General features: G+C 37.4%; 1 protein-coding gene across 1 annotated transcript; it reads left to right on the top strand.

Moving 5' to 3' along the window:
- Window positions 1-4,132: 4,132 nt before the first annotated feature.
- Window positions 4,133-60,668, top strand: LOC139732019 (uncharacterized). The gene is made up of 4 exons (XM_071642898.1): window positions 4,133-5,482; window positions 50,714-50,865; window positions 57,779-58,113; window positions 58,638-60,668. Exons 1-4 carry the CDS (start codon window positions 4,662-4,664, stop codon window positions 59,166-59,168), a joined length of 1,839 nt encoding a protein of 612 aa, XP_071498999.1. The 5' UTR covers window positions 4,133-4,661; the 3' UTR covers window positions 59,169-60,668.
- Window positions 60,669-72,089: the final 11,421 nt, after the last annotated feature.

Here is a 72,089-nt window from a genome sequence, read left to right on the forward strand (position 1 = left end):
CAGAATACAAAATCGGAGGTCACGTGTACCTTGTGCCCTACCTTGCAGATATTATTTGTGACTTTCTTATATATCATGCATGATTGTCTTATTGGTGATACTGTGTAAGAATGGCATTGGAAAATGTCGTTCTTTTTCCAGATCAAATACACCTTTCACAATCGACTTTCTATCTTGGCTTCTATTTAATCACTTCCTTCCTGTTAAATGATATGATGAAGAATTTATTTAATGGCTTGTATTTTTATGGACTTATAGGTTACATGCTTCACATTTGATTGAAATGTATACGTTTTGTCTCATACAGACCACACGATGCTCGATGTAGCATAAGATAAAATGCCATCAGTTTCCAATCATCTATAGAAAGCGAAATGAAACTTCAAGACTTGACTCAAGATGTGTTAATGATAAAACACGTTCTGGCCAATGACTCAATCACAATAAAATCTGCATAGATCATGGGGCGCAGTACAGGTCTGGGATTTTAATCTTTCAAGCTATCAGAAAGTGTGAAACGGATTGCTTATTTTGTGTGGATTTTTTTACACTTTTTACGACACATAAGCATGGAAAAACTTTTGTTGACGGGACAGAAAAAAGGACAATTAAGAGGTTTTTAGTAGTTACAGTTCGTCCGGGGTTTTGTTAGTATACACATATTTGTTTTTGTTGTGTTGTGTTTTTGTTTATTGTTTATTGTTTTTGTGTTTTTTAGTGTGTTCTGTTGCTGTTGTTGTTGATGATGTTGTTGTTGTTTGTTTGTTGTTTTTTTTTTCAATTTTCGGATCAACGAAACTTCGGAATAACGAACCTTCGGAAAAACGCCACAATTGTTCGGATTAACGAGCACTTTTTCATTTTTAGTATTGTACAAGACGATTGCCCTAGTCCCATAAACCATTATCTGCGCTGTTAATATAATCATGAGGATTTTGTAATCTCATAATTACTAGTCCACGCAATTAAGAGCATACACTGTAATGGTTAGAAAATTCGCCCAATTATACTAGTTTCTTTTCTGGCAATAACACATAGTACCAAAATTGTGTGGTACTATTATTACTATTATCATTATTATTATTATTATTATCATTATTATTATTATCATTATTATTATTATTATAATTATCATCATCATTATTATTATTATCATTATTATTAACAGGACAAAGCAAGAGAAAGAAAATTATAGCTGTGATGCCATATTGAATAGGTAGATAGCTACATTCAATGATTGACTTACAATCAAAAGAAACTCTAGTCAAGAGTCAGTCCTGACAGAAATCTAGTAAACTTTACGGGCTGAAAAATATTGGTTGTCTCGACGATCGTTGTTCATGCCATTAAATCATCTGATTTTGTCTGATGTCCCTGAAATAGTGTTTTTGAAAGGAAAACTTTTTTTTGTATTTTATGTTTACTTTTGTATTACTTTATTACTTCCATATCTCCATTATAGCATACTGCCCTGGGGGAATTGTTCCAAAATAAAATACGCATGGAGTCTATTTTCAGAATACAAAAGCGAGCTGTAAGGATTATCAATTGCACAAATCATCTAGCACCAATAAGCCCACTTTTCAAAAGTAATAACCTATTAAATGACAAGTTCACCTTCCTAGACATGTGGGTTGAGTGAATGCAGCAACATTAGTAGAACACATCCGTGAGAGTTTGAGGAAAATCGGACAATCCGTTCAAAAGTTATGAATTTTTGAAGCTTCTGCTCAGTCACGGCTGGATGAGAAGACTACTATAGCTTGTGATGTCACATGTGTACAACGATATAAAGAAAGAATAAATAAAATTCAACATATTTCCATTTTTCTCGCATAACAAAAGAACACTCGACTTCTCTCTTTCAGAAGGCAGGAGGAATAATATTACCCTTAATATATGTCAGTAACAAGTCGAAGAAATGTGCACTTTATTCAAAGAGTAACGTTTTGTGAAATTCTCTTTTTATTTTCCTTATATTGTTGTACGCATGTGACATCACACACTGTAGTAGTCTTCTCATCCAGCAGTGACTGCGCAGATACTTATACTTATACTCTTACTGAGTCGTTCATGTCAAGGCTATTCCTGAATTCATGAATCATTATGTATCATGTGCATGTTGCACATTCCTGTAGTTACGTAATTATGTTACTCGGGTGACGAGGAATCTTGTATAAGCGTATGACAGGTGGCTATCTCGTTATGTTCTGATGTATTTTATTTGTTTTTCTTGCTCTTTTTGCTCTCTTTTCCTTTACGTCCCTTTCCTTCCTTTCATAGTTTTCCTTACTCGGTTGTTTGTTTAACAAGATCAACATTTTCATCAAGGGACCTATACATTAAAAGCTCTGCTTTTTACTAGGTCCCCACATTTCATTTTGCAAAATTGTCTTCTCTTTTCTTCTTTTCAATTACGACGGTATGTCTAGTCTTATGTTCAATCGATTGTATCATGTTATTTGTGTTTGAGATGTGGAACAATAAAATCAAATCAAATCAAATCAAAAGTAGTACCTTCCACACATACCTCATTTATCAATGCTACAAAACGAATAGATTATACACGCATCACTTATTCTGCATTGTCAATCATTGTCCATCGTCCTATGATAGAGCCGAAATTTCATCGCTTGAACACGTTATTGCACAACATACTTTACTTGAATCCCACTCGCTGTTCATTACACTATCACTTATCATAAACCCCCGCACTGAAATCGGCCTGACATAACGTGAGTTTTAAACCCTGCCAGATAACATCAAGAAGTTTACAACTTTTTTTTTGTCAAAACACAAATACGTAAAAAAAAAAAAAAAAACTATCTGCTGTACTTTATCTACCCAGCCAGCATCAGTGTCTTACCGTAAGTTTTTCGGTCACTTCTCAACTATGACTATGTAGCATTGATTTGTTACATGTATGCCTTTTATCCTACGATTTTCAAAAGGTGATTATCGTATATAGGGCCTATGATATCATATCGCAGCCATAAAGGTGCCAACTCTTCACCAAACATGTGCATGTTTGGTGATTGCACTGTCTAGCACTACCACACATCCATTCTCACATATTTTCGATTAACCATACGGCACCCAAACATTGGCATGCTCAAACACGTAAATTATCATTGCACGTTTTTACTTTTCCTTCAGGTTCAAATCAAATATGACTTCCAATATCACTTTTCCCTCCTTTATGCAGATAGTGCAACCCTGTAATTGTATTAGTGATTACGTTTCTTTGGGTCGCCATCAAAGGAGAGCCCTGGTCATAATGGCGGTCTCCTGCATGTCCTGTTTTCTTTGTTTGCAATTTTTCTACTCTATTAACATGTTAGTGTATAAGAGACAATGGTCACCGTATGGTGTAAACGGAATTGACTACGTATTTCTGTATCAAAGTATCTAAGAATATCTGAAATAAATAATTGAAAATGAATATCTAAAAATAGCTAAAATTTGGGGTCTTTTGTACTATATTAACATATTTTATATGTATATGTTACTCCTAGTTGTAAAAATAATAATACAGAAATGAAAACCAAACCAAATTAGACAACCCTTAAAATGAATAGATTACACCTGCTGCTTTTCATGCATGTTCATTCCCTGTGGACTTTAGAAAGTGGGTATGCACTTGATTCCAGGAAGGAACGTGTTAATTTTCTTTCAGCTCAAATTTAGGTCCGTAACATAAGTAAAGAGACACGTTGATACCCAGACAATGCCATTACTCTTTATTGTTTAGAATTATTGCAAGCTAAACATTATAGGATCTGTATTTGTGTTTGTTCAGTGCTCAATGTGTTTATCATCGTCAACAACGGAGTACGATTGCGAGTCATTCTTAGTGCTAATGGGTGGGTAAAAAGTCCATCGTATAGTGACTTGCTTTGTGAGGGCGGTCGTTCCGTATGAGTGACATGCATCTGGAGGCCAGATAATTGCATGTGATTGGACGACGATGGCAGTCGCTGAAATTCAACGTGGGCTTTTTAATGAAACATCAAACAGGATCGGCTAGTTCCGGGAGACGCAACGGTTTGTGTATTTTGGGAAATCCCCAAGTATCGTTCGTTTAATCAACACTGTGCGATAACTGACTGGTGAAGTGCCTGGAACTCTGGTGTTTGTATGGGCGGGGAAGAGGATGCGATGAACTCTTTCATAAGAGGAACCAGAGACAAGTGTCTGCAGTTATTCATCCTTTTATCATCGATATAATACGATCTTCCTCGCGATGGGTTTGTGTTTCCTTCTAGATAAAAACGCCAGGAACCGCGATATTGTTTACTGGTGAAAGTAAAGACGCGCGCGAGAGAAAAGGGAGAGGGCAAAGGAGGGGAGGTAGAGACGAGAGTAGGGGTACAGCACCGCGTAACCCATGACAACCGGCTGCTCTCACCAATCATACCTAGTGGCGGCCATCTTTGTGTGTCAGCGGGTAGCCATCGCTCCCTCGGCTGGCCTCGGGGTAGTCGGATGACGTCGCCTGTTCACTGTATAGGCTGCTGTAGTCAACTCGCTAATCTGAGAAGCTGGTATCTTGACCTGCCCACTGAGGAGGGACCACACGTCCCAGCTTTGTGTGTGTGTCAATGTAGGCGTGCAACCCTATCCCCACCCTTCACCGATTGCGACTCGGTTCTCTCTTCGTCATGGAAGCAAGCACACCACTTGAAGCGGTCGGATCGGAATTAGACACGGCCATGAGCGTACCGGAGTCGGATATCAACCTCAACCCAGCCGCCAGTACTTCCAGCACCACGGAGTCGAGCTCCGGGATAGCATTACCCGTGCCCACGAGCTTGCTGCTGAATGTGGACGGCGCGACATGCTGCAAAAGTAAGGGGGCGGGAAGCGGCCAACATTCGAACATCCAGCAAGGAGTGATAACTGGTAACAGTGCGGGTGGCGGCAGTGGTGGGCCTGGTATCCTATCTTTTTCCGCTCAACAAGTCGTGTGCGTGTGCGAGGCGCTGCGACAGGAGGGTAACATAGACCGACTTGCTCGATTTCTCTGGACACTCCCGGCAGATGAAACACTGCAAAATGACGAGACAGTATTGCGAGCGCGCGCCGCAGTGGCATACCACCAGTGCCACTACAAAGATCTTTACACTCTCCTCCAAAACCACAGCTTCAACCCCGCTTTCCACACCGAACTCCAGGACTTATGGTACCAGGCGCACTACAAGGAGTCCGAAAAACTCCGTGGAAGAGCGCTGGGGGCCGTCGACAAGTACCGAATCAGGCGGAAACACCCCCTCCCTCGAACCATCTGGGACGGGGAGGAGATGGCGTACTGCTTCAAGGAGAAATCCCGCAACATGCTGAAGGACTGCTACAAGCAGAACCGCTACCCCACCCCAGACGAAAAGCGGAATTTGGCCAAGATGACGGGCCTCACCATGACGCAAATCAGCAACTGGTTCAAGAATCGACGCCAGCGTGACAAATTGCCCATGTCGATCAAAGGGTGAGTAGAATGCAGAAGAAATAGGTCATAAACCCAATTAATCCTTCAACCTATATTGTAAACAACAACAACAACAACAAAAAACAAGCAAACAAACACATAAAACAAAAATAGAGCAAAATCCAAACAGGTTACAATTCAGCGTCATTTGTACATCTTTCTCTCACTTTCGAGCAATGCGAGCAATAAACTTTAAATACACATCAACCCCGCTAAATCAAGAGCTGTCACTTTCTCTCTCTCTCTCTCTCTCTCTCTCTTTCTCTTTCTTTTTTTTTAAAGAAAACCACAAGAAGTGGTGACGTTCTCTTGATCAGTGTTGATGTCAGTTTATTCTCTCTGATACGAAATGATCACTTCACATTTTCTTTCTATTGTAGGCAATGTATCAAGAGGGTAAACCTTTGTTCAATCATGGATTGAATGAGGTACATTTCAGTTAATATTGTAGGCTGAAATGAGTCTATCTCTTCTCGAGACATCTGCAACTAGTTTCACTTCAAAAAAGACATGGAAACAATGCCCACTGACATGACTAATGGCCATGCTGATCAAAGTTCAGAACTGGTTTTACATGGACGTCATGTCTTTTATAGGGGTATAAGTTTTTTTGAAATATTAATGTGATTCAAAATGTGTCGATATGTAACATTGCCTTGTCATCATTGGTTATGGCATTGTTTTTCCCCATGTAGCCATGGCAACATGATCAGAAAGGTCATTGTGAAACTAAAAAAGATTATTTCACAATCTCTGTATCTCTGGATGACATTGAATTCTTATTAACGTTTGAGTGTTTGCATCTTGAACTACATTACTTGTAATATACAGGAGAATAGAAGGCTCTATATAGCTCAGTGTTGAGATAATTACACGTAGGGGCCTACTAAGAAATTACGGAAATATACACGGTTTGTTATTGCAATAATGTCAAACCGATACTGGTGTACAGACTCAGCGTCCACTAAGAAAATTGTAAACGCTTTATAATTATATTCCATTTTGAACAACGTGGTTTTTGTTGTACAGATTTATAAACACAAGTACTGAAATAAGAAAGAAAGAAATTGAAAATGATAAAATTAAATGCATTTGCAATACAAGTTTCGAAACAACTGAAACTGTGAAGGTCTCCGGCAAACTTTCTAAGAGTGACTATTGTTGAAACGTGAAGTTCTTCTTTAAGATTTCACCTCTTGCTATTGTCACAGTTTCTTTGAAGTCCGGTAGTTTCGTGTTCAGGGGGCATTTCATCATGCGTTTTGTCAGATTTTATTTTTCTCTGATAAACTGTTATAAGCCAGAGAAATCCTTGCATCTGATTGGCTGACAGCAAATTTATCCAAAAAAAAAACAACAACAACAACAACACAGCCGACAAAACGCTTCATAAAATGCCCTCAGGAGTGCGTTTGAAGTTTAATATCCACCAGTACGGCATGTGGTTGACGAACTCACTGCAAAAATAATGCATCTCCTCAAGAAATAAATAGGTGTTGCCAACCATGAGAAAGTATCGAACCGCTGATGTTCGCAGAATTTCATAACTTGAAAAAGGATGTTGATTGCGCGCCGCTTTATTTGTGATTATGCATGCTGATAGGATATCGCTTCCTCGAAACCTAAAGAATTCCAAGCCAGGTTTCTATGTGACATGAAATTAAAATGGAAACGGTACAGAAGCCTGCATGTGGATTGTGAGCCAGACTATAAAGATATCCACCAATAGTAATTATGATCAGTTGCGAAATTGAACATAAAAGATCAACCAGAAACATCCGCTTAGTGCCCCCACCATACTACAATAGAACCCTATAGCACAATAACAATAGGAATTTCTGATGTAAGGAGAGTAGATGGTGCTTCATTATTCTTAAAAACAAAACAAAAAAACAAACAAAATGATGATAATGATAATCATCATTAATACACCAGGAATATTTTTTAATGATAACAACAAAAGACTTCTCAAATTGTTTTTTTTTTCCTGCTAAAAACTACATTACCTTTTTCTGTAGACTATACCCATCATGGCTGCTGGAACTACAATGTACAATCAAAACTAACTGTTTCCAACCCCTCCCCCCCCCCCCCCCATAGGTTGTACGTAACGTAATTCGGATGGCAAAATAGCATGCAGAGGTGCCCACAGATCATTAGATTAATGGACTCTGGCTATAGATATTTTTGATTGTGAAAAGAACGTCATTAATGTAATTTTTTTTTTTTTTTTTTGGGGGGGGGGGGGCAATTTCATGTGTAAGCTGAGGTGAAGACATTGATTTCGAAATACCGTTATGGTCTCAATGAGTACAACTTGTCTCGTGACCATTGATTTCGATTATGCTTTTCAGATACAATGTACGTACCCTCTGCATTTAATAACAAAAGCAAAGCTAAGTGTGCGTTGATATCCCTCTTCTGTGGTAGCAAACGTCAAGTCAACTCCCGGAGTCATCTTGCTAGTTATTAACAATGATGTTCTTTTCATCACACTTTTGATATACAATCTAGCCTAGTTAGATTTACTTTTGATTGTTGCAAGGTCCCCATTACGCATGGCCAGATGCCTGGGCAAGGGTTATTTCCGTATACATGTATATGCCTATTTCCTCCGCATCTCGTAATTAATGGCATATCAATGTTATGATATTTATGGATCCACACAATGTTCCATTGCAACCTGGTTGTATACTGTATGTCAATAGAATGGATAGAAGTCATCTTCAGATACAGTCCTTCAAATCAGGCACGAATTCGACGATTAATCACTCAGTCTTTATGGTTGATGAATTGGTACTTGACGTATAATTAGGGCACTAGATGACGGTACGACATGGATGAAACAGTATTGTAGAAACCACCGAAAGTTTTCATGAGATCCCAAAGGTCATTGCAGGTCGTACCTGTGTGTATAATGTGTCGACATGAATTGCTTGTATCGTATACGCCTACTTGAGTAGCTTGAAGAGAAGGTCAGTGTACGGAAGATGGTTGCTACGATTTTCCAGCTAAACTGGGACAAACTGCAGGGTACCACACCGACCGGCATTCATGTTGAGTGTAGGCGGATGCCAACCAGACACGGGAAACAGGGCAATGATGGAGGCAGTGGATGGGGGAAGACACGGCGGGTAAATCTAGCATACGTGCGCCTCCGCGGGAGGAAAGAAAAGACATGGACGTGGCATGCCACACCGCTGCGTAATAAATTGAAAAGTATTCGTGCCGTCAGATTTACAATTCTGTCTCAGTTTGAGAAGAGAATTCAAAGCATTGACCGTCCATAACGTAATGGTCGAAAAGACTGACTTTTTTTTTAGCTCCAAGTAGGCCTGTTCCTATTATAGCGTCCATGCAGTCTAACAAGACCTGATCATTGCGCCCTATCCTTATATGGGCAGATTGTACTTGTGAAGAAGCAAAGCGCCTTAATGTGTAAATACATGTAGAATGATTAATCAAGAGAAGAGTGAAAAAAATGTGCGACAATTACGAATGATAACTGGCAAGTTGTAGTACGTTTGAATTTTAGACTATGACCATGTTGCTTGAGGCGACAGGTGCATTTTGAAATAGCACTCATTGGGCAACTCTGACGCCATTTTGCAATAACTTTAAAGGGTGTATACAGTTCTGGTCGAGGTGAAGATTTAGCTTTTAACGTTTTGTGAGATATTCAGAAACCACTCTATGAGATGTCAAAGAGCATGCAGTTCTAAGGGGTATCAAAAGTTTATTCGATGAAAATCGGTTTCGAAATGGCTGAGATGTCCAAAAACAAAGTGAAACAAAGAGATACTAATAAAGTTGGGGCATGTCGCCTTTTATTATTAGCACTTTTTTTGGATATCTCAGCCATTTGAAAACCAATTTTCATCAAATCAATGTTGAATCCTTCTTAGAATTACATGCTCTTGCATATATCATAAGAGGCTTTTCATTATCTCACTTAGGAATGTTCAAAACATGAATCCCTACCTCAACCAGTACTGTACAGTCCCTTTAAACTGATTTTACAGAGCAGTTAAAAGGACAAGACCACCTTCATAGACATGTGAATTGAGTGAATGTAGCAATATTAGAAGAACACAAAAGTATTTTGAAGTTTCTGCTCAGTCACTGCTGGATGAGGAGACTACTACAGCTTGTGATGTCACATGTGTAGAACGATATAAAGAAAATATGAAGAAAATTCAACATATTTTCACTTTTCTCGCGTAATGAATGAGCACTTGACTTGCATCTTTCATGAGGAAGGGGGAATAATATTAACTTTAACATGTCAGTGACAAGTCGAGGAAATGTGCACCTTTATTCAAAAAATAAAATTTGGGTAAATTTTCTTTATATTTTCCTTATATCGTTCTACGCATGTGACATCAAACACTGTAGTAGTCTTGTCATACAGCAGTGATTGCGTAGAAACTTCAAAATTCATAACTTTTGAACGGATTGTCCGATTTCCCCCAAACTTTCACTTATGTGTTCTACTAATATATTGCAGCATTCACTCAATCCACATGTCTATGAAAGTCGACTTGTCCTTTAAAAGTGGAGTTGTAAGCCTACTTGCTAAACTCACGTGTTAACGTTCAATGCTCTTGCCCGGTTTGTGTCAAGACTTTTCCATATTTATTGGCATGTTCAATTGCGCTTAAAGGGACTGTGCAGTACTGGCTGAGGTGAGGATTCAGCTTGGAATGTTTTGCGAGATATTTAGAAACCACTCTATGATATGTTAAAGAGCAAACAATTCTAACGGGAATCAAAAGTTTATTTGATGAAAATCGGTTTTGAAATGACTGAGATATAAAAAAAAACAAGGAAAAAAGAGATCCTAATAAAAGCCGTGGCCTGTCAATTCTATTAGGATCGCTTTTTTTTATATAAATTATATCTCAGCCACTTCAAGGTCAATTTTCATCAAATAAACGTTGAATCCTTCTTGAAATTACATGCTCTTTCATATTTTATAAGAGGTTTCTCATTATCTCACCAAAAAAAAAAATTAAACTGAATCCTAACCTCAACCAGTACTGTACAGTCCCTTTAAGATCTAAGATCTAAAGATGAATAGATCTGATCATGACCCATGTTATATTCGCAAACTCTGCATACGTATAGGCCTACGTCACAGCTATGATAAACTTGCCAAACAGGTACTACGATCCTTCCCACATATAACACTTACTCGACCTTGTGCACATTCTTAGAAATATTGGGCGTTCAGTACGGAGAGAATGAAACGGAAAGAAGGCGGGCAGTGCTGTAGAAGTCAGAGCAGTTCCAGTAGCAGTCTTTAAAGGAATTGTGGATTCTGTGAATGCACAAATATTGGTAGAACACATTACTGAAGTTAAAGGAAAATCGGACCACCCATTAAAAAATTAGGAATTTAACATTTCATTTGCTATGAAATGAACGTGCACACTCCCTTGACTTGTTGCTGATGTTATCATTCCCCCGGTTTGCGCAGGAAAGAAGTTAAGGTCTCTTTTAGTTTACTATGAGAGAAAATGGGAATAAATATATGACAGAATCTCTTTTTAATGTTCTTTATAACGTCCCGCTACTCTGACTTTGCGACTTGTTGGAGCCTAACGGTCCAGCAGTGACGACTCATGCATCAAATCAAAACCTAATTTCCTCACACTTCACTAAAAGTTTCCAAATAATATTTCTGCATTCTTTGAATCCGCATTACGATATTTTAATTGAATTCCCTTGCAACACTATATCAAAGCAATTAGAAGTAGTATCAGTAATGGCTGACGAAGAAGTATAGGGATTAATTGTAGAGTTTCACAGGAGAGATGACACTTTTAGTGATATTTAAAATATTCTAATGGGAAACCAACTAACCAGTATATTTAGTGATAGTCAAAAGTATAACAGATATTGCTACGACTTAAAGGATGGGTCACGGTACAGCCTTCGCGACATATCCATGAGGTGCGAATATATGCCCTGGATCCTCAAAATCGTGCGTCACCTTTGCATGTGTCGCACGGTTCTTCCGAGGTGGTGATATATTTGAAAAAAAAAAAGAAATATGAAAAAAAAATATCAAGAGAACTCAACATTAATTATTTTAATTTTTCTAACTTAAAAGAGCACTTGACTTTCAGAAGGCAGGGGATATAATATTACCCTTAATTTTATGTCAGTAACAAGTGGAATTAATGTGTACTTTTCATAGAATATTTACTTTTGTGAAAAAATTTATGCATATCGTTGTCCAGTGACGTCATTGGGTTTCGCACTATCAACTACTATGACAACGGTCTGTAGACAGTACACCCGCTAAGAGTAATGCAGGTGTTTTTTTTTAACTTTTCACATACATTATGATTATTTTGATGATTTGGATTTTTGAGGGGGTCTTGTACTCAAGTGGGTAGCACTTTACCCTGTTTACGGATTTGCAATTCAAGGGGGTCAAGAGATAAAAAGACTCAAGGGTTTGTTAAGGATATGGAAACAGTATCAGTTTCGTGTCATCAAGGCTGATGAGAATCGAGCCATTTATGATGAAAAACGAATTCAATCTGCACAAATGAGAGTATTTTGGTGATGATAATTGTGTCACGTATATAACTATCACTATATTCCGTTGATGATTCATAGTGACAATTTGTGTGATTATAGTAATGTTAATTATTTGGATTATATTTATGTGTTGTGAAAGGACAAAGAAGAAAACCGATATTGATAGCTGAGATTAATGTGAAAATTAAGATGGGGGGATTTCTGGTCATGTAAGCTTAAGGTAGTAGCTTTCTCTTGTACGTTTTTAATAAAAAAAAAATCAAATGTATTTTTTATAACTTTTTTATTATGTTCCAATCCACATCCACGCCTCTGCCCTTTTACACTTACATACACACGCACACACACCATCACACACACGTACACAACCAGGCTTCACGCATTAAGAATATGTGTTCATATTTTTGCTTGGCTTGGCATCCAACGTGATATCATAAGCCAACTAATCAAAATGTGTTCCCTGAGAGTCTGTAGTTTTCAGTCATTAATCATCTTGAAAAGTGTCGGCCATTATCTTTACGGCTATTAAGACGCGCGATTGTTATGCCAAAGCATAGACTAGGAATTATAAATAGATTACACCTGTTTGCAGCTTGCTGTTATTTTGTAGTTTAACGGATACTCACAAACACACACACACACACACACACACACACACACACACACACACACACATATATATATATATATACTCGACGTTTCATGAAACGAAAAAGGGGTCATCTATATGGATAACAGAGCAAATACCAGTACATCGATGATGAAAGTGATCACTGTTATTGGATTGCAACATTATATCATTTTTCTTTTGAACGTTACTTTGTTGCCATGAATATTATCTGTATCTACGTAATCAGTGAATGATGGCAGAAAGATGTCGATTGTGATCAATGACAACTGCAATGCAAAATTAGAAGCAGAGGGATACTCACATAGATTTTATCACCCATTGCTGAAAGACTTGTTGAGTGTAATCTACCTTTACATGCAAAATATCATATGCCCCGTACAACTCTGTTCCTTTCTTAAGATGTTTTCAATGGAACTAAAAATCCATGACGCTATGAGAAGCGAATTTGATGAGGAGATTAACGGTTACAGAGACAATATTGTTACAGTTATGATATTGGGAAATCTACACTCTCGAAGAGCAACAGGGAATATTGGAACTTTTGTACAGTACGAAACAGTAGGGTCTTTTTTTAATGTCAAGTGGCTGAAACTTAACGTCATGGTCTCCGATGGAAGTTCCCTTCTTTGACGATACAATCCTCCTTTGTTACTTGAGTCATCCGAAGTATACATGGATCGAGATCTACAAACAACTGAAAGCCGTTCGAGATGTATGAGTAGAGAGTGAAACCACATCTTTTGTCACTGAATTACGCGCTGTGCAAGCGCTATGGCTGATACGCCTCGCTTGCACTGACCGAACCGTTGGGATTACACCACTCTTGCCTGTGGACGCCTTTTTGTTTTGATAAAATCCCCAAACTGTCTCCAGAGTAACAAGAGAGTATGTATCTTGTTGCTATGTTTCGTCGCTGGCAAAGAAAGGTCAACTCGTGAGAAGAGTCGAGCTATTTGACCTCTTCGGGTCACCCAAAATTTCGACTGTTATGGGGGAGGAGGAGGGGTGGCGTCCTGTATACTCGAAGCTTCAGAAAGAGGTTCACCTCTGTGAAGATGTGTGACAACCGTAACAACGGCGCAGCATCACGAACGCATATCAAGTTGCTCCTGATCACTTTGAAGATGGTGGAAGTACATTAGGTCAGTTTGCCAGGGCACGGGGAAGAGCTACAATACAGTGCGACGATAAATAACATGCTCTTGTAAAATCCATCTATGTGTTTTTCCCTTCCGTTGTTCTTCTCTTTTCTTTGTAATGCAATATCCCGCCTTTTGTTGATAATACCTCTGTACCCGTCTTCCAGTGAGCTACCGAATAGTTGTCTTCTGTTTCACAGCATATTTGAAAAACAAATAAAAAATCCATAAAGAATATCTTCGCATAATCAAAGTGTCACTTGGCAAACAAGTGCTTAGTTCCTATGAGTATCGGAAACACATATCAAATCGCGAAGAAAAAATGTTCTCAGGTATCAGCAAGGCATTCTCTCTTGTAACTACCTCCCTCACATCAAAATCTTGATGTTGTAATGACAAAATGAACATGTCAATAATATGGTGGTATGTGTGTGTGTGTGTGTGTGTGTGCTGCAATGTACAGTCTTCGAGGTTGCGTTTTAGAGAACAGGACGTTTGTTAGGTTTCGAGTGCTCATTAAAGAGCCAGTAAGGGACGTGATGCATGATTGCATTGTGTGTATACTGTATGTGTGTGTCTGTGTGTGTGTGTGTGTGTGTGTGTCTGTGTGTTTCTTGACTCCCCCACGTCCATCCCACGCCCCCCCCCCCCAAAAAAAAAAGCCCCCAAAACATAGGGGCTCAACATTATAAGTAACAGGTAAATCATCAATTATTACCACCGCTAAAACACGACTATGAGTCTCTTTTTTTTTCAAGTCAGCCAGGGTTTGATATAAATTAGCGATCTTAAATATCGTGTTATTGGTAATGTTTGGGAGTTTTCTCTCAGTTTTTATGATCCACCGCGTTTGCCTGCATGCTAAAATAAAGTTCAAGTTCAAGTTCCAATTTATTTCCATTTTTCCACAATAATATGATATACATCTCACTTTCTTTAGTGACAGAAATAATGCATGTGAATTGAACATAGTAAACAACAATCCCATAGTGGACGAATGTAAACTGCTTTCATTGCAGTGCTGACTGTAGACTATTTGTTGCACGCGCCATCCAAAGTTATTCGTCAAAAAGGAAATGGGCTGTTTTAATTACGCCAAGTTCCGTTTTGACAATCATTTTACCGAAAGTAAGCCGGATAACACTCTTCACGCTGTAGTACGCACTCGCATAATACGCTCGCAATTTTCCTTTGAGATCCTCACTCTCTATCTCTCTCTCTTTCCTTGTATGTATATTGCATATACATATATATCATAATGTACGTACATATATATAGATATATTATATATATATATATACATATATATATACATACATATATATATATACATACATATATATATGTATACACTGCATACACACGAAGAAGATACACGCACACACACATACACACACACACACACATATTGGACCCGTCAACTTCGTTATCCAATAAAATCGTAGACATTCAAGCAGAGAAAATATCTGAAGAAAATAAGAGTATAGGCCTAGAGTATACTTTGAACAATGTTAATGTGGTGTTTTGTGGCTTGATCTAATATCGTTTACGCTTGACCGCACTAAAATTACCAAAGATAAGATCGTATTTTCCTGATGGCCGGTTTTTTAACGATTTCCGGGTAGTATTTAATTTATATGGGGGGAGGGGGGTATGAACAAATTTGTAATATCATTATAGAGGCTTAGATAGCTTAAAAAGTACCAAAATCGGAAAATCGACGTTCACCGACTAACTTTATACAAGCATGTAGTTGATGTGTAATGATAATTCCAAAATCTAATTTCACATAAAGCAGTGTTGTGTGTGTGTGTGTGTGTGTGTGTGTGTGTGATGAAGGGGTTATTTTCAGTGTAAGCGATTTAGTTTGCGCCAACTGGGGATGATGTGAATTATTATAGTAATGTTCATTTAAGTGGGGGTATTGAGCCTTGAAAGGGTCACGTTGCATCACTCCATTGTTTATGTTGGAACGCAGCAAGTTTTTAAAGGTCTGAATACTCCTCTCGCTTGAATCTTGTCGATTGCCAATTTAAGGAATGCTCAATCATCGTCAACCTGTTGAAGCGTGCACGGTTGCGTTCACGAATTATGGAAGCCCACAATGATTTTGACATAAAATGAAAATGAAAATAAATATTCTTTTACATGGACAGTCCTAAATGCAGTGATATTTCCTTCTAACTAACTTCACTTACTTCACACTGTAATGATGAAATAATGATCATGATGTAATGATGACGTAATGGGGAAAAGATATTTTGGAGAAATATCACTTCATGTTCAAATTTCTTCTTTTTCTTCGTATAGGGCTCCCACCTGTAAATATAATGGAATGTCCCTGACCGCTTCACAAAATCATACCAAAGATGCTAAAATAAATGAAGAAAAAAAAATAAAAATCAGAAATGCTGTTTAGCAAAAAACTGAATAGCTGCAGATATTGAGTATGAATTCCTCTACAAACTGCATTTTGGGTGGAAGATGAAAGCTCTTCTCATGGAATTTGAAGGGACTATGATATTATTTGATTGGGTGCATGTACAGAAAATAGGTGATTTTTTTTTTTTTAGTGAAAAGAACTCGTAGTCTGGCTTTGCGAACCCTCGGACAGAGTTTGAGCTGAAGAACCCCCCTTTGAAATTTGATGGATGAAAGGGTATATCTCACTTTTTCAGGTTAGTGCAGATGAAACACCTCATTAATTCTCCCAGCTATTTTACAGAATTTTTTGAATTTTGAATTTTAACACACTTCTCTACGGGGAAATATTTACCCGTGTGAGCCCTACACTGTGTAGAAACATTATGCGTGAAGAGTGTGCTTTCACTCCAACGATTCCGTCAGTGATATGTTTGTATACAAAGTCAATAGGATAATAGAATGGTAGCACTCATAGGGTTGATAGAATTTAAAGTCAGAGTTTCAGATACTGGGACAAAATAATATAATTTCATATTTTCATCTGACTACATTCAGCAGTGTTGATCACAGCAATCATGTGGACAATAACATGAGGTTATTATTGTGGCCTCGCAATTCTCGCGTTTAATGGCTTGTACTTACAGAGATGCTGTAAGGGTAATTTTTTCATGGATTAGCAACTATAACTTCCCTTTTACAATAATGATAATAATAGTAAGTTATGATTGTTTAAAGGGGAAATCCAGTCCAAAAATAAGTTAGTCTGATAAAACAGAGTAAAATCTTACGAATTCAACGGTAAAAATTTGACCAAAATTGGATGAAAAATAAGGAAGTTATGAAATTTTGAAGTTTTGCTTATTTCTGCAAAACAGTTCTTGTACAGTGGATATGAATATGCAAATGAGTGAGCTAACCATGTCATAACCTCACAATTTTCCATTGATCTTGTACAAAAAATGGTGAAAATTCAATGTTTCTGTCATTGAAGTCTGAAACATGATGTTATTCCTGGTTGAATAACTTCAGAATGTATAGTGATCAGGTAGATGTGTCAGGATTTGAGCCACGGACATAATTGCGTTTGAATGAAAAACTGGAAATTCCAAAATTTTATGTATAAACTATATGGCAATTTGTGAGGGTATGACATGCTCACTTTGCCATTTGCATATTCATATTGACCGTTCAAGAACTGTTTCATGAAAAATTAACAAAACTTCAAAATGTCATAACTTCCTTATTTTTCACCCGAATTCGATCAAAATCGTACCTTTGAACTCTTACTATTTTACTCTTTCTTTTCAGTCTAACTTATATTTGGACTGGATTTCCCATTTAAAGATTGCAACCTTAAGCTAGATTGGTGTAAATGATAAATTATGACAATGTACTTATTTAAGAAAGAATAAGTTCAGAGAAGCTTAGGTTAGAAGCTAATGAGAGAGCTGAGATGGCTAGTACTCGTTTGATGTGTGACCACGTGTTATCACAAAACGAGATTTAAAAATTGCAAGGCCTTCGTAATAATTAGAAAAGGGCCTATACATATACAATGAAATGTTCACTTTCTGCGATGAAGTATATTATACTCTATTCAAGGAAGTCAGCTTGAACCTATCATGGGGTTAAATTGTGTCTGTATCTCACTGTACGTGCCCGTGAATTTATACAGTAGTACATTTTCCAGAGTTTAAATCATACAGCTGCTTAATAGTGTGCTGTGTAGTATCTAAGACCAAATTACAAGACCGATATGATTATGGTCTGGCTGTGAACAAAGACGTTGCGTGGTTGCCAAGGTACAACAACACCGCTTATCGAAGTCATTGCATGCTTGTCCTGCTCTTCTTTTTCTTCCTTTCACTTCCTTCTCTCTCTCTCTCTCTCTCTCTCTCTCTGTATATATAGGCCCTATATATATATATATATATATATATATCCCTCTCTCTTTGTATACAATTATCATATATATATATATATATATATATATATAACGATCATGTGCAATATATATATATATATATATATATATATATATATATAAAACGATAATACAATAAAAACTTCTCTTTTTACCGAATCAAATTCTCTTCACTCCGGTGGAGGGACAGACATTATACGTTTTGTGATTAGGCCCACTCCCTGAATGTAGATGTAACCGAAGTATTCATTATGTTTATAATTATAATTATAATTATTCCTTTTAGAGAGAATTCAAAGTTCCATTGTGGGCTTATGACATCACCTCCGTACCATTATAACAAACACGATTTATGGAGCACGTACATGGGCATACATGTTTATTGATGTGTAAGACTTTTTTTTTGAATTATGAGTTAGTCCATTCCTTGAATTTTCGTCATTGATTTTTTTTTTTTAAATTCAAGCATTGCTCGACCGACATACCTCTACGGTAATACCAAATACACTCAGCAAAAAAGAAAGTAAACACTCTTTCGAGTTCATATTTTTCATCGAAGATCTCGATAAAAATCATTGTGTCATATACCATATTAAAGGCTATTTAATTGGCTATCAACCTGGTAGGTTTATACAAAGGGAATTCTTACGCATGATTGAACACATTCGTTTTTGTCCTTCAGGGCACAAAAGTAAAAATTGCAGAAATTGACAAATTGAAATTGATATGCAAATGCCCTTCAAGATAACAATGATAACAAAAGACCAATTCAACGCAATGAAAGACATGAATGAAATAGCAGAAATAAGTTTTCGATCCCTCGTTTCCCTTTATATTCTAAAACAAAAATAGTGGTGAAATTGAAAGGGGAAAATGATAATTTTCTGTCAACTCAAAGTTTAAATGACACAGGGAATGAGCCGCAAAGGTGATAAAATGGACAGAATTTCTTTATTTCCTCTTTTAATTAGGGAATTTAAGAATTCATGAGACAAATTCAAGGACCAAATATTATTTCAAGTTTTTTATTTGGAATAACATTTAAAATTTCTACCATCTTTGTTACCATTACTTCTTCTCGTTTGTCTTTTGAATATGGATTTGACAGAAGATTCTTCATTTTCTTTCATTATCCTTTTTGCCTTTCTTTATCTTTGGAGGGTTACAGAGGCATTATAGAGATCATGGGTTGGTTGTTGCAAATCAATTTGCATTTCTTATTGTGTGGAATCTGTCTTTTGTTTCATTGTTATATGGAAGAGCACATACGCTTGAATAACAACTTGTCCATTTTTGCAATTTTTACTTTTGTGCCTTTGAAGAGAAAAACGAATGTGTTCACTCATGCGTAAAGTTTCCCTTTTTATTGACCTACTAGGTTGATAACCAGTTAAATTACCTTTAACATGGTATATAAAACAATAATAGCCAAATAATCTATGAGAAAGATGAACTGGAAAAAGTGTTCACTTTTTTTTTTCTGAGTGTATTTGCGGCAGTCCGTCTCTTTTTGACAAGTCACAGCCTTCAACCTCATTTACTCTGAGTGGAATATGATAGTTCCCTGCCTTATAAATTTGTTTTTGTGACATGTTAGAGTCATACGATTATTTCGCGGGATGAAAATTATTTCTTAATGACCTACTGAAAATGCATCTTTTTTTTTTCTTCCGTGCGTTAATACAACTATCCAAAAGGTCAGAATCACGATCTGATTGAAGATTGTCAGAAAATGTAGCTGGCAACGGATTCCCACTGAACTGTTGGGGTCAGATTGAAAACGACGCTGGTAATCTCATATCATCATCTGGAACACCATTATGGTGATCGCGCTCTTTCTGCCCCCCCCCCCCTTCTATGAAACAACCTCCCTACCCGTATTCAGGACTCAATCCACATCGACGCTTTCAAAAAGAACCCCACACGCACCTACTTAAAGAATGATACTTATGATTATGTTATTCATAGATTATCTTTATGATATGCTTGTTTCCTTTGTTGATTGTCAATGTTCATTCGGTGTTATTATCTGTAAAGCGTTTAGAAACATTTTGTAACAGGCGCTTTATATTTTTTTAATGTTATTATTTGTCATTTCCCACCTGATTTCTCACGGTCGTATGTGAAAGTAATATCGCATGGTTGCATGAGAATGTACTTGATAGTGTCATTTAAATTCAGTTCAGTCTTACTGCTACATTCCATTGTCAATACAATTTAACAAAATTTGATGTCGGCATATCATTATGCAAAATCAATATACATGATATTCAAAACGTGTAGGTAAGAAAAAGTAAAATAAACATTAAAAAGCACTTCCGTGTTGAATATCGACTATAGAGATGAAACTTTCAAGTAAAATATTAAGAAAAAATTGGAATGCAGGGCATCACCTTCATAAGAAAAGTTTCTGCTTAAGTGTTGATCGTCCAATCTGGCAATGATTAATACTTTTGTATCATTAAGTTCTAATGATAAATAATAAATGAAAACAGCAATAATAGTAATAATAATAATGAAAACTGATCAGCTGTTACTAAGTAATACTGATAATTAAGGACAAGTCCACCTTCATAGACATGTGGATTGAGTGAATCCGGCAATACTAATAGAACACATCACTGAGAGTTTGAGGAAAATTGGACAACCCGTTAAAAAGTTAAGAATTTTTGAAGTTTCTGCTCAGTCACTGCTGGATGAGAAGACTACTACAGCCTGTAATGTCATATGTGTACAACGATATAAAGAAAACATATAGAAAATTCAACATATTTTCACCTTTGTCGCATAATAAAAGAACGCTTGACTTGCCTCTTTCAGAAGGCAGGGGAATGATATTACCCTTAACATACGTCAGCGACAAGTCAAGGAAATGTGCAGTTTTTCAAAAAAATCAAAATTTGTGAAATTCTCTTTATATTTTCCTTATATCGTTGTACGCATGTGACATCATACACTGTAGTAGTCTTCTCATCCAGCAGTGACTGTGCAGACACTTTAAAAATTAATAACTTGTGATGGATCGTACGATTTTCCCCAAAACTTTCACTGATGTGTTCTGATAATATTGCTGCATTCACTCATTTCACATGTATATGAAGATGAACTTGTTCTTTAAAGGTCCTGTTTACCTTTGGGAACAGTGATTTAGAAGATTTTCAAGATATGACATTGACTGCATTGTAGGTTTGTTGTGCCATAAAACATCCTATCATAGAAAATTTTCGCGATAAAACCTAAAATATGAGGAGATATCTGTATTTTTCTCAATAAACCGTAACTGTAGACGGTTTAGAGAGGAAATTGTTTTATTATAACTATTATTCACATTTTGTATATTTAACTTTACCAATTCAAATTTTTACAGTGGTTGTTTCTATCCCTAACTCACATTTTAGAACTGTTTTAAAGCATTATATAATGCTGGGTTTTTGTGTCATCTGCACATGGTAAATTATGCCTTTATGCAGACTCCATTAATTGCCCAGCAGTTTACCAATGATAAATCTCAAAGGAGCATTATCATGTATCTATGTCTGAAGAAAAGAAAGGAAAAGCTGGCCAATTCCACGATAAAGTGGACATGACCATCAAATTTTCAAAATAGTCAAATCTCATTTATTTTGGTATCAAATGAAAGCTTAAGGACTGAATTTTTCATATCTGACCATCTTGTTAGAAAATTACATATTTAACTTGGCTAAATATGCGCATAAAATCAGCATAATTAAATTTGAGATAAATATCTGAAATATATAATGAAGTTAAATGGATGTAGCATGCAAAAGTAAAAAAGGAGGTTAAAACTTTGCCTTTGTTTTCAGAGCTTTAGGGTTGAACATGTTTACAAATTCATCAGAGTGCAAGATTTTCTATGTTATGCTTCAGCGAACATCGCAAATACCATAATCAATAATGTCACGGTGTTACATCAAAACTGATGTTTTTAGAATTGTTTGAAAATTACAAACACAAAAGGAATTATTTTGATAGCCCAAATCATGACCACGTATAGCTACCATATACAAGTATAAAATGATGGTAACTCATTTTGTTAATTAATCAAAGCTGATTTGAATGTGTCACGGTGTTACAGTAACTATAACACCGTGACTGTAACACCATGACTTGCATTGCAATAATACAGGACACATACCGGATTACCAACAACTAACTGTTGAAGTGACTATCTGATTTCTCTGTCACATTTACTCAAAAGATAGAGGTTTTTCAAGGATTGTTCATAACAGATGGGTCAATCTATATCCACAAAGATTATCAATTGTACTTGTTGCCAGCATCATTCAATTTTAACCCTTTCTGTGCCAAAAATCTAGTACTGTGTTTACAATGACGTGGGGTTTGATATGCCAATCAACACTCAGAGCACATGGAGGGTTAAAATGGCAGCAGCCACTCACAGTGTGCCACCTACCAGATTTACAACTAGAGCAAACATTTCTGAAGGTTTTGAACTTTTAATTAAGGCCACAGTTTCAGTTTGAGTTAATACTCTTTGTTTAATATTCTTATCATAGTTAACCCTTTTATCACATGGTTTGATTCTTCTTTTCTAGACTCAAATAGCAGAAAAAAAAGTTTTTGTCCACAATGTTTTCTTTACTCTGCAAACTGCAATTATAGCTACACTGTCGACTTTGTATTTTCTAGCATATACATCCAAATGCCAAAGGTTCTGACAAAAAGGGGGCGGGAGACATAGTTATTGCTATACACAGTGTTGTATGCAATCATCAGAATTTGGTCCATTTTTATTTATGTATTTTTTTGAATTGTACAAAGTGCTCTGTCTTTCAAGAACAAGTTGATATTGGATTCTGCCATAGATTCTTTTTTTTAAATCTTTTGAACAGCTGCTATAGTCTAATGGTAAATGCCATGGAATGACAATTTGCATGCAAACTGATGTTAGTATTCAAAAGGTATCATGGACTGGTCATTTGTCATGCTCTGTGCATTAATCGTGCGTTTCAGTGTGTTCCTAACGTGATAAACGATCTGACGTCTTGCTGCAGCTTCCCTGGTATCCTAAAGAATTACTTAGGGCATACTGAACCTAAAATCAATGTGTCCACCGTAAGTTAATCTCCCTGGAATACTACTTTCCTGTGCATGGTGCTGTGCGCAATCTCACAAGTTTCACTACAAAAAGAGCCACACTCAGTGTAATTTATGTGTATGAATGAGAATGTGCATTATAATCATTTTTTTATATACGTTCATTTTCCATTCATTTACATTTGATGAGTGAAATTATACTCAAAAGTGTCACGGTGTTATCATGGAATTGACAGTTGTCGCCACTACTACTCTGAGTAGAATTCCATTACGACCCTCATGAATAGTTACTGTATAATGTCCATTTTATCAAGGCTTTGTCTTCCTCTGCTTGCGAAATTGTGTGCATGTTTATGATTATATGTGTGTATATACACACAACTATGTCTCCTGATTATCCTCCTTTGTAAGAAAATTAGTGGATCAGGGAAATAAATAACGTGTTATGAGATCAGCAAAGACAAAAATTTGCAAAGGAGATGATATCCAAAAAAAAATATCTTTCGATTTATGGTTATTTCGAGTTCAAGTCTCTAACTCTAACTAAAAATTCTATAAACCTCGTCGGAAACACAATACATTACCTTATTGTTGAGGCGGTTGTATCTCGCCTGAAAAGGTCGTCAAGGTGCGACCCTCTCTGGGATCGTGAAATTTTGACGTGATTGTACGAGGTATGTCATGTACCTGTATACCATTACACCAGATCTCACGCTGCCTTCGTTCCGCACCTGCGACTGAGTGCATGCGAAGGGTCGGAGAGGAGTTAAAGGAAAATTCAAGACCAGTCAGAAATTCGTCTGAAAAGGAAGAATAAAAATTTGACACGCACAATAATGGAATTTTGATTAAAATCGGATAAAGATCAGGTAAGATATAAAATTGTGAATATTTTGGAACAGTCAATATGAATATGCAAACAGTGAGTTGATGCCATCGCCACACAACTTGCTAGTTTGTATGGCCTACATAAAATCTTCACATTTTATATGTTTGTTTTTGCTTTCTGTTTTTGTTGAAACGTGAGTATGATGCCCCATCCTCAAATCTTGATACATCTGACTGAACATTATTTTGAAATCATTCAGCCAGGATCAAATTGGGCTAACATAATGTTTTAAACTTGTCTGTACACGATCAATGAAAACTTGTGAGGTGACAACATCATCAGCTCACTCATTTCCATATTCTTATTAACTGTTCGAGAACTGTTTTGCCCACAAGATAACGAATCTTTAGACTTTACTTTCTTACATTTAATCCAATTTGGATCAAATTTTTTCTTCTCAGACTAACTTGTTAGGAATTTAGACGCGAAGAGTCTTGTGTGATAGCCTTCCCACCCCCAACAACTACGGGTTGGAATTGTTTATAATAGTTGATATTTTTTGTAGCGCCTTTTGCACTGGATACAAAGCGCTATGAGATGTAATCCATGGTCGGCATAGGAGATTATACAAATTGCCAGACTGTGACAGTACAAGTCCTGTGCATACATAGGGATTTCAGAATCAGTAGATTGTCAAATTTTGTTTGAAGTGATCCAGAGTTGCTGGTGATTTCAGAAGAGGAGGGAACTTATTCAACAGTGTGGATGCAGTATAGAGAAGAGAAAGCTGCGTCGCCCGCATTGCGGCTAGTTTGTTGCGTGCATGGATGAGTAAATTGTTGGCATAGTGAAGTAAAAGAGAGATGGATGATAATATTATATACCATATGGCCACAAAAAAAAAAAATAAAAAAATATTCAGATATCAGACTACATCCTATAAGAACCTTCCTAATTATACTTAGATTGTACAGGTCCTCTCGCACTCTCTATTTACTATGAGGTTAGTATAGATGACTTATTATGTATCGTTTCATAATGTTAAGTGATAAAAAAATGAGTAACTTAATCCATTATCTTAAAAGAAACGTTTCTGCAGAGTGTGCTCCTGGTGTAACGAGACCGAATGTATTCGCATGAGGTCTTTCATAATATGAACAAAAAAAAAAGTTGTAGTGATTTTTACAGAGTTAATCATACTTTAAAACTTGAGTTAGTGACTTAAACTTTCACTTTCAGTCACTTTCAGTTATCTTTTCTTTTTTCGGTATAATAAGTGATATTCGCAGAATATAACACGACTGACTGTACACTTTCGAACTTTTTGTGAAGTCATGTAGGCCTATACATGTTGGTAAGCCGAAAAACAAACAAGCAAACAAACAAACCTTATACATCCAGTGATCTGTACCATAGAATCATGCGCAATAGCTGTGACTGCTGCATCGTCTCTGTAGAAATGGTGATTACGATACACAACGGCTATGAATCATTATCATCTCGGTGGAGCAACGAAAAAAGTATAGACTTATACAGGCAACGACAGGGAGTCAGTGAAATTCAGGGGCATCATGTAGCAGCGTATAGCCCTGTTGTATTAGCTGCATGCATGTGTGCCTTGAAATCATCAAACATAACATGGCGCCTTTTATTCACTTTAAAGTCAAGCGACTGCGACTTATCATTTTTTTCGCGCTGTATTTAATATAATACAAATTTGTATTTTGCATAGCATATTCAGTGTCGTCATTACATTTATTGTGTAAGTTAATTTTCGGGCGTGTAGTTTCCTCAAAAGATGCAAACACATAGAACTTTAAGAAGAACAAAGGATACCAAGTTAAGCGCGAGTCAAGAGTCTGGAATCAGGCTAGAGATGGCTGTGCCGTGGGACTGGAATAACGTCCACGAACTGACAGATTGCAGGTTAATAAAGTGCAGGGTCTCGAAGGTGACATCTTAGACGGAGTTACACCCACCCTAAATATTTGAGAGGTTTTCTTGACCTTGTCTTGCGGCGAATGGAGCTGATTGATGGAGGGAACTATCCCACTCGCCTTCTTTCCCCTCCTCCTCCTTCGGGGTGCGTGCGCCGTCGCGTCACGTTGGTTCTCCGCAGACGATGCGGGTTCCTATCATACTACATAATGGGCTAGTGGAGCGTTTTGTGAGCTGGTGTGTCTCTCCCGCCCCCTCTCTCCATCTCTCCATCTCTCCCTCTCTCTCTTCCTACCCCCCCCCCCCCCCCCTTCTCGGGATGTCATGGTTCGGGCAGTGTTTCATATCTTGGGTGTACCAAGGAGGTACCAGTAGGCGAGTGTAAGCATGGACCATGATGGTCCATGGTGTAAGCTGCAGAAGACGAGAAATAGGTCGCTATCACAGTTTGGAGATGAACAGATGTAAAGAATGACAGCTGGATGGAAGGAAGGTAGGAAAGATTGAAGGATGGATAGATGATAGACGAAGTTGAACAAACAGCGGGTGAATAGATGGATGGCTGAATGTAAGACGAGTAAACTGATCACAGAGGAAAAGAAACATGGAGGAGAATAGTTTGGGGGCAAAACGTTGTTAGATGAGTGAATTACCCAATGCTTTTCTGCGCTGTTCTTTTTTTTTTCTTTCTTTGTTTTAACCCTCATTTCAGAAACATGAAAAAAAAATCGCAAAAGACCGAGTCACGAAAATCTTCCATCGCTTCCTTCTTAGGTAGCTGTGACATGTATGTTCGGCCACTTTTGATATTCCGTTTATTATTTCTTTTGCCTATATACCATCCATTTTCAGGTTACGTAGGTCTATATCCTAATTTCCTCGGATTGAATAATCCGGCGAGGTACTCCGCAGTATAGGCCCTACCTCCTTGATTTACCTAAGCCTCTACCTATTGCCTCTTTATCTCAACAGTCTTTACCATCAGTATAAGGTCCACCAATCTAGGTCTGACACGATTTAAAAAAATGAGACATATACACTTTAATAACTCTTATGTGATACACGAAATCTTCATTGTTGCGTTTTATATTTTTGAGAATCAACGCCGAATAGACAGATTGAGTCCCTCTAAATTTAATGTCAAGTGTGTCCAGTCTGTGCATGCGTGACATGAGAAACATATTGCAACTGATTGAGAAATTGTCTTTCATCGACACAAATAAACAGTGATTTTTCTGTGTATTAGTAGTAGCCATGATTGAAAAATCGTCATAGGCATACATACTCGGGTTGGACTCGAACCTTCGATTTGCTAATATTAGGCTACTGGACAGGCATCGCTTCCAAGTATGAAGACCACCAAGCTTTCCTCCCGACATGCGGTAGTGGTACTTATCCCCACAGCAGCGGGTACTGTTGAGAAACAAACAGTCATCAACCACAGCTAATCAAAAGTATTCATATGAAGCCTGTACTGTTTAGTTTGCAGTCATGAATTTCAGTATTTTATTCTACTATCTTTCGGTTTAAGCACTTGCATTGACAGGTGTGAGACTAAATGGCGTCAGGTATAATATTTCTTGGTTGCATTCTTTGCTGCCAACAGAATTGTTAACATTTTCAGAAATTTCTTTTTCTCATAAAGACGAAAAAGGAAGTAATCAAAAAAAGGGGGGTTGAGGTCACGTCTCATACCTGATGTTAGGAGAAGGACCTAGCTATGAATTTACCTTTTGGTAAAACATGTCTTTCAAGAGTTATGCGTACTAAGAAAATCGGCAGCAATCGCTGGTTAAGCAGTTTTGTTTACAAGTAAAATAATGTAGACTTTCTTTTTGATAATGATAGTATACTGTAGTGGATATCCATTTCCCACTGGCTTCCGCTTTGATATAACTACCACTAGGTTAGCGTTGCAGTCAAAATATGTATGAACTGGGCCCTGTTTTATTAAGAGTTAAAATTGATAATAAAGTTGATTTCTATCATACGTCTATGGCAGCCTGTGTGTTAAGAAAATGTAAAATCGATCATATCTTTTGATGAAACAGGGCCCTGAACTTGACAGTGGCAGTGCAAGTCAAATTAAAGTTCAAGGAATATCACAATAGAGTTGCCGTCACACTATGTTTAAATTGTTCAAGATTTCAAAACCTGCAAAACCTGCATTCATTGCCACTAGCTTTAGTTTGTTGCTCAATATGTTGCACAAAAGTCACGAACACTGAAGTCGATATACCTAATAGTCGGGTTTTGTCGTATCATCATCAGACACCCCTCCGTATACTTTGGTCATTAGTTGGTGCTCCGTTGCTGACCACTTTGTAAACCAGTATTATAGCTTCTATATTGGCAGTCAGTGGCGTTGACGACTCAGAATGGTGGAATGAGAACGTAAACGCACATGAAATACACATATCTGTATTAGAGGCGGCGTTCTGTACTTTCTGCCGTCGATCGATATCAGCTTAATAGACTCCGAAGAAAGTAAAGAAATCCCTGAGATACCCCCAATCGTAATATAGAGCCCGGACTGCTTGGAAAATGGCAGGTTTTAGGTAAGAGTCAGCAAATTTCCTAACCCTCCAGAGAGTGTGTGTGTGTGTGTGTGTGTGTGTGTGTGTGCTTCTTTGTGTATAGTTACCAAAAAATCAACAAACAACAACTCATGCACGTAAACTGCATCGCATTTATCAAAATGCAAATGGTGGGAATAGTTTGTTCATTGCCAGGTCATCAGGGAAGGTGTATCCACATGACTCGACTGCATATCAATTTCTGGTTTCTGCTTGGGCCCAAGATTGAAAGAAAGCAAATCTTTATCAGGCTCCCTAGACATATCCATATCTATTGTTGATCCACGAGTCCTGTCCTTTCCCTACTATAACAGTGCACACATCTGCACACCATGTTCACGATGGCTATGACAGATACAGTGAAATCAAATCGAAATCAGACCCCAAAATACGAAAGTTGTGGATTTTTAGATTTCTAAGGTTTTACTTATAAGTGATATCGATCGAGACTCTATAATTATCAAATTGACAGATATCATGGGATGTCCTTATACGCCACAGGTCCCCCACTGAACTTTAAAGGTCCTGTTTACCTTTGGGAGCAGTGATTTAAAAATGTTCAAGATATCACATTTGATGCATATGTGTAGGTCTGTTGTATCACAAAACGTCCTACCATATAAAATTTTCGCAATAAAGCCTAAAATGTAAGGAGATGTCAGTGTTTTTGTCAATAAACCGTAACTGTAGACGGTTTAGTCTGGAATATTTTTATTATTACTATTGATCACATTTTGTATATTTAACAACACTTGATATCGTTTATACGGATTCACATTTTTACAGTGGTTGTTTCTATCCCTAAATCACATTTTAGAACTATTTGAAAGCACTAATGCTGGGTTTTTGTTTCATCTGCCTGGATGATTTTCAGACTTTTACGTTTGAACAACTATAAATTAAATATATTGAGTACAGAGTTTCAGAATTTATAGTGATTGGGGTGAGGAATAAGAATGTTTTCAAAATTTATAACATATTGCATATGAACAAGGGTGATGACATGGCAGGGTCACCATAAGAATGCATGAGTTGGGGCTCAAGGAAGCAGATCAAAAGAAGAATTCATGCGTAAATTTTACACAGGTGAACATGGTAAGCAAGCGGTATTGTAATGGAATTACGCTGCTACATTTCTGAAATATGTGAGGCTCCTATATTATGTCATCAACACTTTTTAGTGTAATTTGTTTAAGATTTTTCAGAGTATTGGTGTCTCTCTGCTCAAGGACCATAATAAATTCCACAAATCTACATGTCGAGCTGTCAATATATGATGTGAAATTATGAAAATCGTCTGGAAAGCCCCTTTAAAGAAAGACCCCGATTTTGACACGAAATCAGTAAGAATAAGATGTGTCCCTCGCATGGAGCATAGTTTTGTATTAAGATAGCAAACATTATATTTTACGGGGAGGGGGTTATGATAGCCACGTCATTGGCCCCAAATATGATTTTATCAAAATTTGTGTATACAAATGAAAAGGAGAGTTGTTAGGTAATGATTATACTCTTCCATATGCATGTGTGGTTGCTACCTATATCAATGAATACTTATTACCATTCGTGAAAACGTGAAAGTTCTATAACTTTCTTACTTATATAGGTCAAGGATATCCCATTTTGATGTCTTTTTTCCATAACTTTCTTACTTGTAGGATATCCGATTTTCATGTCTCTTCGCGCATTCTGTTCATCAGATTTTCAGAGTCAGCTTTGATATTGAGTGGAATTTGCAGTACTATATGCGACCATTTTATCCATTGATATCGAGAACGGAGAATCACGGCCCATGCACGGTTCTCACGCTTTCAATGCCTTGCGTTGTCAAAATGGCGAAAGTGGAACTCTCCTATATTGGTTGTGTGGCGGAAACGGCCAGGAAGCAGAGTACAAAATGGAAATACTTCCCGATAATTCGTGTAGATGAAAAGCAAAATCAACTCTAACTTTGGCACGCGTGAACTGTAATCTATTTTCCTCTCCCCTTCCAGTCGTGTCTTCAACCCTTTAATCCTCTGCAGCAGATCATTGATAATGCTTTTGTCTGAAGTTAAAGCAAAGAGTTGCAGGATGACAATTAATTTGTATGATATACGAATAATGACTGCTATGAGGGGCACAGCTACAATTATGGGCCCAAGGTGATGTCAAAACCATAACTATGCCCGAAGCGAAGCTGAGGGCATAGTTATGGTTTTCACATCACCGAGGGCCTACATAATTTTAACTGTGCCCCGAATATCAAGCTGTCATTATTTGCTTTATATACCGAAAATATAGATTCTTCTTATCTGATTGGTTAAAAGGTTACCTGAATTAAACAAGGACAGAAGCACTCGTAATCAACGCTGATCGACAGCGCGGCGGTCTTATCATTGGTGCGTACATATATGAGCGATCTATGTGTACGGGGTTGCGACTGTCTCCAAACCTATTTACAGGGCACAGTTGATTCTATGCCCCGGGCACAGTAGATCATGACGTCATTTTGATCAAAAATGGGGCACAGCTATTTTCATGACTCCACTTTTAACCAATCAGATGAGAGGAATCTATGAGGTTTATAACACAGTATGGTCCCTGGCATGAGAATAAAACGACAGTGGGTCAATGATATTCTGTTCTCCTTCTTTTTCTTCTTCTTCTTCTTCTTGCAACCAAGAAGACTCCTTAAAGGCAGCGACATCTCTTTATGAAGTGCCTGAATTCTCCGCATATGTATATGTCTATTTTGAATGCATGTTTTATGGTACTGAAGAAGAGAAGTTACGGTGAGCCTTAAGACTTATCTGTTCACTTATAATAGCAGAGGAAAGTAAACCAATATTCCTGTTTTTATTTTCCTTCAAACTCCTTGATTCAAAACCAAGTGTCCCACAGTGATGTCTGAAGATGACGGCAGTCAACACTCAACAGTAAATTTGACACTGAAGGCATGAAGGAAAAAATTGCGACACAGTTTAATGCGAATTTTCGTTTCAAGCGCAAATTAACTAATAGCCTACTTGAATCTCACATGGACTACAACATTTGACTGTGTTCTCGCTTGTGTAAAACTCCTTATTTTTATGTTGGTTAAAACTCCTTATTTTTATGTTGGTTCAAAATAGGAGAACATGAAGTCACTGAAATAGTTTTGGTGGAGTCATTAACGAAAAGACGTCACAATGTATTCATGGAACAGCGTGTAATGAAATGTTATATTTAACTAGCCGCACAGTTATATCTAAATAATGTTTCGAAATTTCCATTGAATGTCAAAGTTGATGACGTAATTAAGGATCATACTTTCCATTTATAGTAGTTGTATGACTTTGTTCAAATTTTCACTCACTTACTTCGCTTGGCTCATAAGATATGATTTTTTCTATTTCAGTCCGAAATTTCACCTGTGACTCAGAGCTGTGCATGATGTATGGATGTTATATCCATTTCATATTCATTTTATTCCCAACAAATCTTTAAAAAAAGATGACAACATTGTTTTGATAAAATATAAAATGCTTTTATATTGCAGCGCAGACGACCAGTGTACCGAGTTGGACATGATTTACACAGTGGTTATTGAAGCCGACTCCGATACACTTTACACATGCTAGCGATTAAAAATCATTGATCGATAGCATGTATGGTATGGTGCGCTTTACCATTTCTGACGTACTGTCACGGTATTATAAAACTTTTTCTCTCTCTCTCTCTATCGCCATTTTGTTTTCAGCAACGTTGACATCAAAGCAATGTTATTTTGGTCACATGACGCTATGTAGACCAATCAATGAGCAGGAGTTTATTAATGATGGACATGGTAATGATTATAACAACACTATATAAATGAAAAGAATTCATATCATTTTCTGTGTCCATTTCAATTTCAATTTATTTCTGCAACTTTTTTTTTCAAGAACACAATGTGCTAACGAGAGTACAATAACACCGATTTTGGTTTGATAAAATTTAGAAGCGAAATAAAGTAGACTGTTGCATTTTCACTTTCATGACATGTTCCACGTTGCAGGGCTCGTCACAATAAACGTGTGTAATGATATTTGACGAGATGACAGCCCTTGAATTTCCTGACAGAACGACTAAACAACTACTCTCAAGGATTTACTAGCAAAAAAAAAATGCAAGGGCAGGGGAGGGGGAGTCACGAATTGATTTCACTTTAATTACAAAAAAGATGAATAAAATTATAGGGACCGTTAATTAGCATAACTTTATAAATCTGTTATAATTATCAATACTGCACTATATTTCGATATATTTCTTGTGAATATGTTTATTCATATTGATTCAAGGACAATATTATTTATCTGTCTTTGTCTTTTATTTTGTTTTGGAAAGTTATGAAATATAAAGATATAAATTGCTTCAGAGGATTAGGGAGAGCATTCCATACATCAGATCCATTATGTCTTTAAGATTTATGAGCCACCAGAATTCATGAGTTATTTGATGAATGTTCATTGCACGTACTGGTTGGATATGAATGAATGTTTTTGTTATATGAAAAGTAATTATTGAAAGCTTGAGGGTTAGAAATAAACAATGAGTATGTGTTGGAAAGGTAGAGTTCGTAAAAATTCCAACAGCTTTCTTTTACAAAACAAAGATTCTTTTTAATTCGGATTTACCACAATTTCCCCGTATAAGATTGCAGTATGTTAGGCAAGGGAAGAATTAAGTGTTATAAAGCATGAACAGATATTTTTGAGAAAAAAAATAAAAGGCTTACTCGGCACAATATCCCTATTCCTTTAGCTAATTGTGAAGATAATATGTTAGCTATGTAATTACTCAGCTTAAATTGTTATCAATTGTTACTCCCAAAAATTTCCATAATCCATTTTATTTAATAATAAACCATCAATCTGTATATCATCAACAATTTGCGGGTTAGCATTGCAACATGGAGTGTGTAGTTTGAAAAGGTAAAAAAAAATGTTTTATCAGTAATCAGAAATAATTAATTGCATTAAAACCAAGATATAAATGTATATATATATATATATATATATATATATATATATATTTGCAATTCTGAATTTAATATCTGAATCGGGTTGTGAGGATTCTAGAAAAGAATCGAACCTTGGGAAACTCCACATGAATATTTGAGAAGGATAAATCGTGACCTTGTATGCACACAAATTGTTGCCTATCAAATGAATAACTTTCAAACCAAAAGTAAGCAGGGCCTTGTATACCATAATTATATAATCTATAAAGTATAAGTATTCTATAATCAGTGGTACCAAACGCCTTACTTAAATCAGGGAGGTAGGTTCCCACCTCCTGCTTCCCACCTCCCTGCTTAAATCCATGAATATGGCAGTTGTACATGCTCTTTCTATGAGAGTTGTTTGTATTAAACTTATCTATTTACTGCACAATGGCGAAATTATTGTATAGTCTTTTCGTTCTACAATGTTCTTTTTACCTTATTCTCTGTCATCAAAGGAAGTGAAATATATAAGTTTGTCGACAAATGAAATAAACTTTGAAAATAAAATTGAAATCAGTTGAATAATTTTACTTTTTTTAAATCCAAACTGGGATTGACTAACTATGGGTGTGGCTAACTGTCAAAAGTGTACTCAATCTTTATATACAATCTTTTCTTTAAAAGACAATAAAAACAACTTTGAAATAGAGGGAAATAGTTAATAACTAGTTACTGGCTTTTTTTTCATATACATATGTAAATATTGCAATCTTTCACAGATCCGGGCATATTCCATTCGATTAGGACATATATATTGACTATATATTCTAAAGTAGATACAATTGACTAAGCAATCTGTTTGAGTAATTACATATTAATTCCATCATATCCTGTTGCTTTGATTGAAAAGTATTAACTACATTGATCATTTCATTTTGTGTTGTAGGAAAAAGAAATTGATTTTTGTTGATGGACGTAATACAAATTTAGAAAATTGCAAATTATCACAAATGTGTCTTTGAAGCCAAATCAGATCCAATGGAGGAAAAATGCGTTTGCAATATCAGAGGGATTTTTCGGTGTTTTATGATTTACATTTATATGATCAAGTGTATTGTATAATCTTACTTTATTTATCATTTTACTTATTTCCAAATGGAATTCATATCACCCTCTGCTTTTTGCAATTCTTGTGAATATTATATTATCTTAGATTTACCAATAATGTTAGTGAGATTACATTTGGTTTACAAATATAAACTTTATATGGCTTATGGGAACTTGATTGAATTTGATATTCCTTGTTTTATCCACGGATTTTTTTTTTTAATTCAGACAGCTTAATTTTTACCAAAGTTGTATTCTTATCGTAATATAGTTTTAATTTCGTCATAAACTTATCATATGCTGTATTTATATCTTTTTTCTTCATTAACATCCAATCCATATTCATAAAGGAACTCATTATTTAAAATTAACATTTTCAATACGTTCTTTCCTATACATCACTGCTTTTGGTTTGATATCATTAATACTTCGAAATAATTGTCAAGACATAAGAAAACTGACAAATGATCGGATACATCATAATAAAGAAAATACCACCATAACTATCTTTCTCAAAAATATTGTTAAGTATATTACCTCTAAGTGATGAAAATGATGTCGTTATCCTGGTTGGTTTGTCAATACTTGGGGAAAAATAACTATATTATAAATATATATATATATATATATATATATCCAAAATTTACTGCTATTATCAACATTGTAATCAATTGAATTGCTGACATTAAACTCAACAGATTTCAGTGAATATGAATTAGATATTAATCAATATTAAATTCTCGCAGGAGAAACAAAAAGCCGATTTTCTCGAGATATCTTATGTAAAATTTGTTGACGTTTTGATGACAGCCTGATGATATCTTAACTGATTTTAAACACTTGACGGTGATTTGTAAGATAATCTCTGAACCTGCTCCCTGATGATTGGTCGTTAAGAAAAACAACGACATAAATATACATTTTATGACCCTGCAAAAGATGCAGAAAGGCTACCTCGTAAACAGTGGAGACCGAAAAGCGCGCGCGCGCACACACACACACACATACACACACACGCACTAAGGATATATGCTCTCCTCGAAAACATCCCGCAGACTGGTAGAGTAGCTTGATGATTGCAACAAATCACAGGCTTTTATTTTTCACATATCTTATCAGTGTGAGATCAAGGAAGTGTGAGCTTTGAGAATTTGGTGGGATATGCATCTGAAACTCCAAGTGGATTGTATTGAATAATGAATAATCAAACATAAAGCTTAGGAAACAAGAACATCATGGAATTTCACATTCAAACTGGCGGAGGTGATGACGCCAATACACCACAACTCCCTATAATGAGAGTTACTTGAATGTTTACTTAAAGGCATTCCACGTAAGGGTCATCATCAATCCCCCCCCCCCAAAAAAAAGGAAATAGATAATTGTATTTTTTATAACCAGTATTTAGATGTTATTGTTATGAAGGGTCATATTGAATGTTTCGGATCTCATTCACCTTTTGAATCCAGCATCCTAGTTGAGCCTAAATGTGCCAAGTAAGCAGTTTTAGCCTTTGTGGTAATATCCATGTTTTAAAAAAAAGTAAATGTGGTTTAAACCATCTGCTACATCTTAATCTGCTTCTACTATTAAAAATGCTATTGTAATATTATGCTCAAATCAGTGCACTAGCAAGAGTTTCGTGCATTTTGTTATATTGTCATTTTGTTATATTCTGTGTAGGCCTATTGTCATTTATTCATCAATAGACAATTTAATGTGGCGTATTTGTAAATTAATAAAGACAAGGTCATCTATCATGTTATGCATACATATTATATGATAATTGTTCTTCACTTTTTTTTTCTGAAAGATAAAATATGAATTTCACATGCACGAAAAATTGACAGACACCTTCAAGCATAAAGAACGAAATAAAAAGAAAGAGACAGCAAAACTATAACTAACGACCACGGCAAGCCGCATTTGGTCGATTTAACCAAAACATCCCGCTCAGTTAATTTCTTTCATTCATTGTTCCAGATTCCACACTAACATACAAATGTTACATTCCATGTGATTTCAAGTGAGAAGTTGAACACAAGAGAGTCAATTGAGATGAAAAAAATGACCGACAAGCATGCCATCCTGGAGCTTGCCTGGTTAATGTACAGCAAAATAGTATGTAGATGACTTTTTACAAATGCTCTCCCTAGAAGTCCATAAAACAAGATGACCCATTTTCAAGAAACTGTTTTCATTGGCAATAATAGCCAAATGCTATCATATCAAAAAATCACAAATAAAAAGGGGCGTATCGTCATTCAAAAAAAAACTGCTGATTTGGTGGTGAACATGGTAGGGGAAGGGGACTCCTTGCTCAGAATTTCAGTTGCAGGGCACTTCCAGAATACGAGAAGAGATGTTGGTACAGTTAGGGTTGCCAAATGGGTGAAGAAAGCTGCCAAAAAAAAATAGGGAAACATTCACTTCTCAAACATGAACACCTTGTCAAAGAAGGATTGATGAAGATCAAGGAGCTTATCCTGCAAATGTTAAGCTTCCTCAGACACCTGTAAATATTTGCTAGTCTCTATGTCACTCAGAATGACTGCTGATGCATTGTCAGGAAAGCATTTTCATAATTACAATGTTTGGATATAAACATAGCACAAAGGTATAAATATACATGTTAACTGACAGGTGTATTTACGTTGATGACCACTGGCAACAGACTGGTGGCATTTTGCGCATCTCATCAAAATCCAAGACTTGTGAAAAAGATGCATGACAACAAAATGATAATGATAATAATAATATAATAATAGTAATAATAATGATAATAAAACACTATGATGAATATTGGGACACAATTACATCCGTCACTTAGGTTCCGGACTTGTCTCGATATTTTCCTTTTTCGTTTTGACACTATAGAGTAACTGATCTTTTTTTTTAATTGTTGGGGAGGAGTGTAAACGGGTATGGCATTCGTCCAATTCTTTCCACTCCCCTCTTCCCCTCACATCAACCCCCACTCCCTATGTGGAAAACAGTCTAGAAAAGATATAAGCCCTTAAAAAATTCATTTAATAGCATTAACCTACTGATATATTACAGTGATTACTAAGCCACATTGTACAAGTGGTAGTTTAATTATGTATCGAGAAATTTACGCTGCCACGCAAGTCACAGAATATGTCAAAATAATGTATATGTATATGTCAATATGCAAATCTGATTTTGCTCAGAGCATAACTCAAAAGTTAGGTGGTTACTGCAACTGTGACTTTGATCGGTGCGTGATTGATGGGCAGTCATCCTATCATATTTATGGATATCAATATTGCATTACGCCTATCATGCTTCATATCTGACTCACAGATTCATACGAAAAGCAATCTAAATAGAATGTCAAAACCCCCAATTAATTATAGCCTGTCACGCGAGTTAGACCTATAAGTTATACAAGCATCGTTTTACTACCCATGCAACCACATTATACCAATCGCCTTAGTCCAAATAAGTACGGAATATGAATGTCAAAGTAGCAGTTAAGAACAGGTAAACCGAAGAAAGTAGGAAATTTGTTTTTGTTTTGGGGTTTTTTTTTAATGTTATTTTTGTACTTACACAAAAATTAGACAATAGACAAATAGATTAAAGGCAAAAAGTCACGCGAGACACTCTGGAATGGCTAATCCTTCACATCACATTATTCTAGAGTTGAAATGATACAGCAATGGTAATACTCGTATAATCGGCACTTTCAAATCCCCCCCCCCCCCCGATGATTCCATGACTTTTAGGTCTTAAAACCGGCGCAAGCGGCGAAAGGCGATGGCATCGTCGCCTCATCTTTTTTGCATATGAGTGTGATTGTGACCGATATAACTGTATACTGAAAATATTTAAAAGCGTCAAATTCCTTGACATTCTTCTCTGCACGATTTCACAAGCAGTTTTAAAGCGGCGTTACTCTTTTTAATTAAAAGTAGCTTGCAAATGGGGTAGATTCCCCTGTACGTGAGTGAAGACGAGTGTCAAGAAGCTTTAGTGAGATAGTTGACTCATTTGTTTTTACTGCTTTCTCATTTCTGCCTGTCATATTTATAGATAATAGCAATTGGTGAGGTCAGAGAACATCTTTGCCTGTAACCTGACGCGGACTCGTGTACTGAAACTAAAACCTCCGTTGAGCAAATTAAACACACAAAGAATATCAATATTAAACAATGCGTTCAGAGCGACATGTAGCTTTAAAGAGGAATCCCAGTCCAGTTGTGCGAGAGTGCGAAAGATTGGATGAAAATTAGGAAAGTTATGAAATGATGGAGTTTTGGTAATTTCTGCAGAACAGCTCTCGTACAGATATGCAAATGAGTAAGCTAATGATGTTACCACCCAATAATTTTCTGTAAGTCGTGTAGAAAAAAAAAAAAACCCAAAATGCAATGTTTATGTTATCATAGTATAAGACATGGTGTTATTCCTGGCCGAATAAGTTCAGAATAATCATCAGTTAGATACATGAGGATATGAGAGTGGGACGTACTTGCGTTTGAAAGGAAAACTGGAAATTTCAAAGTGTTATGTACAAACTATATGGCAAGTTGTGAGGGAATGACATCATCACTTCACTGTTTGCATATTCATAATAATCAACACTGTTAAAGAACTGTTTCCTGAAAAAAAAAATTAGGGAAACAACTTCAAAATGTCCTAACTTCCTTATTTTTCATCCGATTTGGATTAAACTTTCATTATTGTGCTGAAAGAAAAAAATCACTTCTTCTTTTCGGAATTACTTTCAACTGCACTGGAATTTCCCTTTAAGCCTTGCACATTGGCACACGTACTTTCAAAATACGACAACCTGTTTCCTGAGTGATCCTTCTAAACTGGCAAGAACGACACCACTTAACTGCGTCAACCGTGTATAATTATTTCCTCTTATCGTAAAGTTTACACCGCAACAATGAAGCACCACTTAGAATGCAGTTTCATTATCTCATTATTTCTCAAAAGAAAAGAAATTATAGAGTTTTACAAATTTAATCATGAGCCAGACGTTTTGTGTCCTGCGCATTACACGTTAACGAAAAAATAATTGTTCGTTCTCATAACTTTGGATGTACACAGAGTTGGTTAAAGCTGTAGTTCTTCGATGCCTTGAATGAAGAATGAAATTCCTCGTCGGCATGGTGCTTCTTGGGTCACTTGTGACGAAATGATCATAATAAAGAGAGAACAAAAACGACTGCTATCGCTAACAAGTAAAATAGACTAGATCAGATTCTCTATACTTATGTAATATGTATGTCATTTGGTTGTCGTCTTGTATTAGGAGAATAAATCACGAGAGGAGATAATTATGATCTTTAAAGGCGTGTTTTATCTTTGACGGAAAATAGTATCAAAAATGTGCAACCGAGCAGCCAAAATTGAAACGGAACTGGCTTAGTATGAAAACGCTATGTACGTATAGATATACCCTTAAGCAGACGTGGCTCCTTTTATGAGCTTTAATGCAAGTTTCATACCAGATATTGTTATACTCATTTCCCCGTAGATATGTATTATGTGTTGATAATAACAACATCTGTAAAATACACGAGACACTCCGTGTAGTTCTTGTTTTCTTTTAAAGCAAATCAGCTTGTTTAATTTCCGGAAATTCCTAGTTTTCTTACTTATAGACTCAACAAGACGACCCATAATAACCAAGCCAAATGTTTTCCTATGTTTTTGGTATTACAAATTCAAAGAATAAGGCAAACATGTTAAATAGTGTCTTTTGCATCGTATCATTATAGCAGGGCCTATTATGGTTATTTAAGACGCTGATTTCACATAGATGTAGTAGCTAACGTGTGGACCATAAATATGATTTTTTTTTTAATATATATTTCGTTTGTACAATGTTATGAGCTCGTGATATCATTGCATTGCATAATTTTCGTAAATTACCTGGCGGCTGTTATCATATTTCTTTCGTGGACAAAATGTAAAATTTCATACTTTCGTTTCTCATATCAATTTTCGATACTTGTGTGATTGAGAGATCTCTACACGCAGTCAGTCAAGACAGTAGCTTAATACAGGGCTCACACACACAACACTTTCATGAAAGTGGTCTATCGTACGAAGTCTAAAATTTTCACGTACATTTTCCAGGGTTTTTTTTCCCTCTAAAAGTCAATACAATCTTGTCCCAAAGGAATTACTCGTCTAAAAAAAAAATGGAAAAAATAACACGACTCTCTCTGTATAGGCATTTAATGTGTACTCGGCGTTTAGAACAAGTTAACAGACAAAATTAATGTAAGTACTCAGAGTGAGAAAAAATGTACAACTATATTAGGCGTAGTCCTTACCTTAGACACGATCTATCAGACTTTCGTTTGATCATGATCATATTGAAAGTCTGCTCTCCATCTGCACTGACTCGTATGGCGCGCCATTTGTCCCCAAATTCCCGAAAAATTTAGTTTATCACCGATAAACTTAGTTTCTCTGTTGATAAACTTTGTTCATCGGTATAATGATGATAATAAGAATAATTAATAATCTTATCGAGGGAAAAAAATCAGAATATCGGTCGACAAACTGAGTGCTTTGGTGATAAATTGAATATATCAGTTGATAAACGCTAAACTTAAATTTATTTTATAACGTGGTAAACATAGTTTATCGATAAACTTTCTCTCTCAAAAAAAAAATCATTCTCTCGAAAAACAGTACTTAGTTATCGACTGATGAACTGAGGATTTTTTTTTTGCGATAAACTAAGTTTATCGACACGCTTGATAAACTAAGTTTATCGAAACGCTTGATAAACCAAGTTTATCACTTGATAAACAGAGTTTGTCGATAAACTTAGTTTTTCGCTCGGTAGACAAAGTTTCTCTCAAAAAACTTAGTTTATCAACTGATAAACTGAAGTTTTTTCGGCAAAAAAAAAAAAACTTTTTTTCGGAATCATTGGTCAAAATGTGAATGGCGTGCCACGGCTGAGCGCGATTTTTATGACCGTGTTTAGATATTTAAAACAAAAAAAAACATACATACAAACAAACAAACTCCACAGTGACTTTCATTGTTTCCTTGTTTCTCAAAATTAAAAACGATTTGCTCCTTGTAACTATTTTCTGTGTGACACGCTTTAACGTTGTTATTGCGCTATATACATTCCATCCCAATTCACTCTGGTGAAGAGTTATATCAGACGAAGATAGTTGCAGAAGTTTCTTCGAAATTGGGCATAAGATAAGAGTGTTGTGGAATTCTAAGAGTCGCGTGTTTTCAACGAATAGTGCTTTCGGCCGCAACCACATAATTATGCAAATAAGCTGATGTGGTGATCTAACCAACTTACACAACTCCAACCAACGATATCATTGGTTCGTGCACAAAGGCATTCCAAAAACCCTGTTTTGAGTGTATGATTTAGCAGCAACAGCATTTTACCTCTGAGAGATGAGTGCAAGCTTTTTCTTCTCCTCTTTTCCTTTTCTTCTAAATATCAAGTTTAAAAAAAAACCAAACAAACACAAAAAGAAATAGTGAAGATTTGTGTTTGGGCCAATGAGGGGATCGTGGGCCATGATATCACCTAAGGTGTATCAGCACTGGCGTAGCCAGGGGGGGGGGGGGGGATTTGGACAGGGGATTGCGAGGCGGGAAAAAAAATGCGTGTATACTGTATGTATGCACATGAAGCGTGTCTCCTTTTCAACCTTCCATCAAATAAGATCATAATTTTTTGAATATTTCATTCAAAGTGTGCACCAGATCGTTGAATTTCAAATCAAAATATGCAAAATCTCTCGTGCTTGGGAGGGGGTACCCCCTCCCAAACCCTCCCCCTCTGCGATGTGCCTCTTTCCCTAGCCTTAGTACACTTTTTAGATTTACAAAAACTTATGATTAATTCTGAGTGCACACGACTTATAACTTATATTCCGAAAACTCAAAGTTCCCTCATGTACAAGGGGAATTTCCCCTTTTAATCGACCCTTTCCACCCTCAGTCCCCCCCCCCCCTCCCCACACACACACACACACACATCAAGGGTTTTTTTTAATGATTTTCCATATATTCCAACAAATATGCGAATACGAGATATCTCAATTTCAACCTTAAAAAGGCAAAAGCTCCATCGTACGGGAAGGGTGGAGATAACACTCGACCACGCCTTCTCCCTGCTCGCCCGCCCCTCCCCCCCCCCCCATGCATAGAAGTAGACTGTGGCTACACATTGAACATAAAAAAGTTTTCCAAATATGACACAAAATGTGTGCACCAAAACGTTTAACTGCAATCAGAAAATAATACAGAATCTCCTTCCACAGACTTGCTACACTTCTCTTCTGATTGAAAAATTACGAGTTATTCCAACAAAAGTGTGCGCCAGATTGTTGAATTTCAGTTCTAAAAGCTTAAAACTGAAAAAAAAAGGCTCCCTTGAATATGGGAGAGGTATCTTGCCACCATTCCATTGCTTGTTACCCACTTTAGACTAAGTGCATTTTTGGGAGTGACAATTTCCGAATTTTCCACAAAAAGTGTGCTCCAGATCACTTTATTTCAATTCTTAAAACGCAAAAGCCTCCGCCGAGCGGGAGGGGGAATCCCCCTTCCCCTAGGCTCTTCCTCACTAGACTTTGTACATACACACAGATGATGCACATTCAGAATAAGAGCTAAATTCCGTGATTTTAACACTTCGATGAAAAAGTATCGCACCAAAAATTTGCACCAGATCGCTGGATTTAAGTTCTGAAAATGCAAAATCACCTTCGTGTGGGAGGGGAAATGCCCCTATCTACACCCTCGTGTGCATGCTTTGTGGGAGACACCCGTCTCCCACACCCTCCCCCACTCGCTCGCTCCGCTCGCTCGGGCTCGGTCGCTTCGCTCCCTCGCAGACTAACCGCCCCCCTAAGATCAAATCCTGGCTACGCCGTGGGGTGTATGGCAACAAGTTCGGGGCCTTTTGGACTAAAGAGAACAAATGGAGAAGGAGAAGCAATCGAGAAATTATCGATATGCTCTAAATATCAAAGATGTGTTGATTTAACAATTATCTTCATTCTGCTTTTGAATAAGTGACTATATTTTCATTGTGTAAGGTTGTCGGGTTCAAAATTCAAGACATCCGGCCCATGATGTTTTGAAGATTTGTGCTAAGGCAATTCTTGGTTTTTCCAGATGATAGTAAGACGAACGAGGAGTTGGGTAAGAATGGATAATATATTTAGAAATTAGACAGTCATAGAGCACTGGCAAAGGGAGTCGCTTGAACGTGCATCTGTGCATATGCTGTTTGAAAAGTTTGAATGTAATCAAATTTTAGTGTTTTTGATTGAGAAAATGAGTGGTCGGATGGAGGTATTGTGTAGGAGTTCGTATTCTGATACCGCACGGCTATTTTGTTTTGGTTTTTTTTTTTGTTTTTGTTTTTGATAAAAGCATACACATGTATCGAGTTTGTTTTGGTTGAAGCACAATTTCCCCACACATTGTTATAGTCCGTAGTATACGACAATATTAGGGCAGAGTACAGAAAATAGTCAATGGCTTCTGACAGGCAAAGTTTCTCAGGCAGTATAAATGCCTCCAATACAACATAGTGATCATTTCACGACAAACTCAAAATTAATCAACCATTATGCCTAAGAATTTAATCGATCTCACGTTTCAACAATATTGGATGTACGTCAATACAAATATAGTAGGCCTAATTGGTACAATAACATTCGAGTTATGGTATTTGAATATTATGAAACGTGTTTAAGAAATATTAAGTGATGATCCGTTACAAACAAACCACTTGGAGAGTGTAAATATTGCTGAATTTAGTGTGAGTTTCTAAATTTTAATGGAAATATAAAATGTTTGTATCGTCTGCAAAGAGTCCAAAACTAAACAGTGAAGATGAATTTATAATATTCGATTTATAGGATTCTGATGAGTGGAGAACTGCATTAGTTTTGAGTTTCAATAGATAAATAGTCCATCAGCCATTGATAGAGTTACATCCCGCAAAAACCAAAGCATTTTGTGAGTTTATTCAGTACCTGAGCAATACCATAAGCAGCATTTTTTTACTGAAACTAAATGGAATTGGAACCAACCAATGATTGATATTTAGGAAAATACACAACTGTTTATGAATAATTTTTCTCCAGCATTTTAGAAATACTGGGTGATATAGACATATAAAAACAAGGAACCACTCTAAATACTTCAAATGAATTAGGACACGTACCAATGACATTGGTTAAAATTTTATGTAAGAGGTGTGATAATATACTGATAATAATTTCCTTCCAAAAAATAGATGCTAAGGCCGTCATAGCCGGCTGATTTGCTAGACTCAAGGGTTCTATCAGTCTTAAATTCCTCGTCTGTTGGGGTAGAGAAGAATGTCTTGTGACAGTGTGGTGGAAGAAACTTTGAAATATAATTTGTGTTATAGTTTCTGATGTTTAGTTTCAGGCCTAAAGTTGGACAATAAGTCTTAAATGCGTCGAATATATCATTGAGTTCTGTAAGCCCTTTGTCATCATCATAAAACACTTGTCAGATCTCTGACACGTAGTAGTGACTGCTATTGTGCACATTAATTTTTATTGTATGTTCTATAGAGCGCATGATTCCGTTTGTAATTAAAAGCCTTTTATTACGAAATTTTTAATTGGTATTGCCATAATGAGTAAGCTTGATTAGAGAAAAATGTCATATACCATACCTGCGCCTGATTCAAGGAAAATATCACTCTGCTATTCCCGGATTTAATCACATATATTTCAATACTATGATCTGTTTCTTTTCTGTATAGTGTTGGTGGTTTTCTTTGATTGTTCTGCTTTGATTTTAGATGTTGTGTTGTGTCATATCGTATATTCTTATATGATTAGATATACCTTATGTTACTGCTTAAAGAGGAATTCCAGTCCATTTATAAGTAACTGAGATAAGGAAAACCAAAATCTTAAGAGTTAAGTATAGGAGTGAAAATTTGATCAAAATCGGATAAAAAGATATGGAAGTTATGAAACTGCGAAATTTCGCTAAATTCTGCGAAACAGTTCTCGTACAGTTGATGTGAATATGCAAATGAGGGAGCTGATGATGTCATAACCTCACAGTTTTCTATTTATCGTGTACACAGACAAAAAGAGAGAAATGACATAAATTCAACGTTACTTTTATTAAAGGCATTTTTACCATTCGGAAGAGTGATTTAAGAAATGTTCGAGTGTCATGCATATGCATGCGTAGGTTAGTTATATCACAAAACATCCTACATATAAAAATCTCGCAGTAAAGCCTAAAATGTAAGGAGATATCACTATTTTGATCAAATTTTCACTGTTGTGACAGGAAATTTCACTTCTTCTTTTCCGACTAACTTTTAAACTGCACTGGAATTCCCTTTTAAGTGATGAGCTGTATGTGCCAGTCAGGAAATAAGAATTACTGACACCCTTAACTTTATCTGTACCATCAGCAGCCTGTGTACTAACGATGTCGATTGCATAATTATGAGGTGGTTATGCTTGACGAAGAGCTTGGTTACGGAGTACGGCAGTTGTATTCATGATAAACCAACGATGCATATAGACTAATAGCTTCCAAACTTTAAAAATAGATGGACTTATAACCAAGGTGATTTGCTTAATATGAAGTTTCAGTGTCTCTTTACTTTATTTGAAAAAAGAAAAATGATGATCTCGCGCTAGCGATGTCAAGTGTAATTTTTGTAATCTGACGCAAGCGTACACTTGATATCTAGATATTGATATCTGGCACGTGTGTCAAAGTGGTGTAAGATATACAGGTAAATTGGTGTTTGATATCTCTCGTTATATACGCGGCCATTGATACTGGACTCATTGAAAGCTGGCTAAGACGAGTATTAAAAGTAATGCCTCCAATGATATCTGTCACAAGTCAGATGTCAAACAATGAAGGACACATAACATTCATCTTTATTCCAACACGAAAGTACATGTCCTTCCTAACCTGGGCTAGTGAGATACATTGTGAGATAACTTTAAACCTTGACATGCTTGAGGCGAGTCCACGTGTAAACTCAGTGCTATGAATATCAATGATATCATTGGTTTTATAAGCTCACCTGAGCCGAAGGATCAAGTGAGCTATTGCGATCGCTCTTCCCCCGGCGTCCGTCATGCGTCGTGCGTCGTCCGTCGTGCGTAAACTTTTTACATTTTCATCTTCTTCTTGATAACCCCAGGACAGATTTTCACCAAACTTGGCAGGCAGCATCCCTAGGGGGATAGGATCTCAATTTGTTCAAATGGGCACCATGACCCACATGGGGGGCCCCAAGGGGGCCCAAACCCCCTAAAATTAAGGAATCTTTAAAAATCTTCCTCTCTAGAACCAGAAGTGATAGGGCTTAGTTAATACTATGAGTTAGTACATTGATGACTGTAGTTTCAAGTTTGTTCATGGGGGAATCAGGGGTGCCCCCCCCCCTTGGGACCCAGGGGACGGGGGTCCTAATGGGGGCCTAAATTGTACATTTTTATCTTCACTTTGAGATCCCCATGTCTGATTTTCACCAAACTTGGTAGCTAGCATCCTGAGGGGGATAGGATCTCAATTTGTTCAAATGGGCACCATGACCTACCTGGGGGGCCCCCAGGGGGGCCCAAACCCCCTAAAATTAAGGAATCTTTAAAAATCTTCTCTAGAACCAGAAGTGATAGGGCTAAGATAATACTATGAGTTAGTACATTGATGACTGTAGTTTCACGTTTGTTCATGGGATTGGCAGAATCAGGGGTGCCCCCCCCCCCCCCCCCTTGGGATCCAGGAGAGGGAATGGGGATGGGTCATAATGGGGCCTGAATTGTACATGTCCATCTTCTTTTTTTTGAAAACCTCATGATGAATTTTGGCCAAACTTAGCAGGTAGCATCCCTAGGGGAATAGAATCTCAGTTCCTTCAAATGGGCTCCATGTCCCTCTTGGGGGGGGGGGGGGGCCCTAGGGGGTCATTCCCCCCCCCCCCCCCCCCCCACATTAAGGAATATTTAGAATCTTCTACTCTAGAACCAGAAATGATAAAGCAAAGTTAATACCATGAGTTTGTACACTGATGACTTTAGTTCCAAGTTTGTTCATTGCAGATCCAGGGCTGCCATGTATATGCAGACCTAAGTTTCCAATGTTCTCAGGTAAGAGTGTCAAGAATGCATGGAAGGTGAAATTGCGATACTCAGGTGAGCGCGTGACCCCCGGGTTTCTTGTCAAAATTGAATTGGAATGTTGATGATCGTAGTGGCTTACCATGGTATCTTGTGGTAAGAGTGATGATGAAAATGATATGATAATAGTTTACATTAAAAAAATACTGACTATGAAAAGAATGATGATAATACCCAAAAGTGAATCAAGCCAACATGTAAATAACTCTGAAAATATCTCGTAAACCTTAATTCTCGCTTAATCTTATATATATATATATATATATATATATATATGAACGGGATTGTGAGGAGAAACATTTCGAGGGGGATGCACGACGCAGTTCAGTTCAGATCAGTCACTCAGTTAAGTTTGATTTCTGCATACCATTTCCAATACAGTGTATACCACAAAATGTAACATAGTGTCGACATAACCATATGAATTAACTGCATCCATTTACATTATTATGTAATGCAATCGTAGGAAAAAACGTATAAAGTAAAGAACAATATCAGATTGAAGGTACACTATTGTTGGAAACGCTTCTTCGAATAAAGTTTTGAAATAAATTATTGGAAATCAAGGGGACCATCTTCATAAGCAGAGCTTGACTGGGAAAATAGGAATTTTTTTCAGTAATTTCCTATGAATTTTTGTAGACACTTTGATGCTGTAAATGAATTGTAATTCTACTTTTTAGCATGTCTATTTCCGCGATCGTACTGTATGCATGCATGGTATATATTCGCCACGGTTTGTTTTGTTTCATATGCTTCGTTTTAAAGCTGTTTGTCCATACGATAAAAGATACATGGGACTTTTCGTTATCAAGACATATTCAGTCGAAACTATAAGTCCTTTGGTGTTGCTATTTTTACCAAACCTGCACTGGTGCTTATGTAAATACGCCTTGACTTACCACTCGAATCGAGCGAATGGTCTTCGACGCAAATGTTCGCATTAAATGCAATGAGTTTATTCATTTAAAAGAAAGGCATTGCATGCAGGAATGTGCGAAAGCGATTGCCACGTGTCACCTGTATGCCTTGATATCGCGCAATTTTGAGATTTTGTTTTAATATTTCAGTAGTATTGACACTCTCGATCACCCTACTTTATACATTTATACGAGTTGCCCAATAATCAGGGTTAAAGAAGATTTGCTTTGTTTGAATATGGAATTGTATAATTGAAGTGAAGTGGTTAATTGATAACAAACATTGTATACAGTAAAACACGGCAGGGATACCAAAGCTGTGTTGATGGTAACTTCACGATGATGTAAAAATCACACATTGAAAACTCTCGATTATAAATATGAAAAAATTGATAAATGTAAGCAAAGCTGTATTTACGAGATAAAATTATCTAATTTTCAAAAATATTGAAAAAAAATACAGCAGTGGAACATGAAACTCGTTTGTAATACACTGTAGTGAAATAGCCTTTTTCAAACTGAGGCTTTCTCCATCATGAAAGTTTTGCTTGAAAAAAAAGAGAGAAAATATGACCCCATGATCAGTTCCAGTTGATACGCGTTGTATGAATATTCATTGGTATTACCCTGGTAACTAGCTCGAGGCATTCCAGTACTTTATAATATTATTATCCCTTATTATGCAGTCACAGGTGAACAGAAACTTCCCTATCTTTTATTTTTCATATGTTTTTGTATGGTAGCTTTATTTACTGTCAATTTATTCATTTGTACTGTTCCGCATTTATGACAAACAACAACAACACATACCGACATAAACTCCAAAACATATCGTAATACCAATGCAATACCAACGAGAATAGAAAAAAAAAAGTTTACGAAATTATAATTTCATTTAGTTTGTAATTGATAACAGACAGTGGGATAGAAAGTGGAATTAAAATGCAATGTTCTTAGTGAATACTACATATAGGCAGTGATAGGCTGATTGGAGGAAAAAGGTGGTGCAATAGTTTACTAGATTCAATATTTGCATTGCAAATTTTGAGTGAAGAAGAAGACAGACAAAATCTAAATTCAACGACCATGAGAGCAGCAGCAAAGGGAACATAAAAAATGGAAAATCCATAGACTTCATTATCATGCATGCGTTGACACGAGGGTCACAGTTATGATTTCATCTATTCCCCATTACGAGCATATTTTCTCTCCCCATGCTTTTGTGATCGCCTTCGATGAATCTTCATATGTATCAGTACCAGTAGCATGCATGTGTGTACGATTTAATCCTTCAGGAATTTTTGACTCGTTCCTTCTGTCGTTATTGTTTGCTCTGTACATCAGTAATATGTTAAAAGGATGATATAGTATTGGTTGAGTTGTGATTTCCGAGATACTTTGGAAACCACTTTATGACTAATGTTAAAGACGGTACAATTCTAGAAGAATTTTATTGTAAGTTTATTTGATGAAAATCGGCTTTGAAGTGGCTGATTATAATTTATTCAAAAACAAAGTAAAACAAAGCGATCCTAATAAGAGGTTGGTCCCATTTTTTTATTCGGGATCGCTTTGTTTTGGATATCTCAGCTATTTCAAAACCAATTTTCATCAAATAAACTTTGAATTCCTCTTAGATTTATAAGCTTTCATATTTCATAAGATGCTTCTCATTATCTCCCCCCCCCCCCCCAAAAAAAAAAAAAAAAAAAAAAAGAAGTTGGAAACCTGAAGCTCCATCTCAACCAAAACTGTGACATTTTCTCCTTGAATTTTGATTGCTGTTCTTGGTCATGCTCTTCAATCTTATTGTGTGATCATTTTCATTTCAAGAACGTTCAATCCAGATTTTAATCACTACTTCTTTTTTCAACGGAGTGCTTGACCAGTTTTCGGGCTAATTCACTTACTAACTGAATGTCTGAATGACCGACTCAATGCGCAGCTGAATTTAGTTTTAATCTTTTGTCTTACCAGGAGCGCTGATGGTGAATACGGCAGTGACGAAAAGGCGTCGCCCAACGGAGATTTCTCTTTGGAGAAGTTTGACGGCGAGAATGACGCGACGAGAATCGGGCCTGATGGACTTCGTGGTGGCTTGACGAGGGGCATGAGAACGCCAAATGGAGGTAGGCATCTCGACAAACGTCTATAAAATGTTTAGACCCTTCTTTTCCTTAACACTCGGATATTAGGTTTTGAAATAATGTGATCAGCAAATGAGAAAATCACGCAGCGATTGAAAACTAAAATTTCTGAGTACAATGCGCATTATCGTGGGGTGAGAGTGCACATGGCATTATCGTGATATAATTTGTGAACACTCCTATTCATTATCGTTTATTTTGTCATTGCCAACGAGCACTATCCGCCTCCTTTTAGACTCAGTACAACGTGAAAGCACACACGAGGAACAAGAGGTGACAGATATACCATTATTGAGCCAATCACATTTTCGTTGAATATTTACTATCTTTTTTTTTCATTCAGAATTGTCCAAATTTTTCACTGTAAGTGTGCACTTAATCGTTGAATTTCAATTCTAAAACTGCAAACGCTCACCCCCCCCCCCCCCTGGCTTGGTCCACTTCCATAGACTTTTATCACAAGGCGCCCTACACAGTGAAGACGCACGCGCGGAACAAGAGGAACGCGGAACTGATACGATTTAGCCATTCACATCGTCCTGTAATTTTCATGTTTCTTACTCTATGATTGAAATTTTCCAAATATCACACAAAAATGTGCACCAGATAGTTGAATTTCAATTCTAAAAATGCAAAAGCTCCCCAGTGTATGAGGGGGGACAATCTCCTTCCACACCCTTCTAACTCTCAGTCCGCCTCCATATACTCGGTACACATCGAAAGACACACACGTTGAGCGAGAGGTGACACATACCATGATTTAGCCATTCTCATTTCCCTGAAATGTTATTTTCCTCATTTTTTTTTTGGAGTGAAAATTCCCCAAACATTCCGCAAAAAGTATTCACCAGATAGTTGAACATCACTCAATATCCGCTAACCTCCCCCGCTCGGACCACCTCCACAGATTTAGTGCACAGCGTCAGACACCACACGCGGAACAAGAGGTGACACATACCACGATTTAGCCATTTCTTTTGCCTGGATTGCACCAGGTGTGCACCAGGCAGTTGAATTTCAATCTAAAACAAGAACAAAATTGTTCTGAATAATTATTTGTGTTGCCGATTTGTAAGAAACAATCATTACATTACCACTGGTAAAATTGTTCTGCATGTAAATCGGGTGGATTAGATTTTAGATGTTGACGTGTATCACCCGTATGGTAGCAACACATAGAAATCACTCCATTGCGATTAAAGGGCCAACAACATACAATTTACGATGTAGTCATTGATGAACACGTGCTATTCCTCTCTGTCACAAATTGACCAGTCAGAATTTGCCAACGAGGCTTCAGTTTGATCCAGGTCTCTTTGTATTCCTGCAGATATACTTGCAGGTGTACATGAAGCGTGATTATCTCCATGATTTCAAAGTAGTCGTCAAAATTGACTCTAGAGTACTCAATTCATTTTTGGAAAAACCACGAGTATCGATACTGACACGCCTGACTTAAACCTCAAGAGGTCAAAGGCGCCTGGATTTCACATTTTCCCCTTATATATCCCACGAGACCGGCTTCCAAAAGTCATACAACCCACGAGCTCGACATCGAAAAAAAAAAGTCCATGAATCACACATCCCACGTGTCAAAAAGCCCATGAGTTCGACACTAGGCAAACAAGGCTCATGAGTTCGTCACTTATAGGCAAAAAAAACCCCCATGAGTTCGACATTACAACACGGGGCTTAATGTGTCGGTCTCATGGGCCTTGTTTGCTTTAAGTCGAGCTCATGGGCTGTATCACTCATGAGCTGTATGACTTGTGGACTGTATAACTCGTGGGTGTTGGTCTCGTGACATGCACCCAATTGTTCCCCTTGGGTTTTCTGGGTGCATTATAAGTAACACACAATTATCTTCCTGATTGCCCTTAGCAACGTATAACTGACTTGATTTGTGAATGTTAGCAGCCCTTTGTAGAGAGAATACATTCACATAGGGACTCTTCTTTTGCTAACTGTCAACCTGTCTGACATGATATACTGGAGCCTTATGGAAATCGTATAATACTCTGACTCGTTAAAATCTGAAACCTTATCGTATTGGTCTTTTCCTGAGAAACTCGACTATGCAGCCTCCGAAGGGGGAAGTGGCGACAGTTGGTCATGGATCTTCACATCAGGCACACTTGAGAAATGCCATAATAATATTAATAGCATTTGCATCCTCTTCTTTGTTATTCTACGAAAAGGAAGCTATATCCACTGCTTCACTAAATTATACTGGTGATGAAATCTCGCACCGGCAGTATGAGTAGTTTGTACCGATATTTACTTCCAGGAATTCCCAGCAACATATTCCTTTAATAATAAGCATTCCTTTAGTTGTGAATCGTTCATACAGCAACTACACGCCAGATTATCGTACGAGCTCTCGAAACTCAAGTTACTGAATCTTTAGTATTTATATTAACGTGTGTATGGTGAAGCAGCCCTAATCATTTGGGAGGTAACCGTTGATCCCAAGGGCACCAATGGGATCAACATAACTGACCGATGGGTGGTAGAAGGCTTCATGGTGCACCACGTATTCTTTCGGGCCTATTCTTTCTGGAGTACGGTACATACTCTAGAAAGAATACGTGGTGCACCGTGAAGCCTTCTACCACCACGGAAGCCTTCAAAGATGTCATAACTAACCGACATCTCATACATTTTATATCCAATCCTCTTCTCTTGAAATGGATAAGTCATGTAAGTGAAATGTATTCGTGATTACGAACTATCAAGGCAAATTCTGACATTAATTGGAATATGCAAAAAAACAAAAATCATTTTCTTCACAGACTCTTGATGAAACGCGTATGAGAAGGATTAACAACCTTCACTGGAACACCCCCACACCCCCCCCCCCAAAAAAAAAGGAAAGAAAGAATGAATGAAAGAAAGAAAAGGATTATACTTATCCCATCACATTTCAGTTCAGTTTGATGCAAGTCTAGTTCATTTCAGTCCGTGTCCAAGCAAAGTATTAAAACAATACAAGTCGACACATTATTGAACTTACCCAATTTACAAAAGGTACAGTAATAATAAAGAACAATGACGCCGATAGTTTCATGCATATTGAGCATATAATTGAGAAGAAACAGCACAAAATGCCACCGAAATACCCAAATGCAACTTGTGGTGCAAGTGCATGCATTGAGAACTGAGTGGGGGAAACGAGTTGGGCAATCCAAAGGGTCTAGGTGGAAACAGAATGATTATAAGCTATATAGATTCCTTGGTTGAGATACATTGGGTTATGTCCTCACACAATGAAAAGCAGACGTACACACACAATGCTGTTACACACAAAATGCTGCTTTCCGCTATATTACTTTGTCTGTATTTTGTACACACAAAATGAAAGGGGTGAAATTTACAGAATATCTAGATGAATCGACTGGCGCAATACGAGAAGGGTAAAAAAAAAAATCTATGAAATGGTGGAGGAAATTAGAGGAAAGGGGAGAGATATGAATGGAAAAGGGGTGACCAGACAATTTTTCATCCCTCTCCGTGAATCTGAGCACACGAAACAACAACAATGTTTACAGATTGTCCAAAATTTTCCATCAAACAGTCACACCGCTAAAAAAAAAAAGAAAAAAAATCCCACGGAAGATATTGTCAAAACTTCACAATAACATCATGTACAAAACTAATGAGTAAAACGTATTCAGAGACCGATGACGTTATGTTGGTAATACCATGTACTGCAGCACAAAAAATAATGCACTATAGAAGTGAAGGGTAAAAACAGAGGGTATTGAGAGGGAAGGGGAAATGAAGAAGTACACAGGGAACTTGGAGAGAGAAGGAGAGGGGAGTGGAAAGGAAAGGGTGGGGGTGGGAAACAAGATGCTGGAAGAGAGCTGAGAGGCAGGGTGAGCTGGAGAGTATGGGTAATCAGGGAGGTGAGGGTAATCAAAGTTAATCCGAATAGTGTTCGGTCAAACAATAAAGGAGTTATGTGCTAACTCCTTGGTCAAACCGCCCATGATAAGCCCTTGTTGTGTTACAACGTATTAATCAACGAGTACAAATCTTATGATTAGATTGTATTTAGAAACCAATGATAACATCATGTTGGTATTACAGTAGACATGGTAGAGGAATAATGTAAAGGAGTTTCATGATTGCCGTGAATTAAAGTGCTTATAGCACATCTGTATTAGTACTTTAACTGAAGATCTACGAAGATTGAAGTGTATTTATGAAATTCGCCCTTGCCGAGATATTAATAGGACAGAATGGGGATGCTGGAGTACTTCTCCGATTTCTTCCCTGTTTACATTTGCGAGATCGAATGTTTAGAATCTAAGTTTTAGAGGCATTTACAGCTTTCCGCTGCAGCAAAATACGTGTATGTTTACATGAACTTTGGGCCTTTGAGCCCAATATTCAAACAAAAGCATATATTCATCGTTTCTGTTCCTTCTTCTTCTTCCTTTCCTCTTTTCATTCTTTTTTCCTTACTCTTGATGGCTAGCTTTTCCTTGCGTGCTGCTAATGATGAAGGACAGAAGTTGACATGACTGATGTGTTTGGAGAATGATTGGATATGACAGCTAATATAAACATATTAGGAAAGATTGGAGAAGGGGGGAGGGAGTGAATGTGAGGACAAGAAAAAAAAAGGAGACTTCTTTTTATTACAATCTGTGTCCGTGAGTATTTAGTGAATATGATGTGAGGATTGTAAAAAAAAATAATAAGTTGATCATTCTGCTATGTAATCGTTGGAAGACGGTTATCATTTTAAGGTTTTTCGTAACAACACGGTTGCAGTAACAATGTAATTGCGCGCATTCACATTACGTGTAGTGATATTTTCACTTATTTCATATGTATCTAGTATTCGTTTCTTGGATGCTATAGGAAGAATGCACCGAATAACACTACTCTTGTTCAAATACTGCTTGTCATGTTATAACGAATACTGTTAATATATTATTGTGACGTGAGATGATGAATTTAACTATGTTAATATATTCACATCATTTATCGCTGAAGTATACGCTCAATGGACCTTGATGAGGGTACGTTAATTTTGCACCATTCTGGAAATTAAGCATTATGATTATGTAGGAATAATACTACCACTATTTTTAGTCCTAGTTGAATAGTGATAATTATTCAAAAAATCACAGAACTTAAAACAATAATGTTGGTGATTGTATAGCTCTGTAGCCATTTTACAAATTATTTTAGAAATGTTTGAAAGATAGTGTAGAGTAGTCTGGGCATTTCAGTACAGTGCATAAAATATTTGATTAATGAATTGATTAGAGGTCAACTTTGGTTTCGGGGGAAAAAAAAGAAATCAACTTCCATTGTATGCTTATCTGTCGAATGCAAGGCATTTTTTCTTTTTCTTTTTTTTTTGGGGGGGGGATCAATATTAACGATATGATCCTCGTTGTTTTCCTCTGAATGTATGTCAAATGCTGATGACGGTACAATATTGCTTTAGCTCACCAAAGTATCAAATATACTTTAAATTTTCCTAAATTAACAATCTTTTCTTACAACAAGTGTTTCATAGATCAAAAGAACATAGTAATAACACATTTTTCCTTCTTCTGAGTGAAATATCTGTAAAATACGTAAGCATGCAAAGGGTTCAATCAATACCGTTTCCGAGAATCACTGTTAACAGGGTGATGTCTTTCTTAACTGTAAAAGTCATATCCAGAACATTTATATGAAAGTATCTGGAAGCACTGGAATTATTATTAAAATCACGGTATATCTTTCGATGAAATGTTTTCCTCGTGCTTAAAAGTTCATGATTCACTCATATATTGTTGTTATACTGGTGGAAGGTCATTTGCATATCTCCTAGTTGCATTATAGGTGATACAGAAAGAGGAAACTGAGAATATAAAATGGCCCACTTTCCCTTGTTCCGTTATAATATTATGTTTAACTATATTGCATAGGTAACATTCGTCGAACTTTCTAACACTTAATAGAATTATGTTGTAAACTCCTATTATAGAGCAATATTGTGGCTCTTTAATTAGCTTGCAAAAATGGAGTAAACTACGTAGTATTGTATACAAGTATACAATATGTTTGACCTTTTCACCGGCGCGCGAGTGTGTGAGCGATTGAATGAGAATCACTGTTCGAACAAGTTGTTATGATTTCTTAGGAACACAAAGTCTTGTGTCATACCCCTGTTAATGGGCCTTACTAACTATGTTTTGTAAGCTTCCTCAATGTCTATACGCAATTTATTATTTTCTGTACTTTTTTGTTTGTTCCTCTGCGTTGTGCCTTTTTCTGTTCCCTTTACTTTTATGTGCGATATAAACTTTATGGAACAGTGATGATTAATAACCTTGAACATTGATTACGATTAGCGTTATCATTATAACTAAATACGTCATTAATTCTATGTTTGTTTATTAAAGTCAATTAATCCTTGCGTCCAGGTGTTTTTATTGCAACTGATTAACGAATTTACGTGGATGATGGGCAATTTGTCAATCAATTCGAATTTTATCTTAGTCATAACTAATTGTCATCGTCATCCGCATTATAATACGTGAATGTCATTGTCATCATTATGCATAGATATATTTTTAGAAATTTTCTCATTTGTCGGCATTTTCATGGCTAGTCAAATAGGCCCAAATGAATGGTAAAAATCAACTACCTGAGTTTCTGTCCTTCAGTGATAAATCAACTTCAACTTCACCCCTACATTTCGTTCAAGCTGCACATGTGTAGATGATTTTCGTCATTTTTCCACGTCAACTATCCTGTTCAGACAGTTTTAAAACACTGAAATTGATGTAGTCATGTCTTACTTTTCTACTGTTAGTCATGCGCAACTTACGGATACAATATTATTGACGCAACTTAATCGTAATTTCGTCAATTCTCTCCTAAGAATCCGTCCTGAGTCATCATCCGCAGAACGCCGTCACTGCCATACAGTCGGCCACTCCAGGAGGAGGCGGCGGAGGAGGTGGAGGAGGACGAGGTAGTGGTGGAGGTGGCGGAAACGGCGAAGCTGGAGCCGGTGGTACCGGTGGTGGTGCTGGAGGAGGGAGCAGCGGCGCGGTCCTCTCGCACCCTCAAGCCGTCAAGGTTGAACCTCCAGAACACACAGACGAGGCGGGCACGACGCCATCGCACATCCACGAGGCGCCCGAGCTGGCCAACCTCACAGACGCCACCGGGCTTCAAGGCTTCAAATTTCCATCCGATATGATTCTGCCTCAGGTGAGAGAGCGGCAAAACTCAAAAGGCACCACCTATGTAGCACATAAAATTCCTACGAGTTGTTAATGAGTACGTTTCTCGTGTAATGTAAAAAAGAAAGCCGCAATTGCGTAAAGCTTTACAAACAAACAAAAATGAGCTGAGAGAACATCTTCCAGGCGGAGAGAGAAAACTAAAATGAGGAAGTATTACACCGAAATTTACGCCTGTAGATATGAAGAAATTATTTAGCATGCGAAGAAAACTGACCGATTCTGGTTCTCTTGCCGCCAGTATGTGGCAGATCAATATACTTGAAAGTATAATCTAAAGCATGTGGTTGGAAAACTTTTTTTTTCTTTCCCGTAGACAGTGATTATTATACAATATAATTTCTCCTCTGCAATCGCTAATTCTTATGTGCTTATCCTTTTGTATTTGCATTTTTATCACTTGATTTTTCACGAGATAAATTCTGGCTCTTTATAAGAAAAACTTGTTTTTCCAAACACAAACGGAATACCCTGCCATATTGGTATTAACAGATGCTTCCATTGGCCCTGGCGTCAAGCAAAGGAGACATAAACGTGAACCAGGCAGCCCAACTCGCTACAATGTCAATGTTGATGAATCCCGCCATCCTGACCCCTGCGCTCAATCTTTCCACGTCAACAATGGGTTTAACGACGCCACTGCAACATCACCATCATCAACAGCAGCAACATCATCAGCAGCAGCAGCAACAGCAGAACCACCACCACCACCACAACCACAGCCACAACCACCACCATCCCCAGCAGCAACATCAGGCGCAACAGCAGCACGACCAGCAGCAGGATCTGCCCTCCCACAGCATAGCCACCACTTTGAGCAGCGTGCCTGTTTCTGCAGTGTCCAGCGCACTGAGTGCTGCTCTGTCACAACAAGCTGCAACGGCGGGCACCGGTTTTCCCGCCAGTGTGACGGGTCGTCTGCCATCAGCAAACGAGCTTCTCAACAGCGCGGCCATGGCACTTTCCTCATTGTCAGCTAACGCAGGCGGCGGGACTGGTTCTGGACATTTTGCCTCTGAGTAGCATCATGGAATAATTCCTTCCCAAATTTTCATAAACCATTGGAGTTATGATGTATATAGTGTAATCAAGACCTGAGTATTCTCAAGCATTTTCAACTTCCTTGATTTGCCTTGAATTGCGCTTGTTTGTTGCCATTTTCGCCCATCGTGGGGGCAACCATTACTGGCCAATATGCCTTTGAAACAATGTCTTCCTTTACCTTTGCCATTTATTGTGTGAGATTGAATGTAGTATACTCAGATGTTAAACAGTACAGGACATTCTTATGTAAGACGGATTTCTGAAGCCAGACAATACCAACAGTGTTATGACTAAGCAGACGACATTATGTGAAAGTTCAATGTCGTCAGCGTAGGTATGTTGACATTCGAGCTCTTCATCTTCTGTCCAGTGATTGCGCGTGAGGAGTAAGTTTAGCCGATTAATTTCGAGAACCCGTTTCGCCATTTAGTAACCCTTTATGGAAATAGTGATTAATATCTCGGAGGCTGTATGGTTGTTTTGAGGGACAACGTCTGAAGACGAACGAACGTTTCACTTTAATTGGCAGTGCAGAGAACAATGGCAAAGGGGTGTTTCTATAACAAGAGAACGCGGCTCGCAATCGTTTAAAAAGCAGTTTCGCTTCTTAGTTTGAAAATTCGACTGGTATGTCATCGTGAATGTTTAGGCGTCGTACTTTTATATTTTTTTTTTCACGCCTGGGGACATAACATTGCATAAAACGCCTCGAAAGGCTAGTAAGCTTTTGGGTTCGAGTTCAGGGTCGGTAGGGTTCGAAAATATTTGGAAAGACATGACATTTTCATCGTCGCAAATTACACGGACCGATATCTCATTTGCCAGGGTCATAATTCATTGGCCTCTCTCCTCTCCGTTTACAAAATAAAGACATCCTTTGTAATAACTCAAGAATGCTGACAGAAGACAGGCTCAAATAGGGGGGAAAAGGGCAGCGGTATCGATTTCAAGGTAACTTATGATATATCACATACTGGTTTCATATCTTTTGCTATTTACTAAATAATCACAATCTTTGGTGGATTCGTGTCGGCGTGTTTTGAATATTTTGAGTGTGTTATCATTTTGTTTGCTTTTACTATCATTCCAGCTGCATTACCCAAACCTTATTTCGTAAATCCAATACTCGTTTGTGTTACATACATCACACCTCCTGAATAGTTGTAGAACTTGTATGAATCTAACCTTCAACACATTTCTTGTTATTTCACTTCTCCCTAACAACCAATCTCTTCTTAGATCTGTCTTTTAAGTGTTATTCTTCTCTTTCTTATATACCATACTAATTACCTGCCTCTGTCTTTTCATCCATCGGTGTTTGTTTGTTTTCCTTGGCTGTCTATATTTTTCCACTTTGTTACCCCACAGACCTGTTTCATTTCTTATCATGGCATCAGTGATCAATGTATCTATACCACATTACCTATCTGTTTCTTGCGTATCAGTCCGTATGTGACGCCAATCCAATCTTTATTGAAACTATAGGGCATAATTTATCATTATGATATGAGATTGATCATACATTTTGAATTTACTTTAAGTAATGCTGCGCGCACTGTGCGATGCGCATTTTTTAAGTATGATGCCTTGCGCCATGCATTCACGTATTTTTATGACATACCATCATCCCCTGCACTCATGAACTAAAGATTGCGTTATCAAGATTTTTGTGATTTTTTTAAAGGAATTCATTTATGCGTTAGGCTTGGACCATGTCGCGCGGTGTCTGATTTGTTTGGCAGAGTCACGTCACACGTACAGAGCACAACTGCAGTGTAGTATTATCATCTTCACTCACAACAAATAGAGTGCGGACAGCTAAAGCTGGATGACATGTACACCCGCCCTTTCTTGGCCTCACGTCTACCTTAATAAAGCCGACAAACCCCGAAGACTCTGTTTGCCCTTGACTCTCTTCAATACTACTGTTTAGTATGCAAGTGTTTTCTTAACTCTATAATGATACGCTACGTGATATTATGTCGAGTTGCGTTCTATTTCTCTAGTAATCCAACGCCTTTGTCTTTGCATTAGCTGCAGGAGTGTGAATTAGCGTAGTGATTGTATTTGAAAGGTCTCCAATATTTATCCATCTGACACGGTAAGTGCATCAAGCAACACGTGGTAGAACTATGTAATTCTATTCTCGAGTATCCAAGCATGAGCAGACTTTATCGTCCTGCCTCAGTTTGTCATCATGGAAGGGAAAAAAAAAGATGAGGAAGAAGACGATTACGAAAATGCCATTTTTTATTCAATTCTTTATTTTCTGTTGTTTGTTCTGACAGCCCTTATAAATGCAGTATTGATTTTCTAATAATCATTATATACAAAATTGTTTTTTACGATTTGATGATGCTAACAATGATTCTACACGGCCGTTCCCTTGTAGCGTTTTGCTTTTTTTTTTTGTTTCTTGTTTTTTTTTTTTTTTTTTTTTGGGGGGGGGGGGTTGTGTGTGTTTGAAGTGTTTAGTTTGGTATGTTATTCCGCTTTGTTTTGTATTGTTTTATTCTGTTTTATCCTGTCTTCCGATCCCATTAGTACATGTGTTCGACCTCGATCTTCCCTCAACAGCGGTAATCACAGATTCGGCCGGCCATTCCCTAATATCCCGCGTACCCTTCACTACCGGCAAGGAGCTTCAAACGCTTCAAAGCTCCTTGCTATACCGACGGGAGAGTTATGATGACTTTGTGTGGGATAGTGGGATATGACATTATTATTATTACAATGTACGTGTATATGTCTCGTCTGGGTCAGCGCTGTCTCTGTGGTCTGACTACATGTGTAACTACACGTAAGCCTGTCAGCGCAGGTACGATATACCATGGCTCGTGCCTGCTCGGGCGCGCATCTGTGGAAATGATCGTCTCTAGAGATTGATATGCATGTGCATTATACCATCTGTTGCGGCTGTGTTCTTCGATCAAGCCGGACGGGATGCTGCCTTTTTGAAAACTAGAACTCACCTTAAAGGTGTGATCAATGATTAGAGTCGGTAACCGGTTATTTCATCCATTTATAATTCTGACATATATACTAATACGGCCTCACTGCGTCCATCCATACAATCCCATTCTTGTCTTATTGAACGATTGTTGCGTATGTTGTGGGGGAAAAAAAAAAAATGTATTCAGGAGTATTGAGTCTAGGTTTAGATATAGAGGAGATTGGACCGATAGGAGTGTTCTAATTTCCCTTTGATCATTGCGTTTGGCACAGAAATTGCATTTTCCTGTTCTTTTGCCGCTCAGGTGGTCAAAATTGTAAGGTTGACCGTTTCCATTAAAAAGATTGATGCTCTTCCTAGGATATGTCTCAAAATAATGACTGGGGCTTCCACCTTTCTAGCGTGAATATATCGGACATTGTCCTTAAAGCCATCAGTAACTCCATTCCTGTTTAGTTATGATTAATAGTTTGCTGTGTATAAGTGCATCTTTTGTTCATTGTGTGCTATGTTTATATAACCATGTTTAATGATTGTGGATTATTTGCGAATGGACATGTTGCGATGTGTCGCCCTGTGTATCATGATTACATGTTGCTTCTTGGGGAAAAACTATGTGTCGCCTGATGCAGTAGCTTATACTGCGCGACGCGAGAATGAGAAGCCTTTAAGTAAATTGTGTAGCTTTAAATTATTTGACGTGGCTGAGTAATTTGTACAGATTGCTAATCGTTTGAACTTTTGATGATGAAGTGATCTTGTGAGTGGTTTGTTATCGAGTTTGTTTCTCTCTTTCACTTTCTTGCGATAGTGTACAGATGGATTCCCTTCTCAGGTTTGATGGGTGTAAATGACAATACAAGCATGCAGAAACTTTCAACAGAAATTAAAACACCCCATTGCAGTGTAACATTGAAAGATTGACAATCACCTGTCTGTCGGTTTGCACAAACAAGCCACAAGACCGCGTGAGTTTGAATATCTACTTATCAAATTTAGAAGGCTCCGCATTTTTGTAGAATTTGGTAATATACGTTCATTATGAAATAAAACGAAAACCTATACTTCTGCATGTAGATTAGTGCCGTTTCTACGTCAACTGAAATTTAATCTTCGTGCCTCTGAAAGAAAAGTGCCTCGTTGCATACATGCAAGAAGTAGGCCTATAATGCTCAACGATTTAAGACGATGCTAAGAAGAGAGGTTTGTTTTGTGTAGAGTTTAAAATTCAATACCATCTGGTCTAAGCTCAAGACATTGTGGGTACCTTGCATGAATAATCTATAGTCTAATCATTTATAGACCTTTGACCCGTATTAAACAAACTCTTATGGGGTTACCAAACGTTCCCTTTAATTGTTATTGTAAAGAAAAGATGGAAAGCAGGTGATGGTGAAGGGAGAGGCCTCATTGTACTGTGTGCGGAGTATATGTAATCAATACCATATGCTGCTATATGTCTAAATCAGCGAGGACATCCCCGAATGCCTTACATAATGATTTCATCATTGAATAATCACATAGAATTTGTATCTTTATTTTTCTCATCAATTTTTGCCTAACCGCCTTAGATTTGATGCATATTTCTAACGAGTTGTGAAGATTTGATAATTTACGTAGTGGCTATGTTGTATCACGGAGTGTCAGTGTATGACGCCATCATTAGCAAATACTACTGCTGATAGTTGATTTTCTACTGATTTTGTTATAAGTGATACTAAAGTATTTGAAAATAGGGTGTGTGTGTGATGAACCCTATCACTCTAATGGAATATTTTCGGCATATTGAATTACAATTCCTTTGGGTCTGTTTTTAAGATGTCTAACACTATACTTAACCCCCAGTGCGTAACAAGTACATGTATTTGAACCAAATGTATTCGGGCAGAATCACTACATGCATTGTTGTTGGTATGAATGAAAACGTAAGCTCTAATCGGTTTAGGTAATGTCCCTTCAAGACTGCAAATTTTTGTCATCCAGTCTCTGCTTATTTGTGACGTAGTTCACTTTTGTCAATTTACCATTGCATACTCTAATATTGTTGTTGTTGGTTTTTGTTTGTTTGGTGGTTTGTTTTTTTTTTTTTTTTTGCCTTGCACTGTGCCTTATGTTTCTCATGTTGTCATTTAGCTGCACCGTGCAGTACAGGTGCGATTTATTTTCAATATAATGTATATACCAAAGATGTGTGTCGACACCGTTTCTTGTCGAAAATGGAATACTAAGTTCATAAATAAAGTGAGAACACGACATGGAAACAGATGCCTTTATTCATGTTGTTAGAGCAGGTGCCTGCAACCTTGCCATTTTATAGTACTCCAAACCACTTTATCGTTCGATTTAAACTGAATCTTGGTGAATTATGAATACTACCTACACATTATGAGAGATAAGGTGCCTTTATTCATGCTACGAGAGCAGTTGCCTGCAAGCTTGCCATTTTTCATTATACTCCGAACCATTATTAACGTTTGAATTTAACTGAATCTTGGTATATTATGTATATAATATACTATGTAAATTACAACATAATCATAATACGCATATGAGAGCTACAAGTGTGCGCACGGAGTGTGATGGGAAAAACGAATTTCTGTTAAATCACGTCCATGTTTCTGAGCAACAGATTTGTATGCTTTATAGGGTTAACTGACTTGTTCCTCGAATTTTGTTATTATTATTATTCATGCGACTGGCTTCGCTTTACCTTGGAGTTGGGAGAGATTTCATCACAAAGCCTATACATCATAATGTGTTTCAGATGGGTTTATATTTTGTCTCCTGTTAGTATTACATATGCCAGTCGTATAACTGGCGTAAAATGAATACAACGAACATAATCGCAAAGATGTACCTGTTGTAGTCGTGTACATGGTACTATTGTAATGTTGGGCATGTCGAAAATTCTTTGACTAACACGTTCGATAATGGTTGCTAGCTCGATCAGTGACATCCTACAGGCCCATTCATGAAGCCTCGTTCATTTAATGTGGCCGTTTGTGCCTTCTACACAGACTTCTTGGTAACATAGTTTAGCGGTCATATATTCATCTTTGAGGAAACAGTTCTTGAACAGTCAATATGAATATGCAAACGGCAAAGTGAGCGTGTCATCCCCTCACAACTTGCCATATGAATTATAAAATTTTGAAATTTCTAGTTTTTCATTCAAACTCAATTATGCCCGAGGCTCAAATCCTGATATCTAACTGATCACTATTCTCAAGTTATTCAACCATAAATAACATCATGTTTCAGACTTCAATGACAGAAACATTGAATTTTCGTCATTCTTTGTACACGGTCAATTGAAAATTGTGAGGTTATGACATGGTCACCTCCCTCATTTGTATATTTATATCCACTGTACAAGAACTGTTTTTCAGAAATTAGCAAAACTTCAAAATTTCATAACTTCCTTAATTTTTATCCGATTTCAATCAAATCTTCACCGTTGAACTCGTAAGATTTTACTCTTTTTTTATTAGACGCGATTTTTGGACTGGATTTCCCCTTTAAATAAAGTATAGGTAAACGCCTTAAACGATTTGCATGTTTCCACCTGAATAAATGTCAGTATAGGCCCTATATGCATGTTGTGTATGGAATCCATATTTTGAAGCATTAAGACATGTCGGGCGACATTTCAGCAAGCTGTTTGTTTCTGTCAAACAAACTAGAGTTTGAAAGGTACTCATCAGTCAAGTTTGAATGTCACGATAATGAGCCGGTGTGGCGACGAGTTCATACACGTCTCGGAGCAAACCAACCATTGTGCACGGAGATGCAATCTGAATCGGTCAAGACCTATAGTGGTTATGTTACGACAAATCTAAATACTGAAGATCCGTCTTGCTAGTTCATTTATTTATCACTTGTTTATATTGGAGTGGTGTGTGGTAAACCCACGTAGGATCGTATTTTATTTTTCATGTTGCTTCTTTGTTTTGTTAGTCCACAGGTTGTTTGCGGATACTTTTCATGACGGTCAGCGAACGGGAAAGAACATTTTCGCCTTGACTCATATTGGTTAAATTTCATATCTATAGGAGACTGTTGCTAAAGGGACCCCTACTTTGAACAAAATAAATACAGTACGGAGGTTATTAAAGTGTTAAAATGTATTCAACAAAAGAGACCGTCGCTTCATTCATTCTTGCTGTACCAACGTAATTGTGAGATCGCTGTACTGATAATTACATAAATATTCTAATGGGTGTTCGAGTACTCCAAAATCAAAAACCTCGATCAGTTTCGTAGATGCAGTGTAAATACAAGGTAGTCGTGTGTGTACTCGAGCCTGAAATATCAGCAGTTTTAACTCGTAGTTTTACACTTATCAAAAGCATACGGCCATCTACCGAAGTGACAGAAATATGTTGTATTTATTGATGTTTGTGTGTCAATAAAGACAGTGATACGTTCAGTTTTTAACATGAACTTGATATCAAAACTATCCTTCGTTTTTTGTGTGGATTTTTGAGTGAAACGTACTGAACATTATTTGTGGCTCTCCAGGAGAGATTTGTTAAAAAGGACAAGTCCACCTTCATATACATGTGGATTGAGTGAATGCAGCAATATTTGTAGAACACATCAGTGAAAGTTTGGGGAAAATCGGACTATCCGTTCAAAAGTTATGAATTTTTAAAGTATCTGCAAAGTCACGGCTGGATGAGAGGACTGAGAGTGTATGATGTCACATGCGTACAACGTTACAAGGAAAATGTAAAGAGAATTTCACATAATTTTACTTTTTGAAAAAAGTGCACATTTCCTAGACTCGTCACTGACATGATAAGGGTAATATTATCCCCTTGCCTTCTGAAAGGGGCAAGTCAAGTGTTCTTTTATTATGCGAGAAAAGTGAAAAAAATCCTTAATTTTCCTTATACAGTGTACTTTCTTTATGTAGTTGTACACATGTGACATCACAAGCTATAGTAGTCTTCTCATCCAGCAGTGACTAACCAGAAACTTCAAAAATTCATAACTTTTAAACGGATTGTCCAATTTTCCTCAAACTCTCGCTGATGTAGTGTTCTATTAATATTGCTGCATTCACTCAATCCACATGTCTATGAAGGTGAACTTGTCCTTTGAATAAAGGAGTCTAGTAATACTTTTTGTGACGTCACTCGGCGGTTTTTTTTTTCGATTGTCTCGATTGTCCAAATATTAAGAATCCTCACTCATAAATAAATGTATCATTTATTTTCCATCTATTGTAATATACAGATATATTGTACTCTCTCTTTAAAGTGGTGTAATACGCTTGACATCCCCGCGGGGGTTCTATTTTACCGAAGAGATTATTATAGGCCTAATAGTTTCCAAATGCCAGCGCTTCTAGAAAATATTTTCTCGAAGGGAATAACTCGGCCCAAGTGTTAGGCCTATGATATCAACAACAAAAACATTTATTATGATTTACAAGAAATACACATAATTTTAGTCTAAAGCCCTGTTGGCAGCCAGCAAAATTCTAGCGTAATATTTCCCGACGCGAGGTCAATGCTCGCAAAATGACAATTCGATCCATTGTCCAGCACGCCTATTTATGTAGACCATTAATTTCGATAATCTAGGATGACGATCCTCCGGAATACAGCAGCATGGCTGTCTAAGAATAGGAAACAAAAGAAAATAAAGGACATTGTTACTTGTTTCCATCAGAGATGGAAATGTCAGTAGGTGCTTTTTTTCTTTTTTTTTCTTTTTTTTTTGGCAGTTTTAATGCATTTTATAAACAATATCTCCAGACGAACTTGGCTCAGTCGGTAGCGCGTTTGCCTCCGACCCAAGCGACCCGGGTTCGAACCCGAGTCTGGACTAAAGCCCCCGTTCCACTATCACGATTTGGACCCCGATCTGTCCCGATCTAGCAGATCGGGAGAGAGCGGCAAAAGCGTACGGGGATCGGAAGCATCGTAGCAGCAGCGTGTGGAGGTCGGGGTTGGAGCGGGCAGTTTTTCAGATCGGGAAGAAATTTTGAACCGGTTCAAAATTTCTTCCCGATCTCCCCGATCAAAATTGACATATTTTTAATCGTACGGCAAGCGGGGAGAGCGTAGTGACAGCGTAAACGCAGCGGGGAGAGCGTAATGACGACGTAAACGCAGCGGGAAGAGCGTAACAAGGTCTTTCTGAGCGTAGTAACATCGGCACAAGAACGGGAAGCAGTTTTAGCTGTAATTTTCGAAGAAGAAGAAGAGATGAAGAAAAAGAAGAGAAGAAAGCAGCGAAGCAGCTACCCAAAAGGCGAAGAAAGAGAGACTGCACGTGATGCTGAAAGAGGAGGAAGAGGACATAGCAGAATTTTGAAGAATATGAAATCATCTACAACTGGAGGAAGACGGACTATAAAAGCAAGGACATCAAGAAAAATCCTTCGAAAAATCAGCACGTCTTTGTTTATACAATGCATTGCTGCAAAAGAACCGTGAGTTGAGGAGGCTCTTGAAGTTCAAGTTCAAGTTGATTTATTTCACTTCACGTCTTCCAACAAACAAATAATAAAAAATACAAAGAAACACTCATATACACAGACGTCATGAAATCAGTACCACAATGCGATGAACAGAATAACATTGTAAAAGAGATACAGGCAAATCATCAACAGAGATACAAATAACAGTTACGTCACTGTGGTAAATGCATACAAAATATTGCTGGAAATGGAGGGGACTGCTAAAAAGCAGAGCTTGTAGTATCAGAATGCAGTCCCCTCATAGAGAAAAATATATAATTGCAAAAAACAACAGCAACAAATTTCCCTAAGCGGTAGTAAAAAAAAAAAGACAGACAGAGTAATACACACGTATACATGCACACATACGGACGCACATTAACAAACACATGGCGGCTCTCTTGTAAGGAAAAAATTGATGAGAGGATAGAAAGATATAGTAGTGAAGAAGGTAGTAAGTCCGAGGTGGACAAGGGGGGGGGGGGGAGGAGGGGAGAGGAGAGGGAAATGGTGGGTCATAACCAGGGCACTGGAGGCACAGAAGCACGGGCTCACTGATGAAGAAAGAGTAGTGAGAATAACGAAGCAACAACAACTTTGAAAATCAAAAGTAAAAAAAGAAGAATGAACCTTCGAGGTCCACAGTATATTTCTTCGGTTCTGCATGCTAATAAGTTGACTGACTGCTGACCCACAGTCGAATCGGGGTACATCGGGGCACATCGGGCACTTTTCAGCTCTCTGAACGGGGTAAGAGCGTGATAAGATCGTATAGATCGTTCAGAGCGTAGATACAGCGTGCATTGATCGGATAACATCGGCAACATCGCACTAACAGCGTAGCTACATCGTTCTAAAGCGTACCGGCAGCGGCAGAGATCGCAATGTCTAATTCCCGATCATCGTAGTAAGAGCGTAGCAAGCACTTGGTAGTCGTAACTGCAGCGTACTTAGAGCGTTCTAACATCGTACTGTGTCCAGATCGGCTCAGGTTTTACCCGATCCTTCCCGACCTGAGAAAATTGTCAAATCGTAGCGAGAACGGCATAGTGGAACGGGGGCTTAAGCAATGTTGTGTGTTATCATACCGTCCCCTCTAGCAAGAGGCAAAACACTCTGTCCCTCGGATACATATAGGACATAAAATGGAGGTCCCGTGTGTGAGAGAGTCACAACTCATGCACGTAAAAGATCCCGCAAAGAGCAGGGTGTTTAACCCGGTGAAGTGGTCCCGCCTCACATCCAACTGGACCTCATGGAAGACCAGCTTAGCATAGCTGAATATGGGCTATTCAGCCATCTTCTCAGATGGAAATGAACGAAGAAACAAACAATCCACTGGAATCTGTGCTAGATGAGAATGTGACATGCAAGAAGCAAAAAAAAAAAAAAAAGCCCTATATAACGACAAATTGCTTTCCCCATCCCCTGTATAATCTTTAGACAAAGTAAGTACATGTATTCATATTTTATACTCGTAGTTGTGTACGTGTTGAATGTGCATGTCATAGATCAGTAAGTTGTGCCTATATACATTGTGCTTCAAACCTACACGCCTCAACACTTTGTGGCCGCAATATGGCTTCAGGGATTTTTTTTTTTTTTTTTTTTTTTTGGGGGGGGGGGGCATAATACATAGGATAGAGTCCAACCACTTGGGCCTAACCTCCCCCTCCCCCCCCCCCCCCAACTTTTTTGACCCCGGAAGTGGCACCAGAAAAAAAAAAATGGTAACGCTTTTTTTTTTCTTTGCTTGATAGTCGATGTTGATTGGAAGCCAATTGCAAGTTGTAGTAGAGAGCTATTTCATTTTTTTTTTTTTTTGCTTGTTAGCTGACGCAATCTAGCTGAATCTTATATGGCAGACTTACCTATATAGCACGCTCCTATAGTGATGAACTAGTGCATTTTTAAGTGGTTGACAATGTTGCCTATGATATAATTTTGAGGATGAATGAAACCAGTAAATTCCAACACTATTATGTCAGTGTGTGCACGTTATAAACGTGCGTTTCCTTGTACACTATATAACATAATGTAGCTCATCATGCTAACATAATTGTACACATTGCCATATTCAATGTGTATATTCATGTCTACTACTATATGTATACAATTATAGGTATTTATTTATTTATTTATTTATTTATGTATTTGTGTATTTATTCATTTATTTATTTATTCATTCCGTTTTCTTTTAGCAGGGTAGCCCTTTCAACTCACTCGGAACTGCTCTGCCAAGGGGCCCTGCATCACATACAAAATACGATTGAGTAAAAAACACAAACTTACAAACACAGTAACAAAGAGGAAACATAATATAAACACACTATATTATATAAGTCCATAGAGCGTACACGAAAAGGGTTGCACACAGGCCAATGAAACAAACAAAAAAATACAATCAAGACCGGGAGAGATAAAAAAACAATAGTACAGAAAAAAAATCTCTCACGCACACTCACACACTTTCAACTCCACACCAGTACACCATCAGCACCCACCCAAGCCCGCATATGCACACACACGCACACGTACCTACACACAAACACACCCATGCTTATAATGATGTCTCAAGTCTATCAATTAGGGCTAAACTAAGCATTTTGCAATGCCGTTTGAATGAGTGTTAACAGAGGCAGCGTTTCGAATAAAATCAGGTAGGCTCTTAGTTGTTCCAAATTTTAGATCCACGATAATGAAAAGATTTCTTGTAATATTCAAATCTAGGAAGCTTAATATTGAGAGGACAGCTAATTGCATATCTAGTTTGAAAGAAGGGATTTCGTTTTGTTATCAAAGATTACAAATACGTTGGAGTCAGTCCAATGACAATTTTATATACAAGAACACAATATTGATACTGGATTCTCTTTGTCACTGATTGCCAGCCTAATCTCTGAATTATCTTGTGTGGGGTCAAAAAATCTGCATACATAGTGAAATTATGGCTAAAAGGATACGCGAATAAGCTGGCACCATGGGCATTCTTTTTTGTGCGTGTTTTAATAGTGCGCGGTCGTGCTCTGTAACCTTCGTGTTGTTGTTGTTTATGATGATGATGTTGTTTGTCATTGTTGCATATATTTCCTAGACCAAATGGTTTGATTACCACTAAACTTTGGGCTTTCGCAATATCAATTCGAGAACGAACGTCGAGGTGAAGTAAAAGCTTTTCATAGAGCGATCGTGTCGGCCTGTGTCGTACACATATAATCATTCTTAATTGCAATAGTCCTTTCGAAATTATTAGCTCTGTATAATAGTGCATGGTATGTATGATTATGATAGTATGATAGGCCCTATAGATGTGTTTTATACATTAAAGTACAACTCTGCATTGTTCCACTGCACAAACGAGAATATACTGTGAATTGCATACAAGATATGTGTTACTGTATGCTATTTACTCTGGGTCCTTAGAATGGGTTATGAATCAGTTGTGGACCTGGGGGGTGTTTCATAAAGCTGTTCG

Source organism: Diadema antillarum, unplaced genomic scaffold, assembly GCF_040938485.1.
Source record: "Diadema antillarum isolate AM-2024a unplaced genomic scaffold, OU_Dant_1.0 scf00000023, whole genome shotgun sequence".
NCBI lineage: Eukaryota > Metazoa > Echinodermata > Echinoidea > Diadematoida > Diadematidae > Diadema > Diadema antillarum.

What these genes read in the sequence shown, in the direction of transcription:
- LOC139732019 (XM_071642898.1), top strand. Translation starts at nt 4,662, where the DNA reads ATGGAAGCAAGCACACCACTTGAAGCGGTCGGATCGGAATTAGACACG. An exon ending in TTGCCCATGTCGATCAAAGG is followed by an intron (nt 5,483 to 50,713) that starts GTGAGTAGAATG and finishes TTGTCTTACCAG; the next exon opens with GAGCGCTGATGGTGAATACG. An exon ending in CATGAGAACGCCAAATGGAG is followed by an intron (nt 50,866 to 57,778) that starts GTAGGCATCTCG and finishes TTCTCTCCTAAG; the next exon opens with AATCCGTCCTGAGTCATCAT.